We start from the raw sequence: 72,089 nt of genomic DNA, 5'->3' as shown, positions 1-72,089 counted from the left end.
TAAATGGACTGATGGAGCTGTAATATGTGACTACTTACATATTTCTTTGGCCAGTGCATAGTCCCAGAGCTCAGAAATAGCCTTGTCAGTGGCTCAATGGAGTTCTTTATTCTCGCCTTCAAATTTAGTCAGAGGACACTCCTCAAGTCATTGTTTGGAGTGCACTACAGCCTTGGTGACTCCATTGATGTTGGATGGCTGCACTAGCCAGTCCAGAAATAGTTCAAATGGGCCCACTGTCACTTTGGGAGATCAAAGCTTAGTGGACGAGCAGTGGGATCTTCAATGATGGGCAGCACGGTAGCACAGTGGTTAGCACAGCTCCAGGGTCCCAGGTTCGATTCCCGGCTTGGCACTGTCTGTGCAGTGTCTGCACATTCTCCCCGTATCTGTGTGGGTTTCCTCAGGGTGCTCCGGTTTCCTCCCACAGTCCAAAGATGTGCGGGTTAGGTGGATTAGCCATGCTAAATTGCCCTTCGTGTCCAAAAAGGTTAAGTGGGGGTTACGGGGATAGGGTAGATGCATGGACTTGAGCAGGGTTCTCTTTGTAAGGGCCGGTGCAGACTCGATGGGCTGAATGGCCTCCTTCTGCACTGTAAATTCTATGATTCTATGAGAGAGTGATTTCTGGTGGATGTTTTCTCCTGTCAGTCCTTTTGCCATAGCTCCTCAGCTGTTATTCCGTGGTATGTTGGTTTTAACCATATGGGATGGCATGAGGGAAGGTGTGCTGCTGGTGGGTTGAGGAGGCTCTTGAATAAGGGCAGGCCTGGGTTCTTCAGTAGCTAGTCTGTTGCAGTGACTCTCTTTATATTCTCTTTCATTTTCATTTCATTTTCATTTCATTTCATTTCATATGTATGGTGAGAGATGGGTTGGGAGGCAATTTTGCTCAGGACTGGGAGCCAGAGGAAGTGAGTGTGTTGTTACTCATGTCTTAATAAAGCTCATAGTCTCAAATGTGGAGAAGATGCTTTATTGTGAGTTCGTTCTCTCTTCAGAGCTGTTTCCTAAGGTTACCTTCAGTGCTCCTAGCTGGTGTGGGTGTATCTGTCCTGCTCCAAGTTCTGCCCTCTGTGAAGTGTGTCCTAACTTCCTGTCCCCGTCTATTTATATGGCTCTCCCGTGCCCCCTCTAGTGTTTGCTCAGTTGTATTGCATCTAGTTAACTTGTGATCACCAGATCCCCCTTTTTCTCTTTACATATTTTCTGTACATCGTTAAAGAAAATTGTACATCCTGTCCCGGTGTATTTATAGCTCTCCCTCTGGTGTTTGCTCAGTTGTTTTGTATCTAGTCAATCTACGATCACCACATCCCCCTTTTTCTCTTTACATATTTGCTGTACATCGTTAAAGAAAATTGTAGAAAACAGTTACTTATGATATGCGTATCTATACAGGTGATGGTGCTATTGCATATTGTACAAAGCCAATGTAGTTATATGTCCAATCTTAATAAAAACATTTATGAGTCCAAACTTGATGAATTTGTTCAGAGCTTTTTTTTCTTTTTGTTGTTGATGACGTGGTGATATTGATATTGCAAGTCCGCTGTGAATGTTGTTGATGTTCCTTGTTATTTTAAGTACCCAATGCATCATCCCGAGGTGTTTGCATGGTCACCTCACTGATGTTGACTGGCATGGACTTTTTTCTGTGCTTGTGGTGTTGATTTATTGTCTCATCCGCCTTGGATGCTGGTGTGCTTGCTCATTCTGGAGCAGACGTGAGTTTGTGCGATTCGTTGTCATCCCATGACATGTTTGTAGTCTTGTCATCGTTTTGCAGTGTGCTGTGGCATTGTCCTTCATGTGCCGAGTAGTACGATTGTGTACAAGTCGTTGTTTCATTGCTGTTGTTTCTGTCGTTCCTGTTTTTGTTGTTTTCGTTGCCGTACTTGTTGCTGTTTTTGTCGTTTCTGTCTTTGGTGTTGGCACTGTCGTTGTTCCTGACTTTGTTGTTTCCGTTGCCGTTCGTGTTGCTGTTTTTGTCGTTTCTGTCTTTGGTGTTGTCGCTATCTTTGTTCCTGACTTTGTTGTTTTCGTTGCCGTTCTTGTTGTCTCTGTCTCTGTCGTTGTCGCTATCTTTGTGCCTGACTTTGTTGTTTGTCTTGTCGCGCTTCATGTTGCTTTTGTTCTTTCTGTTGTCGTTCTCGTTTCTGCTGTGCTTCTTGCTATTGTTGTTGGTCTTGTCGCGCTTCATGTTGCTTTTGTTCTTGCTGTTGTTTGTCCCGTTTCTGCTGTGCTTCTTTTGACTTTTGTTTTTCTTGTTATACTCTATTCGTGTCCCGAGTGGATAATTTGAGTCATTGAGCATTTCGTCTCGAGAGTGGTGCGAATGATCTGATGTTGCATCGGTGCAGGTGACCTCAATCATTTGTGGAGAATTGGATTCCTCATCTTTGCTTTCTTGGTGCTCCTCTTCCGGAGTCAAATTCTTCTCGATTTCATTTGACGCGGTGTCTCTGGATTCTTGGCGCGCCTCTTCTGGAGTCAAAACCTCCATGATTACAATTGACGTGGTGTCTGTGGACTTCTGGCGCTCCTCTTCTGGAGTCCACATCTGCATGATTTCAGTTGACGTGGTGTCTCCGGACTCTTGGTGCTCCGCTTCTGGAGTTGAAATCTTCATGATTTCCGTTGATGTTGTCTCACTGGACTCCAGGTGCTCCTCTTCTGGAGTCAAAATATGCATGGTTTCTTTTGGCTTGGTCTCTCTGGACTCCAGGTGCTCCTCTTCTGGAGTCAGAATCTGCATGGTTTCTTTCGGCGTTGTCTCTCTGGACTCCAGGTGCTCCTCTTCTGGAGTCAAAATCTGCATGTTTTCTTTCGGCATCGTCTCTCTGGACTGTTGGGTGGCCCGACTCTGTGCTTCTGTACAGACAAGCTGAGAACTGTCAGTCTCGCTGTGATCCTGTACATCGAGTGCGATCACCTTGTTACTGTTTTCGCTCTGTGCTTCGGTACAGACAAGCTGAGAACTGTCAGTCTCGCTGTGATCCTGTACGTCGAGTGTGATCACCTTGTCACTGTCTTCGCATGCAGTGGGTAGAGGTGCATTGTCTTCTTCTTGTTCATGTGAGCTTGTTAGACTTTCATAGTCTGCTTGTGGTTGCTCAGATACGGCAGGTTGACCTTCATGGTCTTGTGCATGCATGGTGTCAGTGGTTAGATGTACGTTGTCTTCTTCTTGTTCCTGTGAGCTTGGTAGACTGTCATAGTCTGCTTGCGGTTGCTCAGATACAGCGGGTTTACCTGCATGGTCTTGTTCATGCATGGTGTTCGCCAGGGAGTGTTTGCTTGCATCCCTTTTGAAGTCTTTCATTACTCGCACTGTGGAGCCTGTCATCGCTCGCTCTGTGGAGTCTTCCTGTGCTCTCTGTGTGGCGTCGTCTTCGTCAAGGGTATTGCTGTCATCCAATGTATCGACGAGCTGCCATGGCATCATGGTGTTGGATTCATCTACCATGAGTAGAGTCGTGTTGAGCTTTGCAACGGTGTCGCTGATGCTGTGATCAGCATGTCCAAATAACTCCTCCATGTCTGAGTAGTATTCTTTGAAACCCATTTCATCTTGGTTGGCTTCTTCTACCATGAGTTGATTCGTGTTGAACTTTGCGACCGTGTCGCTGATGCTGTGAGAAGCATATCCGACTGACTCAGCTGTGTCTGAGTAGTATTCTTCGAAAACCAAATCATCCTGGTTGGATTCTTCTACCACGAGTTGATTCGTGTTGAACTTTGCGATCGTGTCGCTGATGCTGTGATAAGCATATCCGACTGTCTCAGCCATGTCTGAGAGGTAATCTTCGAAAAACAAATCATCTTTTGTTGTTTCGGAATTCTTTTTGTTCTCTTCACTTTGGGTGGTGCAGACTGCTTTTTTCAGGGTGTTGTGCAAGTTGTTTTTAACTGTTGGTGTAAGTTCAGGCGTTTTTCTGTGTTCTGAGGCCAGAAAATTTGTGTTTACCACTTTAAGTGTCTTATTTTCAATTTTCGGGCATTTCCCTTTTAAGTGGGCGTGGTCGGGATGCTCAGACGTCATGACGTCACGCGTAGGAATGAATTGCGCATGCACAAATTGGCTTTCCTTCCCTGTGCGGTTCTGTGTCCATTGCGCATGCGCAAGCCGATCCGCGACCAAGACGTTTGTTGACTGCGCATGCGCGGCTTGCGCATGCGCATAACGATCGGCACCGCGATCTTTTTTAAACTGCGCATGCGCGGCTTCCGGTTCCGGCGCATGCGCAGACGCCATTTGTAGTTCTTTGCTTACCGGAGACTGCAAAATGTGCTCCAACGCCATTTTTCGGCGTTTTTCGCGGATTTCAGGGATTTTTCTTTCCCACCAGGACTCGATCTCCAAGATTCGTAAGTAATCTTCTCTTACCGATTTGGACAGGGTTTCAGCGTTTTGGCTTTGTGAGAAATTCTTGTCATTTCTTCTTTTTGATCTGTACTTTTCATTCGCGATTTCTTGTTCTTTTCGTGATTTTTTAAGTTTTGCATCACTCAGTCTCTGTGCAGTTTGGACTCTGAGCATGCCTTGCTGTTCAAATTTCTCACAGTACTCTTCAAATTTGTTTAGTAACGTTTGTAAGCTGTTTCTGTTTCCATCTTTTGAGTATTTAAATCCATTATACACTTTCCTATTTACAGGCCCTGCGGTGAGAATTGCTATTTTAATGTTGTCTGAGGCTTCTTGTACATCATTAGCTATGAGATTAAGATCAAACATTTGTTTAAACCTTTTCCAGACATTTCTTTCATTGCCAGTCAGGTCTAGCTGATCTGGGTATCCAAGCCACATCCTCGAATTAGCGATGTCTTCCCAAGTCAAATGTCCAGTAGGAGATTTCCATGCCATTTTGAGCTTTCTGTATCTGCCACTGAGTTGTCCTGTAGTAAGCGTCTGAAGCCACTCCTGGGTACCATGTGTTGCTACTCGTGTCTTAATAAAGCTCGTAGTCTCAAATGTGGAGAAGATGCTTTATTGTGAGTTCGTTCTCTCTTCAGAGCTGTTTCCTAAGGTTACCTTCAGTGCTCCTAGCTGGTGTGGGTGTATCTGTCCTGCTCCAAGTTCTGCCCTCTGTGAAGTGTGTCCTAACTTCCTGTCCCCGTCTATTTATATGGCTCTCCCGTGCCCCCTCTAGTGTTTGCTCAGTTGTATTGCATCTAGTTAACTTGTGATCACCACAGTGAGTTGTTTGAACAGTATCTGTGATTGTTGAGTTGTACACCAATAGCTTTGTAGATCGATTTCTAACATCCTGGGTGCAGTATTCTGCAGTTGAGTACATGATGTCAGCATCAGTGGTCCTTCAGGGCTTGACCTGTGATTTCCATGAGGTACAGACCAGTTTCCTGAGGAGGTTGCTGAGGGTGTTATTTTTTTCTGCAGTCATGCTGAGGTGCTGACCATATCTGAGCGTTCTGACAAGGGTTCAGATAAACAGGGTGGTGTGGTGACCTGCCAGGGGCTAACGCTCAAGCCCGATTGAAATTGGCCATTTTAAATTTAAAAATTGGGCACTTTAAAACAAACCTCATGGGAATTCGGACTGGCCAAGTTCGAATACACTAGAGGTGAGACAGGCTGCTAAGACATGTCCGGAATCGCCCTGACATTCGGCCATCAAAAGATAATCGATCCGGTTGATATTCATCGGCCTATTGTTGCAGACTCAGACCGGCCAGACTCTCAGGTAACTACCGTTCCTGCCGTCACTTTACTTGGCAAAGGTGTACATGCAAACACGACCACTGGAGATGGACATCTTGGGCCCAGGTGACCTATCAATTGGGCATCAATTGGATCATTGGACTCTAAAACCCCCTTCCAATATTCCTTTGGTAAAATGCCACAGGAAGTGGGATAAAAGGGGGATAAAAGTAGGCACTCCCGACACCTCGGCATGGGAGGTGACCTTGACCAGACCAGAGAATACCAAACCACACCAGAGAAGGAAGGCAGTAAGGAAGGAAGAGACCTCCGGCGAGTATCACCTTTGTGAAGACGGACCAGAGGAACTCCAGCGATCAAATCCATAGCCCGACCAAGCCACCTTTGCGGGTAGTATATACTGATCTTGGGTACGTCTAGTATTTTGTGGGTAATATAAGGGTTACTTGTGTTAAATAAATATTCTTGAATTTTGAACTTGTGTTTGTGGTTTGTTCTCCTCATTACTAAAGACACCCTAGATAAAACCTTTGAGTAAGTCAACTGATCAAAAATATCTGACATTTTACAGATACAACAGTGATGATTGTGCTTCAATCTCTGGTCATCCAGAGTGATGTTCAGTTCCCTCTTAGAACTGGGTGGAATATGCTAGAGACTGTTTTAGTGCATCATATCTTGCAGTAATCAGCCAGCTTTACAATATTGTTGTCTGTTGTTCCAGTTCAGGGTAATTCTGGGCCTGCCTGCCACATCAGACTTCATCGGTACAGATAAACCTCCAGGACAGGTTTTAGGATAGGTTATTGGTGTACAAATTGAATAGGATTGAGGTCAAGACTGACCCCTGTCGTAGCCCATTTGTCTGTTTCCTCTGAGTGTTAGTCTATGCATCTTTAGCTATCTGTCCCATAGTAGCAGTTCAATGCTGTCAGTTTAGGGGGAGGGAGAACTCTTGCTATTTGGGTGTACAGACCAATGTGCCAGATGGTATCATACCCAGTGAGGTAAAGGAAATTTGCCCCTGTGTGAGATTCTTTTGAAGGACATTTTCAATGAAAGTGGTTAACGCAAGCACCTAATCGCATGCGCCTCTTCCTTGTTGAAAGCCTACTTGTTCTGCACTCATGATGTTCTCCGCATCTAGTTTGATCCACTATAGAATTAGGTGATCTACAATCTTGAAAGATACTGATAGGAGATATTGACCAGTAGTAATTTGATGTTAATTTTTATCTTTGTCTTGTTTTGGAAGGCCGATTACCTCAGACATGTGCCAGAAGTTTGACAGTCTTCCCTTTCATATGACACACGTGAAGAATTGGTGTCATAACCCGCAGCAATAGTTTGTAGTGCTTTGTCCAACTCTTGGGTGGTGAGGGCTCAGATCTGGAATTGTGCTGCTTATCGAGAAGGATCTCCACTCACTCCAGACTTGTTTATTGTCTTTGTTCCAGTGGTGCCCTTCCCATGTGAAGGAGGTGACTCTCTACCTGACTGGCATTCACGGATGGGTGGCTTGGCATTAATGGTCGCTGGGCTTCTCTGAGGTGGTGTTGGATTCTCCAATATTTTCAGCACCAGTCAAGGGGGTTCCACCCTGTGTATATATATATATATAGATATATACATATTATATATATATTATATACGTATGTATAAATACCTCGCCTGGAAGGCAAATTTGCTTCCTTATTCCAGCAATACGAGTCCTCTGGTAATCCAGATATGGCAGATCATCTGATTGAGTCCCTAGATTGTGTTTGCCAGGCCAGATGGGATGGGGCAACAAAGAACCTGGACTTCACCCACTTAGGTTGACATGGTCCAATTAAACTCCGAACTCTGCGAATACCCTGTGGACTGGTTTGATGAATTGTCCTTTTAGCTTTTGTATTGCGTCATCAAAATCCGTTTCCTCTTTGATTATTGCGTAGGCGTTGATACCCACGCTGGAGTGGAGCACGTGCAGTTTCTGTGCCCCGGTTGGGGGGGGGGGTGGTTGTAGATGCTAGGAACCCTTCGAGGCATGTCAGCCAGAGTTGGAAAAGTTCTGCAGAGTTCGGAGTTTGCGGGCTGATGCGGAGGCATTCGGGCTTGATCCGAACTCCATCTTCAAAGTCTTAGTCTATTAAATTGACGCGCCATCAACTGTACGCGAGACGAGTGCTTTACAAAAGTCAGGTTTTAATAGACTAGAACATAGCTCTGCGATCGTCTACAATGGAATGGACGATCGCCGGGCGTTTGTCCATTTATACCTCGTTAATGGAGGCGTGATTAACTCAGCCTCTCGGCCAATCGGTCGAGAGGCACATGACCGACCAGGGCCAATGGTAAGCCGGTGTTCTGCCCCAATGGCAGACAGGTATGCAGATCATATCACCACAACCTGCTTGTTTTCTCTAGTGCTGTCCATTTTTCCCTGCACTCTTTGCGGGCATCCATTTTGGAATCGGGACGTGGCCACCCCAGGTGGCTACAGAAGTTTGCACATTCTCCCTGTGTCTGCGTGGGTTTCCTTCGAGTGCTCCGGTTTCCTCTCACAATCCAAAGACGTGCAGATTAGGTGGATTGGCCATGCTAAATGTCCAGTTTACAGGTTTTTTCACATCTTCAACATTTGCATTATCCTCTCAGTATCCCAAGTCTGTGTGGAGACTATCAAAGTTTCCAGTGTAGATAACTGGGTGTGGTGGGACTAAGGGGGCCTGTTGGTCCCAACAAGGGCTCGGGGGCTTGTAGAAATTGTCATCTGGAAAGCACCAACCTGACGATGTTGGAGTATTCAGTGGGGAACCAGGTGGACGGCGTCAGCAACAGTTGCTTGACAAAATGTAGCATGGCTGTGCTTAAGGTGTGCAATATAGCATATCAGTCAAAGCCAATTCTCTTGAACCTCCCAGCTTCTGAATTCTCCCTTTCTATACCCGAACAGTGGCTTTTCACAGTAACTTCATTGTAGTGTTAATGTATGCCTACTTGTGACAATGAAGATTATTATTATTATTATTATTCATCTGATGAGAGCTGTGTTTCTTGAATGCAGATCACATTGATGACGCGTTGTTGGCCAAGGTTGCTGACTTCTTGGATGCAGATAGTTCTACAACATGGAGTAGCAGGATGCAAATTGCAGGACCAGTAGTACAGAAGCAACAGGATTTTATATTGCTGACTGTTTTTGATTACGTGATATTGGAATTCTCCAAGTGCAGACTTGTTGAATCCAGTTTGCTAGGAGCATGGTTGGCTTTCCCGGTGTGGGCCAGGTGATGACGGGTGGCGCAATGAGAATGCCACTCGTGACTATTGACGTTAAGGATCTGGGTGCAGCAAAACAACCAGAGTTCAAAATGTCAAAGTAATAAAATTAGGCAGGGAGGAAGATAATCACACCACCTTACAAAGTAACTAGAGGCACTTGTAGAGGCACTTTACAAATAGGATCTCTGTCCACTCAGAATGGATGATTATGCAGAACTATTTCATCTGGTGTCAGCAGGATGTAAACAGATGGCTAAATTCTCCATCCCAAGGGTGGCGCATGGCACAGTGGTTAGCATTGCTGCCTAAGGCGCTGAGGAGCCGGGTTCGAATCCCGGCCCTGGGTCACTGTCCATGTGAAGTTTGCACATTCTTCCCGTGTCTGCGTGGGTTTCACCCCCACAACCCAAAGATGTGCAGGGTAGGTGGATTGGCCATGCTAATTGCTCTTTAATTGGAAAAAATATATAATTGGGTACTCTAAATTTTTTTTTTTAAATTCTGCGTCCTTCGACACCAGAATCACGAATCGCGATCGGGTGGAGAACTGGGCATCCAGGGGAAGCAAGTGAATAGCAGAGCACAACCCAAACAAAGGATACATGCACATTGACCTTTGGCACCCTCGCTGGTACGATGCCTGTCGCACCAGTGACACAATCAGTGAGTCTACTCTGCAGTGCCACCAGCTGTCTCCGAGCCCTGCCTGCCTACCGTGCCCCTGCTCCCATCCACAACCTGTGTCACACCCAGGACCCACATCACACTGCAGCTTCACTGCCAGCAGTCCACATTTCCCTACCTCAGCCCCATCTGGAGGAGCTGCTCACCCACAAGCCTCTAAGCATGGGGGTAATTGGTGGCATACGGTGATCCTCTCCACCGCACAACTAGGTGCCAACCTGCTGTGAGGATAACACATGGCCCACCCAGTGAGGAAACTCCCAGTAGACCCCACTGGGGAGTCAGGACAGAGGCCATGGCAGCTGCTTGTAGCGGCAGACACCGGTACCCCTGTTGCCAGGAACGGGTGATGAGGAGAGAGGCATCCTGGTCAACTCACTGATGGGGAAAGGAGTGCACTGTGGAAGGCAACATATCGGAGGGAACGGCTGAGGGATGGGGGTTAAGTTGGTGGGGACATGTGGAGGGTGGAGCTCAAATGCAATGCAGGGTCATCATGGAGCCTGTTGGGTCTGGATGGGCAAGAAAATACTCATCTTGCCAACATGTTTTCTCTTTTTTCCCCTGCAGAAGATGGATTTTGGATTTCAGCCCGGAATGCTCACCGTATATCTGTCCACAGCTGCGGTCGCAGATGCATGGTGGCTGGAGGTACAGAGCCTGCTTAGGGAGGACCCTGCACTGGAGGAGCCTGTCCTAGAGTAGCAGGAACCAGCCATTGAGGCTGGAGAGGTGGCTGTCCAATAGGACGACAAAGAGGAGATGCAAAGGAGGCGCTGCATCAGGCCACATTTGATCTATCGGCCCGGACCGCTTGTGCTGCCAGAGACTCCGTATATCCAGGGAGACCTTGCACCATCTGTGCCAGATGATGGGGCACCTGGCACCACAGGGGCATAGAGGAGGACACCCGCTCTCAGTGGCTGTCAAGGCGATGGTCGCCCTTAATGTCTATGCCTTGGGATCTGATGTGTTGGCTTGTGTAGGCTTGAGAGATGAACAGACACTTCCAACACTGATGAAGGTTCAACTCAATTTTATTAACTACTTCCAACTAACTAACACACGATGGCTGTGGGTCTAAATAATGCTAACTTGAACTAGAGACCTAAGCCTTGTCCGAACCAGTTGATTCTCTCAGCACGTGTTGTGAGTCCGTGCTGGGCTGAATAAGTTCCTGTTACACTCAGAGGCAGCGCCCAGAATGAGCTGGAACCGTGGTGCCCTCTGCCTTTATAGTGTGTGTATTCTAACTGGTGATTGGCTGCGGTGTTTGTACATGTTGATTGGTCCCTGTGTGTGGCCATCAGTGTGTGTCTGCACCATGATATACTGGTGTATATTATGGCAGGGTCTTTCCAGGGAACCTGTCTGGTACATCTTTGGACTGTGCGAGGAAATGGAGCACCCGGAGAAAACCCACACAAATACGGGGAGAACATGCAGACTCCGCACAGACAGTGACCCAAGCGGGACTCTGGCACTGTGAAGCAAGTGTTAACCACTGTATCACCATGGCATCCATTGCTACTGTGCCGCCCATTCGTTGGCCCATTAGCATGTCCAGAATATCTCTGGAACTGGCACCCACAACAGACTCATGAACCGCATGCAATTCAGTCCCGGCGTCAACACTTAGCCTCTCAAAGGAGAATTTCACCCCATATCTCCAGAATCATGTCTCACACAATTTTGGATACTGCCATTGCTTCCTCTTAAGCTCATAAGACCATAAGATGTAGGAGCTGAATTAGGCCATTCGGCCCATCACGTCTGCTCTGCCATGCAATCATGGCTGATATGTTTCTCATCCCCGTTCGCCTGGTTGGGGCTGGTTTAGCTCACTGGGCTAAATTGCTGGCTTTTAAAGCAGACCAAGCAGGCCAGCAGCACGGTTCAATTCCCGCACCAGCCTCCCCGGGCAGGCGCCGGAATGTGGCGACTAGGGGTTTTACGCAGTAACTTCATTGAAGCCTACTCGTGACAATAAGCGATTTTCATTTCATTTTTCATTTCATTTCCTGCCTTCTCTCCAAGACTATGACCACTCATTGTAGAATGTCCCACAAGAGGAAGCATCCGCTCCACGTCTACTTTATCCATAACTTTTATCATCTTATATACCTTAATTTGATCTCCCTTCATTCTTCTAAATTCTCCAGATTATAGGCCTGAACTACTAAATCTCTCTTCATAAAACAAACCCCTTGGGCTGGATTCACCGCTTTTGAGACTAAGTGCGGAAGAACTGTGGTAATTTACTACAAAAAAATCAGCGGCGACCCCTCACCGATCCTGCGACTGGTGAGGAGATAGCAGTCACTCCAAGTAAAACTCTCAGCTCCCATGATAAAAATGGCTGGAGATTGGCCGGGTCCGTGGCCGTGCATGCACACGGTGATGATTTGCAGCTGTCGCGCCGTAAAACTTGACGCCAGCCGTGTGTGCACCCAACCTGCCAGATTGTGCCCTGGCCACCACCCCACCAGTCTCCCCAGCCCTCATGGAAGGCCCCCCCAGGCTCCCACCCGACTGTGGCAGCACTGGATACAGCCCGCAGCCACCACACCGAGTTCCCGACTACTGAGACCACACATCAACCGCGTGGTCGAGAGCTCGGCCCATCGGAGAATGAACATCGTTGGAGGGCCTTCAGGTGACATGCAAAGGCCGTTCGAATGGCGTGCAGCGCGCAACACGATGACACCATTTCAGAGGGGGCAGAGGATGCAAAACCTGCGTCAAACAGGCGCCGCCCCCGATTTAGATGCAGAAGAGATTCTCCGCCCGATCGCCGATTATGAAATCGGTGTTGGGGAACGGTGAATCCCACCAAGTATCTCTAGAATCAATCCAGTAAACCTTCTATGAACTGCCTCCAGTGCCACATCTTTCCTCAAAAAGAGGACCAAAATTGTGCACAATACTCCAGCTGCAGTCTCACCAATGCCTTGTACATTTTTTTCTTCTCAGAATTCACACCTAATTCTATTCACCCTCTTGTACAATGATGGCCGGGATTCTCCCCTAACTGGCGGGGCGAGGGGTCCCGGCGTAGCGGAGTGGCGCCAACCACTCCGGCGTCGGGCCTCCCCAAAAGTGCGGACTTCTCCGCACCTTCAGGGGCTAGGCCCGCGCCGGAGTGGTTTCCGCCATGCCGACTGGCACCAAAACCGGCGCCAACGGCCTTTGGCGCTACGCCGCCCAGCGTCGGGGCTGGCCGAAAGGCCTTCACCGGTCCGCGCATGCGCCGGTGCATCAGCGGCCGCTGACGTCACCACCGGCGCATGCGCGGTAGGGGGGTCTCTTCCGCCTCCGCCATGGTGGAGGTCGTGGCGGCGGCGGAAGAAAAAGAATGCCCCCGCGGCACTGGCCTGCCCGCCGATCGGTGGGCCCTGATCACGGGCCAGGCCACCGTGGTTGCACCCCCCCAGAGTCCGATCGCCCCGCGCTCCCCAGGACCCCGGGGGGCCTGCTCGCGCCGCCAATCCCGCCACCACCAGAGGTGGTGTAAGCTACGTCGGAGGGATTGGCCTGTCAGCGGCGGGACTTCGGCCCATCACAGGCCAGAGAATCGCCGCGGGGGGCACGCCGATCGGCGGGGCATGGTTCACGCCCCCGCCAATTCCCGGGTGGCGGAGAATTCCCGCCACTGCGGGGGCAGGATTTACGCCGGCCCCGGGTGATTCCCCGACCCTGTGGGGGGTCGGAGAATTCCGCCCTATGTCTCCAATTTACAACCTGCCTGGGTGCTTATTTTCCACTTCATCGCAATTTTAAGTTCCTCAATATTCGGAAAAGAAAATCATGTGAATAAAAATTAGGAAATCTCATCTTGTCCTCTGCCAAACCGTCGGGTAAAATAGTTCACAGTCGATACTTTGCCCCCTGTTTCTGAGAACTGAGAGTCCAATTGTGTGCTAAACTAATGACTTCCTGAAATTAAAAGAATACAATGATCCCATGTGTGGAAGCTAATCTGTGCGTAAAGCTAGCATTGTTACACAGCTTTGGATAGAGATCTAACAGAAATTTCTGCTCTCATTTGTTCACTAAACAGCTATCTTGAAATATAGGATTAAGGAAAATGGAGATGTAACTGTGGTCCCTTTTTATAGTCCATTTTTTATTTGTATCCAGTGGATGATTCTGCTGGCACTGGCAACGGAAAACACAAGCTGGGCTGACCATACTTTCCTTTTTGTTCTGCTCCATAGCTACTCTGTTAAGTTCAGTTGTCTTGTTTCAGAGTTATTTACGGATCTCTTATATAAGGCCTATACTGAGGAAATAGTGTCTCTGTGAGGTTACATCACAGCCAAGATGGAACTAAGTGGCCAAACTGCAGAGCTACCACACCATGTAGTCCAAAGAGGTTTTCCAGGTTCCTCTGGCCACTCTGGAAAGGAGTAAACTGAACTGTAAACAACTGAGTTAATTCAAAGTTGTACATACAGACCATCATAGAAAAATACTGCAGTGTTTTTGAAGACACACTGAGGTCCATGAAAGGAATACAAGCGTCCCTGATGATTAAGGAAAGTGGCCAGCCGAAGTATCTGAAGGCTGGACTAGTACCCGGCCTATGCTATACATCCAAAGGTAGAATCTGAACAATGGATACTTCTGGAAACAGGGGGCGGGATTTTCTCAGCCCGGGATCGAGCCAGATAATATCCGCGACCAGCGCGTATCGCGCCATGCCGCCTCACGCCGGGGCGTGAGTCTCCGCAGAGCGGAGAATCGCCGCCATTGGTGCCGGCGTGGTTGGCATGGCGCCGGTCAGGGGCCTTTCTATGCGGCCCCACCCCCTGCCGATTCTCGGCCCGGGATGGGCCGAGCGACGGACAAAAACACCTGAGTCCAGCCACCACTGTTCACACCTGCTCTAAGCCGGCGGGAACTCGGCCTTGAAGGGTCCGGGGTGGCCTGTGGGGGCAGGGGGAGAGGGGCTCCGACCCCGGAGGGGGGACCTCCAATGTGGCCTGGTCCGCGATTGGGGCCCACTGATCTGCGGGCGAGTCTCTCTGGCTAGGGGCCTCCTTTTTTCCACGCCGCCCCATGTAGCCCTATGCCATGTTGTGTCGGGGCTGGCGCGGAGAAGGGAGCCATTGCGCATGTGCGTGTTGGCACCGGTGCCACTGCGCATGCGCGGACCCCGTGGCGCCCAGTTCACGCCTGTTTGGATACACTGAGGGAGAATTCAGAATGTCCAATTCACCTAACACGCACATCTTTCGGGACTTATAGGAGGAACCCGGAGCGCCCACGCAAGCACAGCGGCCGGGATTCTCTGACTCCCCACTGGGTCGGAGCAGGTGCGAATCCCACCCTGCCGCCCTGACGCCAGCTGCCCTATTCTCCGGAGCTGTTTTTTGGGCAGCGGCGGGATTCCCGCCAGGCCGGTTGGGGGCCATTGACAGCGGGCCACCCTCGGCGATTCTCGGGACTCCGATGGGCTGAGTGGCCATCCAGTTTTGGCCTGTCCCACTGGCGTGAATTACTCACCTCACGCATGGTGGGACCGGCAGTAGAGTATGCGGGTGCGGACCTGGGGATCCGGCCCCGGGTGGGTGGGGCCCACAGTGGCCTGGCCCGCGATCGGGGCCTACCGATCCTGCGGGCGGACTGTTTCCGTGGGGGGCCTTCTTTCCTCTGTGCCCGACCCCTGTAGGGCCCCGCCATATTGCCCGAGGGCTGTCAGGGAGAAGATAACCCCCATGCATGCACGAGATCACGCCAGCCGTTCCGTGCATGCACGAACTCGCACCGGCCCTTCGGCACCAGCTGGAGCAGCAGGTACAACTCCAGCGGCAAACTAGCCCCCTAGAAAGGTGAGAATTCCTCAACTTGGGGGGGGGGGCCATTGATGCCAGAGTCGTTGGAGCCGGTTTTCTCGCTGGCGTGGGGACATAGCCCCATTTTCAGAGAATCCCGCCCAGGGAGTTGAAAGGCAACAATCAAGCCTGTTCTATGCACGGATCAATACCCACCACCATTGATTGAATATTTGTTTGCAAGCCAAGCCTGAGGACTGTTCAGTAAGATTGACCAATCACAACCTACCTACAAATGAATTTGGCATCTGAATCTCAACACCTGCTCACCATCATCACATTCAAAAACCCATTCTGCTACAAGAGATTATCTTCTTGAATAAAGTCAGCACCATCTTTATTTCAATGATCAATGGACCCAATCCTTAGTGGCTTAAGGATTGTACAGTGTTAGTGTTACCGAGATGATATATTGATAACTGGCACAAATGAACAAGAACACTTACAACACTTAGAAACTACACTGGAATGCCTTCAGATGCAAGGGCTTCATGCCAGGAATGATAAATGTGATTTCTTTCCGACATCCATAAAATATCTAGAACATGTAATTGACAGTAAGAATCTACACAAAGCACCTAAAAAGATGGAATCCACCTAATTTGCACATCTTTATACTGTTGGAGGAAACCAGAGCACCGGGAGGAAACCCACGCAGACAATGGGAGACGGTACAAACTCCACACAGTCACCCAAGGTCGGAATCAAACCCGGTCCCTGGCGCTGTGAGGCACCAGTGCTAACCACTGTGCCACCCAGATACTGTTTGAACTGAGGAACTAGCACAAAGCTACTTTTGGTGGCCAGGAATTGATATTCAAATAGTAGAAAAAGACTGTGCCAGTCATGTGTGTGGATAGGGAATTCACTGCCATTGTCCACATTGCATCCACGAGAGTGGCCTAAAATGCCATAGCAATGTTTGCATATTGATTTTGCTGGTCCATTCAAAGGGCACACGTTCATGGTCATCGTAGATGCACTCAGAGTGGCCTGCGGTTGTCCTCATGAAGTCAACCACTGCAGAACAAACCATTGGGAAATTCAACAAGATCTTTGCAAGATTCGGAAAACCAGTGCAGATTGTGAGCAACAATGGGCCACAGTTTACAGCCCAAGAATTCAACTACTTAAAAATGTGTAGAATTCAACATATAGTGTCAGCACCTTACCACTCATTCACGAATGGTTTAGCCGAAAGGTTTGTCCAGTACTTGAAGTATAGTGTCCAGAGGGACACTATCTGGCAGGTCGGGTCCACACATGGCCGGCGCCATGTTGTACGACGCAACCGCTGCAGGTCATCGCCGTGCACATGCGGGGCCATGGACCCAGCAATTCTCCGGCCGTTTATTTTGCGGAGGCCGAGAGTTTTATGTAGCATGGTTGCTAGCCCCTCACCGGGCGGAGCATCGGCGCGGGGACAACACTAACTTTTTCATCGTAAAACCAGACACATCCTCCGGACATAGCCTCAAAATCGGAGAATCCAGCCGCTGATATAGTAGAGTGAAACCAACAGCCACAGATCTTGAGATGGGAAAGTAACTCTTGGAAACTCTTGTTTCAACAAGGAGAACAAGTGTTAGCATGCAGCTACACCACGTGAGAAGTGGATCGCTGTGACGGTATTGGCTCAGATTGGTCCAATATCCTACATGGTCCAAATGACAGACAAACTAATGTGGAGATGCCGTGTGGATTAACTGTTGTCAACAACTGTTAGTGTGCCTATACCAGAAAAGGATTGCACCAGATCTACCTTCTACGACTAGTCTTCCCTCGGAAAAAGAGATTGTAATGCCTTCCAGGGTAGAGACATCTACTGGAGAACCTGAAAAAACCATCTAAGGCCGAGAAGAACAAAGTCCCGGAAGTGTTTATAGGTTGGAATTGGAGGTTGTATCTGGATTGACAATTTTATTCCTATTTTGAATGAGAACCTATGCATGAGATAGAAGGATACAATACAGGAGGTCATTTGGCCCACATTTCTAATAAATCTGCTGTTTAACAATTTAAAATACACCATCTTCAATGAAGAACTTTATTGGGGTTCATGTCACTTTTTATCTCCTTTTTTCAAATTAGAATATAAACGAGAAGAATCTGAAATAATTTATATAGTGGCAATATACAGAACATTGTTCCTTGATGTCGGTGGGTTAAACTCAACATAGTGACCACAAATTCATTCGATGAATTTACAATCTTAACAGGGCCATTAAGACAAGCAGCAAGTATAAGCAAGTTTTTTTTTCTCCTGCCCTAAAGGAAAAACTATAAGGAGTGTTCCATGTTTTTTGTGTCAGTCTGCTAGCCTCCCTCAGGAGCAGAACAAGCTAAGCATAGTAACGGATTGCACTCTCGGTTGTACTGAACAGGGAGGTGGACCTTGAAAAGTGACAAATTAAATGCTACAATTGACATATTCTCTTGAGGAGAAAATAATAACTATAAGTCTACCCAGTATTATGACTGTTTTGCTACTTCTTTCCAATAATTCTGGTCAAGCTTCATGAAATAATGTGTATATTCCAGCATGAATTACAGGGATAATATAGGAATATGGGAGTTTAAATTCATTGGGTGAGTTCTTTTAGAGGGTCATAAAATTCATATACTGAACTATTTGAGTTCTACAGACCATGAGGTTTTCTCATTTTGTCTGGATCTGTTTTACTGTGATGAAGGAATTTTACCAGAGAATGATACAGTAAAGAAGGAGGCCATTGGGCCCAGCCTGCCGATGCAGACTCTATGGTAGAGCTAAGCAATTAAGTACCACTCTCCCATCTTTCCCCATAGCCTAAATAATTAATTTCCCTTCAAATTATTCTGAAATTCTCTTTTGAATTTTATCACTGAATATACTTTCATCACCATTTCAGGCAGCACTTCTCAGATCAAAACAACTCACTGAATAAAAAAAAGTCCTCATATTGCATCCAGTTTTTTTGCCAATCGTCTCAATTGTGGGCTGGATTCTCCGGCTTCCAGCAACGTGCTTCTCAGCAGTGAGAGGCAGCCTGCCATTCGATGGAGGTGGGATTTTCTGCTCCTGCTGTAATCAAAGGGAATACCCAGTGAAGCCACCCCATGCTGCCAGGGAACCCATGGGCGTGAGTGCATTGCCAACAGGACCAGAGAATCCTGCTGCGAGGAAATGTCCGGAGAATTCCAGCTTATATCTCTTCTGGTCACTGACTCTTCTGCCATTGGGCAGTTTTTCCTTATTTGCTCTTGTTATATTTTAAATAATGACTTATCTAAAATATATATATTACTCTTGAATCCACCAGGATGATAAAATGACCAATAGTCTTCTTTTTGAAAGATTAACTATTTAATGAGTCCTTTTACTCAATTCTAAACTAACTACAAAGAAATAAAGTACAATACAGATAACTATATAACGATAAACTATTATAACAAACTAGTTCTAACTTCTCTCACTCGAGCTATTCTATGTCTTGCTTGTTCACTGTTCTGGATCACACTCTCTAACTAATTAAAAAGAGCGGGAATCCGGTTCTTTTAGTATCTGACTGTGTGACATTGAGTGTTGAAATGACTGTGCTACATTTACATACATTGATCATGTATATTGATTTCTGAATATCACTACAACTCTGGCAAAACTATTTCCGATTTTGAATGCCTCTATCAAATCTTCTCTAAGTCCTTCTTCTCATCTCCTGGGTGAACAACCCCAACTTCTCTGACATCTGAAGTAACTGAAGTACCTCATCCATGTCATCATCTTTGTAAACCCCTTGTATAAAATTCCTTAAGTGTCCAAAAAGTATAGGTGGAGTTACTGGGTTATGGGTAGAGTGTGGAGGTTTGGGCTTAAGTAGGGTGCTCTTTCCAAGGGCCTGTGCAGACTCGATGGCCTCCTTCTGCACTGTACATTCTATGATTCTATGATAACCTCTCCAAGGCTTTAACATCCTTTGTAAAGTGCAATGCCCACAATTGGAGACAATACAGTAGCTCATACTTTGCCAATGTTTTATGATGGTTTAGCATTACATTTGTGCTTTTGTACCCTATGCCTCAATTCACAAAACCAAGGATCGCATATGTTGTTTTAAAAGTTTCCTCAACATCCTGCAACTTTCAAAGTTTTATGCATATATACACACCCCATCCCTCTGTCCTGCAACTCATTTAAAATTGAACCATATATTTATACCCATTCTTCCTACCAAAATGTACACATGCAAATTGTTTTTGTGACGGTTGTTGGTGTCAACTAATTAATCAAGGCTAATTCCCATGATCGTCAATGATTTCAATAACATTGTATCATGAGACATCCAGAATGGAAGAAGTTAAATTGATGGATCTCAGTCTTTCTTCCATATCTATTTCTTTAACCGTGATTTTTAAAAATGCTTTCATTGGATGTGGGTTTCACTGGCAAGGCTAGCATGTGTTACCCATCTCGAATTGCCCTTGGATTGGCGAGGATTATATGTGTATTAATATGGCAACAATACACATGATGACGACTGACTGTGAGTCAAGACATTACATATATTACCTTTAAGTTAAATTTGCAAAGAAGAGATTCGTTTTTCTCTGAGCAGCAAGTTGTTATGAGATAGAATGAGCTTTGCCAACTCTGGTTGGACATACTGCAGGAGTATGGATCACATAACCAGCACCACACCCTCCCCTTCCCCTCCCCTCAACTGCCCAAGCAGACAACCAGGTTGTTTCCATCATCAATATTCTTAAAATTAAGAAAATAGTTCAAATATAATTAAAACAACACGTCACATCTTTTAAATGCCCACATGATTTTTCTGCTGAGTTCATTATTTCGGTGTCCAACTCTTGATTCTGGGGTACTCCTGGAGGGTTGACAACCCCTTGATTTGACTGAAAGGGAGCTGCTTCAAGGGAACTGTAAAACTTGAAAAATAAAATAATTTCAGAGTCTTGGGGAACCAGAGTTCTTTCAAAGAGAAGACACAACGTTAAAAGTCTCCCATTGAGCCTGTGGCACTCAATGTTGTATCACTGCAGCTGGAGAGTGTACTGTCATACCCAGGTCAGCCTCGTGGGGGCGCAGCGAACTCCGCACCTCTGCTCATGCGCGCCATACTCCAAGTGCGTGTACCCCCCACAGTGCATTGCGATAAACAACAAACATGGCGGAGGAAGAAGACGGAGGAGGTGATGAGCGAGACAACCGGCTGCTGCCGGTGCCGGGTAATGACAATCATCCCTGGAGTAGTAGTAGCAGGAGGAGTGGTGGAAAAGCACTGTGGTTCGGAGAGGTTGCTGAGGGTTTGGGGCCGAGTGACGGTGCAGATCCCGCCGACAGAAAGCGAAAGTGCCTGAGGGAGAGGGGTACAGGCAGGAGGAGGGGAGGGAGGGATGTAGACAGGTGAAGAGGGAGGAAAAGAGCTGAAGAGGGGAGGGAAAGAGGCAATGAGGGAGGGAGGGAGGTAATGAGGGAGGGAAAGAGCTGAAGAGGGGAGGGAGAGAGGTAATGAGGGAGGGTGGAAGAGAGGCGACGAGGGAGGGTGAAAAAGGCGACGAGGGAGGGTGAAAGAGAGGTGATGAGGGAGGGTGGAAGAGAGGCGACGAGGGAGGGTGGAAGAGAGGTGACGAGGGAGGGTGGAAGAGAGGTAATGGAGGGTGGAAGAGAGGCGACGAGGGAGGGTGGAAGAGAGGCGATGAGGGAGGGAGAGGCGCCACGAGGGGCAGGAGGGAGAGGCTCCACGAGGGGCAGGAGGGAGAGGCTCCATGAGGGGCAGGAGGGAGAGGCTCCATGAGGGGCAGGAGGGAGAGGCGCCATGAGGGGCAGGAGGGAGAGGCGCCACGCGGGGCAGGAGGGAGAGGCGCCACGCGGGGCAGGAGGGAGAGGCGCCATGAGGGGCAGGAGGGAGAGGCGCCACGAGGGGCAGGCGGGAGAGGCGCCACGAGGGGCAGGAGGGAGAGACGCCACGAGGGGCAGGAGGGAGAGGCGCACGAGGGGCAGGAGGGAGAGGCGCCACGATGGGCAGGAGGGAGAGGCGCCACGAGGGGCAGGAGGGAGAGGCGCCACGAGGGGATTGGGGGAGAGGCGCCACGAGGGGATTGAGGGAGAGGCGCCACGAGGGGATTGAGGGAGAGGCGCCACGAGGGGATTGAGGGAGAGGCGCCACGAGGGGATTGAGGGAGAGGCGCCACGAGGGGATTGAGGGAGAGGCGCCACGAGGGGATTGAGGGAGAGGCGCCACGAGGGGATTGAGGGAGAGGCGCCACGAGGGGATTGAGGGAGAGGCGCCACGAGGGGATTGAGGGAGAGGCGCCACGAGGTGATTGAGGGAGAGGCGCCACGAGGGGATTGAGGGAGAGGCGCCACGAGGGGATTGAGGGGGAGGCGCCGTGAGGCGAGGAGGGTGGGAGCGAGGCGAGGGGGAGGGAGGGGGTGCGAGGGAGAGTGGCGAAGAGGGGAGGGAGGGAGAGTGGCGAAGAGGGGAGGGAGGGAGAGTGGCGAAGAGGGGAGGGAGGGAGAGTGGCGAAGAGGGGAGGGAGGGGAGTGGCGAAGAGGGGAGGGAGGGAGAGTGGCGAAGAGGGGAGGGAGGGAGAGTGGCGAAGAGGGGAGGGAGGGAGAGTGGCGAAGAGGGGAGGGAGGGAGAGTGGCGAAGAGGGGAGGGAGGGAGAGTGGCGAAGAGGGGAGAGGGAGGGAGGGAGAGTGGCGAAGAGGGGAGGGAGGGAGAGTGGCGAAGAGGGGAGGGAGGGAGAGTGGCGAAGAGGGGAGGGAGGGAGAGTGGCGAAGAGGGGAGGGAGGGAGAGTGGCGAAGAGGGGAGGGAGGGAGAGTGGCGAAGAGGGGAGAGGGAGGGAGGGAGAGTGGCGAAGAGGGGAGGGAGGGAGAGTGGCGAAGAGGGGAGGGAGGGAGAGTGGCAAAGAGGGGAGGGAGGGAGAGTGACGAAGAGGGGAGGGGAGGGAGAGTGACGAAGAGGGGAGGGAAGGAGGGAGAGTGGCGAAGAGGGGAGGGAGAGAGACGACGAGGGGAGGGAGAAAGAGAGATACCAAGAGGGGATGGAGCGATGCCAGGAGGGGAGGGAGGGTGGCGAAGAGGGGAGTGAGCGAGGAAGAAAGGCAAAGAGGGAGGGAGATGGACGAAGAAGGAAGGGAGGGGGAAAGTGGTGGGCGGGGCGTGAGGGAGAAGGGAGGCAGGAAGAAAGGCCAAGAGGGAGATAGGTGCAGAAAAAGGGAGGGAGATAGGCAAAGAGGGGAGAGAGGCAGGTTGGGAGGGAGGGGAGGGAGTGACGTGAAGAGGGGAGGGAGGATGAAAGGCCAGGAGGGGAGGGAGGGGCAGAGAGGCGAAGAGGGGAGGGAAGGAGCGCGGCGAAGAGGGGAGGGAGGAAGCGAAGAGGGGAGGGAGGGAGCGAGGCGAAGAGGGGAGGGAGCGAGGCGAAGAGGGGAGGCAGGGAAAGAGGCGAAGAGGGGAGGCAGGGAAAGAGGCGAAGGGGGAGGGAGGGAAAGAGGCGAATAGGGGAGTGAGGGAGGGAAAGAAGCAACAAGGGATGAAGGGAGAGAGGCAAAAGTGCAATAGCGAGAACACTCTATGCTCATAGGGTCGGTTAATGCAGACAAAGACTTGGTCAAATTCACTGTTGGTTTGGAATTTTCACGGATTTTATATTAAGTGATGATTAATGTTGTCTTCAAATTCATTGAGGTTTTCAAGGAATCATGTCTAATATTTCTGAATATGCTCATCAGAGGATATCATGCTAAAATAGCAATCCATTGATAACTGGTGCCATCATATTGCTAATTAAGATCAGCCATAGCTCAGATGGTAGTACACATGCTGTGGCTAGAATCAGTGGAGGTTCTAAGAGCCCTGGGGATCTAGATAAACATCATAAGTCATAAACAAGTACAGCAAATAATCAGAAACAATGCTGTCCTTTATATCACGAGGGATAAAGCACAATTACGTAGAAGCCATGTTTCATCTGTGCAAAGCCCTGATTAGACCATATCTGTAGAATTGTGAGTAGTTCTGGGCAATACAGTTTATGAAGCATATATTGGCCTTTATGGGTGCACAGTGTAGGTTTGTCAGAATGACACCTGAAATCCAAATATTAAATTGAGAGTTTACAAAACAAGGCTGGTACTCTGTGGAAGAAGGTTGAGGGGTGGATTTCAAGATAAGAAGGGGAACAGAAAGGCTTGTTTCGGTGAATTGGGGAGTCTAGTAGCCAGCCAGATTAAGATGAAAGTAGGGAACGCTTCTTGAAGACAGTGGCAATTGTTCGGAACTCTCTTCTGCACATAGCAATTGATGATACATCAATAGTTAACTTTAAAACTAAGATTGATCAAAAAAATTCTGCCAAAGTCATTAAGGAATATGGGGCAAAGATGGGTATTTGAATGACAGAACAGACTTGAGGGGCTAAATGGCCTACTCTTATGTTCCCACTTCAAAAACTTGAGCACTACCGTGCTGTGTGTGCTGCACTTTCAAAGGTGTCATCTTTCAGATTGGAGGTTAACATTAAGGCCCTTCTCTTGCTCGGGTCAACAGAGGAGATCCTGTGATCAAGAATTCCTCAAGTTTTTAAATTTATTTTCTGTGACCTATTTATGGAATGCATTGGTCCTTCATGTTTTTCTGTGCGACCGTGCATGCGTGCTAATTTAAAGCGGACGTTTTCTGTTTGGTTTGCACAGAAACGTTTGGGTTGCTGCACAGTCGCACAGCTTAGAGACAGTTTTGCCCATGATACTGAAGTTATTCTCTATCTCGGCCACCTTTTCTCCCTCAATGTTGCTCAAGCAAAGATCATCCCTTTGTTATCACATTACAGTTTGTTAGTACTTGTGTGGAAATTATGTTTCCACTCTTTCGTTATCATTTGATGTTCTAGTTGTTTCAGAACAAATATTGCCTTGGCTAAAATGGAGGAAAATTCAACTTGTTCCCAAATCTATTTGCTGTAGCAATGACTGAAGGCAGCATTTGGATAGAATGGTAATGTACATTCTGTCAAAAAGATAGCCAATTCTCTGTGTCTTGACTCGCACATGAAAGATGACCATTTGGTTGAGTTGCTAGAGGCCGACCTGTGAAATTAGACTACAGAGTTCAGAGAGGTAAAGTCGTTGCACATATGCCCGAGTTCTTTTTGTTTTTGCTAAATCTGTCTATATTTAAAGAAATTGCAACATTTTTTTAACAGATTAAAAATATGTAATACTTTAACATTCTGAGTGTGCCACTACCCTCGCCCCCCCCCCCCCCCCCCCTCCAGAACAAGGATAGAGTCCCCCTCATTCTCACATTTCATCCCACCATCCTCCGTATGCAAAGCATAATCCTCTGCCATTTTTGCCAACTCCAGCATGATGCCACCACCAAACACATCTTACCTTCACTCCCTCTGTCAGCATCTGCAGAGATCATTCCCTCCCAAGAAAATCTAGTCCACTCCTCCATCATCACCCATGCGACCTTCCCATGCAATCGCAGAAGGTGTAACACCTGCCCCTTTACGTCCTTCCTTGCTTAATATCCCAGGCCCAAAACACTCATTCCAGGTTAAGCAGCGTTTCACTTGCACCTCTTTCAATCTGGTCTATTGCATTGGATAAAAGCAAATTACTGCGGATGCTGGAATCTGAAACCAAAGCGAAAATGCTGGAAAATCTCAGCAGTCCTGGCAGCATCTGGAGGGGGAGAAAGGGGCTAACGTTTCATCAAATGTGAGGACTAAATGCCCAACACTGAGATACTTGCACTGATCAAAAATGTCTGGAATTGAAGCACTCAGCATCAGAGTGCAGATTGAGTGGCCATGGGACGAAAGACTGATGATAAAATCCCTAAGGCAGTCATGAATTGACAGCTTAAACCTGGTCCTCCTATGAGGTAGGCAAAATTAAGGACAATGCCATGTTCACCACAGACTGAGAAAAATGCACAAGAAAGAATAACCTGGAGAGCGATCTGAAGTAGTGACACTTTTTTCCTTAAAACAACAAAGAATGCAGGAAGCTAAGGATAAAAGGCAAACTAACAAAATCAGCGAGTTCATCCTCACCCACACTGGAAAGCCAGCCATGCAGGTCTGCAGTCAGGTTCCACAGCCACATCAGAACATACAAAAGATGACTATGCATGCAAGAAACAGCCACCTTCGATAGCGAGGGGAAACTGATAATGATGGACAACCATGGGTGGATATGTACAGAGTAGGCAGATTGTTATTTTCAGCCGCTTGTATAGCTGAATTGATTCTAGCAGATTTTTTGGCTTGCATTCTGTTTGCTTGAGCACAAATAATTCATTTCTGCTCCTGGGTTATGTAGGAATACACCGCTCCAATCTGCATGCAGCAAGATTCAAGAGACAAAGAAGATAACTGGCCAGTTAACCAGTGTCTTTTACATCCATCTAAACAGCTAGAAGGGATCTTGGTTTAATGTTTCAGTCAAAGGATGACAGTTCAGACAATGCAAAATTTGAATTTCTGCATTGAGATATCAACCTGGATTTTGAAGCCCGATTCTTTTGACTCAAGAACCTATGTTTCTACTAAAAAGAAAATTTGAACATATTAAAGCATTGTAAGCCACCTACTATTGTGAATTCCACTGAAACATACTGAAGCATTGTTTTGTGCACCACTTGTCGATGAAAGACAATTACAATAAACATAAATGGAAGGATATTTTCTGTATTTCAATATAAATTTGCGAGTTCCGTACTGAATAGTTGTGAACGCATTTGGGCCAATGCTTCAAATTAAATAAAGTTTTTAAGCTTACTGTCATCTTAAAAGTGTATTCCAAAATTCCTACAGCTCAATCTAGGTGAGGAAATCTGGAATAAAAATAGCCTGTTCATTTTTGCAAATCATTTGTGAATTGTCTCATTACTGTAGTATCTTTAAGGAGAGCTTTGTAAAGTTCCTTCATGAAGTTTCCACCAAAACTCAATAGAATGAAGCCCAGAATATTTATTTTACCAAATTATTCCAGCAGTGACTTATTACTTTCTGTGTATGATATTTGTGATGTACCAGTGTTTTTTGTGTTGAGCCTTGCTATCAATATTTGGCCTTATAAACAGTAAATTCACTGAAAATGTCTATTTTGTTTCCTTCTGCCCTGACTCAACCTAACTAGCACCCTCCATCCAGTTCACAGTTTGACCTCCCTGGAATCTGAAGCCCTGGCCAGAAATGTAGAACTCTGGCATGACGCAGAAAATTAGGAGTGGTGTGGCAATCCAATGATAATTGCCATTCCTCTGAGGTTCCAGGCCCACATTCCAATTGGTTTACAAAAATTCTCCAGGGGAAGAGACCTGCCACTCTGACCTGGCCAACATATGACTTCATTCCCCCTGATTGATGACTTTAATAGCCTTGACAGACAACGAGAGATCAGCAATAAATAGTGTACTTGCCTGTGTCACAAAATTATGGCCTGGTTTTTGCAGTTAAGAATAATCATGAGTCTACTGGAAACCACACATGCATAAGTAAACGTGGCGATCAACAAGTTGCTATCTGAGCGAACTAGCTTTAGAACCTGGGCTATTCTGGCATGGCACAGAGATTTGGCATTCAAATAGATCAAGGAGTCATGAAAAACTGGACTCCTTGGGAATCTGGAGGAAGCTGGCTGGAATCGGACCCAGCACAAAGGAAGATGGTTATGATTGTTGAATGTCAATCAACTCAGTTCTAGGACATCACTGCAAGAGTTCCTCTGGGTAATATCCTATGCCCAACCATCTTTGGTTGCTTCGTCAATGACCTTCCCTCAATCATCAGGTCGGAAGTGAGAAATGTTAGCTGATGACTGCACTATTCGGGACTCCTACAAAAGCAGTCCATGTCCAAATGCAGTAAGACCTGAACAATATCCAGGCATGGGTTAACAAATGGCAAGTAACATCTGTGCCAATCAAGTGCAAGACAATGAGCATCTCCAGCAAGCGGGAATTGAACAGTAACCCCATGACATCCAATGGCATTACCACCACAGAATCCTCCACTGTCAACTTCTTGGGAAGTTACCATTAACCAGAAACTGAACCGACCATCCATATAAATACTGTGGCTATAAGAGCAGGTCAGAGGCTAGGAATCCTGTGGCAAATAACTCTCCTCCTGACTGCCCTAAACCTGTCCACCATCTACAAGGCACAAGTTGGGAGTGTGATGGAATACTTTCCACTTGCCAGGATGAGTGCAGTTCCAACAACACTCCAGATGCTTAATGCCATCTAGGACCAAGCCCATTTGATTGGCACCCCATCTACAAACACTCCGTCCACTACAGACGCACAACAGCAGCAGTGTGGACCATCTACAAGATGCACTGTAGGAACTCAAACCAAGACTTTGTGACAGCACCTTCCAAAACCACTATTGCCTTGAAGGACAAAGACAGCAAACGGATGGGAACACCACCTAGAGGTTCCCCTCCAAGTCATTCACCATCATAATTTGTAATTATTCACTGCTCCTTCACTGGTGCTGGGTCAAAATCCTGGCACTCCTTCCCTAATGGCACTGTCGGTGTACCTGCACCACATGGACTGTGGTGGTTAAATAAGGCAGCTCACCACCACCTTAAGCGTAATCAGGGATGAGCAATGAAGCATCTTCTGAATTTTTTTTAATGTGAAGTTGCTGTACGTGTGACATACCCTCTAAATGTGCAAGAAAAAAATGTAAGCATTCTTTGTTCCAAATGTTTTAACCGTGTGAATCAGTCTATCACCTCCGACACCCACTATGATAAACCTTTGCAGCTGTGGAGCCACTTTCCTTTAGAGTTTAGTTATTGTTGGAGATTTTATAAAGGCACTTTAATTTTTCTTAAGTCTCTTACCTGTATCTCTTAATCCTTCTTTCACTTTTATGTAATTTGAGATTGAATTCAGGCACTTCCTGCTTCAGTATGTATATATCTCAAAAAGTTCTGATTGATTAAGGCTATGGTGGCACAGTGGTCAGCACTGCTGCCTCAACACCAGAGACCTGGGTTCAATTCGAGTCTTGGGTGTCTGGTCACAGTAACTTCATTAAAGCCTACTCGTGACAAGCAATTTTCATTTCGTTTCATGTTCTCCCCGTGTCTGTGTGGGTTTCTTCCCTATTACTCTGTTCAGACCTTTCATGATTTTGAATACACCATCATATTTCCTTTCAGCCTTCTCGTAGGATTAGAGCTCCAGCTTCTCATCAATTTACCCTTGCAGCTGAATTTTCTCATACCTGGATCTATTTTCTTCCTGGAGCCGCTAAAACCCTCACATCCTTAAAGCGTTGGACATGCTGCTCCAGTTGAGGCTGGGCCAGTGTTTTATAAAGATTATTTTGTACCTGTTTGACAGTATTGTGAAGTTTTTTTCTTTCTATTATTAGATGATGAAGATGACTTTGCTGAGATGGAGGTGGAAGACCATGACAGTGAAGAGACTGAAAAACCAAGCACCATCAATTTTGATCCTAGTTTGCCAACCGCGCACTCTGTATGTACAAAATTGTAAAATGTTTAAATTGTCAGTGACAGGATTTGTTTCAAAAAACTGTCTGCTTTCAAAGTAACATCCTGCATTATAATATTGTGCATGGAAAACAAAATGGCCCGAAAAATCAGTCCAGACATTGAGGAAGTCTATGTAAATCTCTTGTATTACTGAATAAAGTGGACAAAGAAAGAATGGCTTAACATCCTCCGCATGAACCCAAATTGCTATGACTAGGCTGTGACTGGCTTCATGACTGGAGATGTTTGTCATAATTCATTGCTGGCAGGAATCTAATTATGAACTTTGTCAGATTTCAAATGAGGAAAAAGAAACAAATTGACACTTTGTAGTGTAATTTCTGTAGAAATACAATTCTTTCCACTTTCCGCATGGTCTGCTATAAATTGGATCAAAAAATTAGGAAGTAAACTGCATTGAGAATGAAACACCATTGCCAGCATATTAACAGTCATTGGAAACATCAGCCCTGAATTACTCAATATTTTTACAATTGTAGAATGGAAATTCTGTACATAGAACGTAGAACAGCATAGAAGGTGGCTATTCAGTCCATCACACCAGTGCGAGCTCTTGTAAAAGCTATCCAATTAATCCAATTCCATTGTGCTCTCCCCACAGTCCTGCAGATTTATTTCCTTTGAAATATTTATCCATTTCCCTTTTAAAGTTATTGAGCCTGCTTCTACCACCCTTTTCAGACAGTGCACTGTAGGTGATCAGAGCTCACTGGATGTGTTTTCTCCTATCCCTTTTTGCCACCACTTCCTTTGCCAATTAACTAGCATCTGTGTCTTATGGTTACCTGAGGGCTGCCAGATTGCAATCGCTAAGTGGCTTACAGTCGCATTTTGTTTATGTCACAATAGACAAGCTGTTCAAAGTTAAATGTTCAAGTTCCACAGTTGCTCCTGGCAAAATGAGGTGAAATCAGAGTAAAGGAAAGTTGTGACTTCAAATGAATACAGAGATTTCTTGAACTTGGTTCTTATTGATAATTTGCCCTGAAGTAAGGAATGGCGATTCAATATGCTCAAGAGCCTTGTCATGTTTTAATGCCCTTCTGTGGAAAAAACGCTGGGTAAGTATTTGAACATTTTAACAGCAAGCTATTTCCGATATTGTTCATATTCTGAACAGGATTCAAAAATTTTGCAACATTGGTCTTTTGGAATTCAGGAGATGACTGTCCCTTTTAGCCCACCTTTCTGCAATATTCCCTTCTTGCATTTCTAATGATCTTAGGTTTTCTTCGCATGAGTGGAATCCATCTGGCTCCTTGAAACCCATTCAGGTTTCTTGTTTCATCATCCATGCAAGTAATTTGTTCCACATACTTACCATTCAGTAAAAAAGGTAGTCATGTGCTCCTGTTTCCTCTTGTCCTTCAAGAACCTAGTGTTTCAATTCTGTATGGCAGAAAGTGTGCTGAGATGCAATTTGTTCAAACCCAATTCCATTTTGAAAAAGAACAGATTCTGGATATTTGATCCCTCCTCCAATATCTCTGTTGAAATAAGGAGAATAGAACTACTTGCAGTGGTCCCACCATAGCCAAATGGCCTGTCTGGATTTACATATCATATTCCTAAATATTTATCCTAACAAGTTCTTTGCATTGGAAACATAAACCTTAGGAGTTAGTAATTTTGCAAATGACTAGTGCTTACAAACAATAGAAAACCGGTTCAACGCATAGTTGAAATTGCAATTAATGTGCAATTAAGTAGCCTGACTCAGTTAATAAAGGCACATTAGTGTCAAAGCAAAATATAGAGGCTCTATATTAAATCCCCAGCCTATATATAATTTATGGTCTCAGCTCAACTTGTGATTAGGGGCATTATGTTTTGACTCCATAACCTTTTCATTCTTCCATGGAATGGGTGTCATTGGCAAGGCCAGTATTTATTTTCCATCTCTAATTACCCTTGCAAAGGTTGTAATGAACCACCTTTCTGAACCACTGTAATCCATGTGTAAGGTACACACAGTGCTGTTTGGAACTGAGTTGCAGGACTTTGACCCAGAAACAGTGAAGGATCAATAATATATCTCCAAGTCAGGATGATGAGTGGCTTGGAGGGGAGCTTTGAAATGGTGGTGTTCCCATGTGTCTGCTACCCTTGTCTTTACAGATGGTAGAGGTCATAGATTTGGAAAGTGCAATCTAGGAAGCTTGGTGAGTTCCTGCAGTGCATCTTGTACATGGTATACACTGCTGCCATTGTGGGTCAGTAACCGAGGACAGGAATATTTGTGTTTGGGGTGACAATCAAGCAGGCTGCTTTGTCCTGGATGCTGTCAAGCTTGAGTGTTGTTGAAGCTACGCTCCAGCAAAGTATAGAGTATTCCTTCACACTCTTAACCTGTGTCTTGTAGATGATGGACAGGCTTTGGGAAGTCAGGAGGCTGAGTTAATTATCACAGGGTTCCTAGCATCTGACCTTTTATAGCCACAGTGTTTATATGGCATGAATGTTATTTTCCAGTTGTCAGCCTAAACCTGGCAATTGTCCACATCTTGCATTTGGCCGTGGACAGTTTCCATAATTGAGGTGTTGCAAATGGTGCTGAATGTTGTGTAATAATCATTGCCATTTCAGACCTTATGATGGAAGGGAGATCACTGATGAAGCAGCTGAAGATGGATGGGCCTAGGACACTGACCTGAAGAACTCCTGCATTGATGTCTTAGGACTGAGATGACTGGCCTCCAACAACCGCAAATATCTTTCTTTGTGCTAATTATGACTCTAACCAGCAGAGGGTTTTCTTCCTGATTCCATTTCTGCCTGGGCTGCTTGATGCCACACTCAGTCAAATGCTACCTTGATGTCAAGGGCAGTCACTCTCACTTCACCTCTGGAGTTCAGCTCTTCTGTCCATGTTTGAATTAAGGCTGTAGTGAAACAGGAGCTCAGTGGCCAGGGGGAACCCAGACTGAGCGTTCGTGAGCGCGTTATGCTATTGCTGACCCCTGCAATCACTTTACTGATGTGGCAATAATTGGCCAAGTTAAGTTTGCCCTGCTTTTTGTGTACAGGGCATAACTGAGCAATTTTCCACATTGCTGGGTGGATGCCAGTGTTGTAGCTGTACTGGAATGGCTTGCCTAGAGGTGTAGCAAGTTATGGAGTGCAAGTCTTCAGCACTTTGCCAGAATATTGACAGGACCCAAAACCTTTGTTGTATCCAGTGTCTTCAGCCATTTCTTGATATTATATGGAGCAAATTAGGTTGGTTGAAGATTGGCATCTGCAACACTGGTGACCTCTGGAGGAAGTAGAGAAGGATCATCCTCTCAGCACCTCTGGCTAAAGATTGTTGCAAGTGTTTCAAATGCTGCAAGTTATGATTCGGTGCGTATGACTGTGATGGGTTTTTGCTTGACTGGTCAGTTGGACAGCTCCCAATTTTGGCACAACCCCCCCCCCCCCCCCCCCCCCCCAGGTGTTAATAAGGAGGACTTTGCAAGGTTGGCTGTGCTGTTTTTGTTTCTGGTGTCAAAGTCAATGCCAGATAGTCTCCCTGGTTTTATTCCTTTTTAACTTTTCTGCAGCTGTTTGGTACAATTGCGTGGCTTGCTAGGCCATTTTAGAGGGCATTTAAAAGTCAACCATATTGCTGTAGGTCTAGACTTGTATGTAGAATAGACCAGGTAAAGATGGCAGATTTCCTTCCCAAAACTAGATGAACTGGTGAACTAGATTGGTTTTTACAACAATCAATGATGGTTTGGAATTATTTTGAATCCCAGATTCATTCTTTAAATTAACAAATTGAATTAATTGAACTTGGATTCCACCAGCTGTGGATTTGAAACAGTGTCCCCAGGGCTTTTGCCTGGTGATTGGTTACTGATCCAGTGACATTACCACTACACCACCACCTACTTGATAAACTGTAAATAGAGTCATAGATATTTACAGCATGGAAACAGGCCTTCGGCCCAGCTGGTCCATGCCACCCAGTTTCTATCACTAAGCTAGTCCCACTTGCCCGCATTTGACCCATATCCCTTTATACCCATCTTGTCCACGTATCTGTCTAACTGCTCTTCAAAAGACAAAATCGTACCCACCTCTGCCACTAAACTAGGCAGGGAACAAGTCTTATTGCCTTTGACTACTTCTGTTTTAAAAACAACTTCTGTTAAATGGACCAATATTATGCTGATTTTATGCAAACCTTACCAGCAAATGCAACAGGCAAAAATATAAATGACCACAAAGCGCATAAGTGGTTGTTAGTATTTTCATGAATAGCTGTATCTGTGCTGTTAAATTTTGAGATGAGCGCATGAGTAAAATATGTTTCGGAATGTAAATTTATTTTAAATATATAATCAACTTTTCTTTGCTCCTTAGTACTTGGGGACGGAAATGGAGGAGTTTCACGGCCGGACCGTGCATGATGAAGATAGTTGTCCAACCTTCCCAGTTCTCCCTCATATTGCAGTTATTCTGATTCCTGGGCAGACCTTGCCATTGCAGCTCTTTCGTCCCCAGGAAGTATCCATGATGCGAAACCTGATTCAAAAAGACAGGACATTTGGTGTCCTTGCCTGCAGGTTAATTTCTTGCACCTTTGTTAAGCTTTAATGACTGATCACTTCTTTGGGGTTTGATGGGGCTCTGTAAATTACAGAACCGATGCTTTATGTAACTTGGAGGAAGAAAGCTGCATGAAATAAACTGTGGCAAACCACCACAGCACACTGACATCTTAAATCCTTCATCAAATTAATAAAAAAAGCAGGTTATATCATGGTTCTTCAAAAATATTACAAAAATTTTCATTGCCGATGAGCAAATTATTTTTGTTACTGTGCTTTGTGTTTCCCAGCTGAATCATTTCCACCCGCATTGTTGTTCTTTTTTTCATTTTTTAAGATCTGAGGGCAGAAAATTATAAAAACCAAAGACAAATGCCATTTAAGAAAATAATTATGAATGATACTCAAAAAGAGTATCAATCTGAAATGTTCCAAAGTGCTTTGGGTGTAACTAATTACTTTGAAATGAAATAGGTTATATAGGTAAACACAGCAAGTTACTAAAATAACAACACGATAAACAATGACATGAGCTATGAGATGTGTTTGATAAGTATTAATTGAAAGAGGAGCATTGGCCAGGAAACTGGAAAAATTCCCCCCATCTCTTCAAATGGTGTCAAGGGATCTTGTAATCACAAGAACAGGTAGGTAGAGTTTGCTGTCGTATACGAAGATTAGCAAGACTCCATCAGTACTGCATTGAAGTATTAATGCTCTGAAATAGGTTTGGAATTGGCACCTTGTATTACACCAAAAAGTGTGACTAACTTGTCAAAATTAATGTGCATAATTAATCAAGCTAATAATCAGGACCAGCACATCATAGATCATCAGTTTTCTGTCAAAGAAAACCAAGTTGTTGAATGCAATTGCCAATGTACAGGTAAAATTCCAGACTCCCATGTAATTGGAACAGAATTTGATTTTTGTTCATCAGCATTCTGCCTAACTTTTCCAAGTGATAAACTGACAGTTCTGAATCCAGGTGTTAGGTCACACATACGCTACAAGTTTTGATTCGGGTCGTGGATGTGAAAGACCACTCTTGCAGCAGTTTCTACTGCATTACTTTACATGAATATAGTTGAGCAACAAATGCTCGATTGAAATGCATTACATGTGAAACTCTTAAAACAGAGCAATTGATACATTTATCCTACTGTCCATTGTAGGGTTAAATTCAACTGTTTTTCTTCTAAGAATGTTTTCACTGCAATAAAGTATCCATTCTACTATCTGTGCTCATTTTTTCTTTCTTAGTGATTCTTCTGACAGACCTCCAGAGTTTGGAACAACAGCTGAGATTTATGAATATAGGGAAGAGCAAGAATATGGCATTGAAACTGTAAAAGTAAAAGCTGTTGGACGTCAGAGATTTAAAGTTCTTGAAACAAGAACACAAACTGATGGGTAAGGTGGCAATCTTTTGAGCAGCCTTGGCACTCTTTTGATCTTTACCTCCAGTGTGAGTTTAAAACTGGTACAAATAATATTTGAATAATATTTTGGGTGCTAAGGGCAGGGCATTAATATTGTTAAATTTATGGTTTTGATTGTTAGTGCTTCTCTGAATGTTTGTCAATTGTTAATTATCGACTGCTTTTCAGAGCTGAAATCCAAATTGAAAATAAAAGATGTCCATAGAAACTTTACCACTGCAAAAAATCACGATGTGTATTTTTTCCAAACAAAATAATAGCTTAAAAGCTTCCCTGATGGCATACCAAGTAAGGGCAATAATATTCAGGCTTGATATGCTGATTTTAGTTAATCGCAAATGGTGTAAAGGTAGGAGTGCTGGCATTATTGGGAAATAGAAAATTCAGCGTGAACCCCACTAACAATCGATGCCTAGCAATAAATGCTAGCAGTGTTCATATGGAATCTTGAGAGAAGGCAAGACTGTCCTTGATTTTGATGCTACTCACTAGCTGGTTCACATGAAAATTGGCTATTTGAATGAGTTCCCTGAGTGCAGCAATACCCAACTAACTGGTTTGTGATTTCTTTGGTAAGGAGGGCCAATGTGGCAGAGAAAATTGGCATCAAAGGAGGAAGAAAATTAGTATTTTGTGGTCCACATTAAATATATGGTGTATAACAATATCCTGCTCAATGTTCAGTGAAAGTTGCTAATAGTTAGACTCGTGCTTGCAGACAGGTAAATCCATTTTTCTATCTGTGGGCAATAGAGAACAAAACGTTACCCTGAGCGGCAACTGGTGAGGCTTAAGGATCAAATTCCAGAGCTTAGGGACTTCACATCTGAAGACACAGCCACTAATGATGGAGTGATTAAATCAGAGATTTTCAAGAAGCCAGAATTGGGAGAGTGTAGATATCTTGGAGAGTTGTAGGGCTGGAGGAGATTACAAGGTGTAAAGCCACGGACAAATTTAAAAACCAGGATGAGAATTGAAGCGTTGCTTCGTCGGGAACAAGTGTAGCTCATCAAGCATATATACTGAATGTAATGTGGAACAAGTTAGGATATGAGCAATAGAGTTTAGAATTACTTCAGCTTATTGAGGTTGGAAGATGGAAGACCAACCAAGACTGCATTGGAATAGTTAAGTCTACAGGTAACAAAGGTGCAGATGAGGTTTTCAACAGCAGGTGGGGAGCTGGGGCAGGAGCAGTCGCAAGATGTTATTAAAATAGGGGGTCTTGGTGATGCTGCAGCTATTTGGTAAGAAATATCTTTTGAGGTCAGATATGATGCCAGAATTGAGAGCCATCTGGTTCAGATTCAGACATTATCAGGGAAAGGAATATAATTTGTAACAATGGAATGGAGTTTTGGTCTTCTATATTTTATCAGAGAAAATATCTGGCTGATGGCCAGCAGGGGGAGTCAGGAGAGGTGATTGTGAGGATATGCTGGAATTTGTCAGTGCACATGTTGACCCTGACGTGTTTTCTGAAAGTTACCAAGAGGTAACCAAAGAAATGCAAGAGGATTAAGGTTATATTCTTGCAGGAACTCAAGAGAACGGCGTGGAAGCAGGAATAAATGCCATTGCAAATGATTGTCAACGACTGGATAGATAAAATTGAAATGTGGCAAGTCTAGTTGTATCATATATAAAATGACAGAATGTACGACACGGTGGCACAGTGGTTAGCATTGCTACCTCGCAGCTCCAGGGTCCCAGGATCAATTCCGGCCTTGGATGGCTGTCTGTGTGGAGTTTGCATTTTCTCCCCATGTCTGCGTGGGTTTCTTCTTGGTGTTCCGGTTTCTTCCCACAGTCCAAAAATGTGCAGCTTAGGTGGATTGGCTACTCTAAATTACCCCTTAGTGTCCAAAAGGTTAGATCGGGTTACGGGGATAGGGTAGGCTTAAGTAGGGTGCTCTTTTCAAGGGCTGGTGCAGACACGTTGGACCCAATGGCTGCCTACTGCACTGTAAATTCTATGATAACTTCCTTTTCCTTTCCCTCCCTTATCCATTCTGCCTTAGGTAGATATCAGAGGCAATTTATTGTCTGCTAACAAGGACTACTTTAATTTATTCCCAGAATCCGGGTGGCAAAGGTTCAGATTCTACCAGAATGGGTCCTTCCTTCAAGCATATCAGGAGTGCAGCTTAATTCACTTAACAAACTTCATATGTTTGTCTCACATAAGCCCCCTGCAAGCCGATTGAAACAAAATCAGAGATGGTGGCAAAAATACCAAAAGGTTGGTTCAGTATTATGTTTAAAGGTATCACTATAAAAGTAGTAGTTTTCACTAGCAAATGAAAAGCAGGTCTTCAACTGTTCTCGGATGACTTTATTTCTGTTCATGACTGAGTTCATACAAATATTGACTCCTTATCGGAAGTGTAATGTATCTGTTTCTAGGCCGTTAAGTCTGCAGAAAATGGAACTTCTGATTAGTGCTCTTTGCATATGCATCGTATTTGCATTGCACAGGGCAGCACGGTGGCGCAGTGGGATAGCCCTGCAGCCTCACGGCGCCGAGGTCCCAGGTTCGATCCCGGATCTGGGTCACTGTCTGTGTGGAGTTTGCACATTCTCCGTGTTTGCGTGGGTTTCGCCCCCACAACCTAAAGATGTGCAGGGTAGGTGGATTGGCCACACTAAATTGCCCCTTAATTGGAAGAAATTAATTGGGTACTCTAAATTTATTTATTTTTTAATTAAAAAGTATTTGCATTGCCTAAACAAACCATTCGACCCAAAAGGGGTCAAATGTAATTAAAAAAACAGAAAATGCTGGAAATACTCCATGTCAGGCAGCATCTGTGGTGAAAGAAACAGAGTTAAAGCTCCAGGACGCAGATATTGAGCCATTAAATGGGTCCTGGGAACCCCTCGATTTTGTTGGACTTTGATGCCTGCCACTGCCTCTTTGGCCATGGTTCACCCAAGCCCCCCTCCCCCACAGTTGGCAAAAAGCTGAAGGCCTCACAATATGACCCATACTGGGGCCTTAATTATGAAAGTTAGCTGCCAACCTCAGTCAAATGGACAGCCGAGCCATTTTTCACTGCCTACTGTTTGAAACCTCTCTGGGGGCAGGGTAGTTCTGGGGACACATTCCATTGTGGTGAGCGGGACCAGCTGAACATTTTTACCACCGGTGATCTAATTTGGCCATCCACAAGCTCACCATCCAATTAAGGATGGCAGGTGGAATTGTAATGCGGCTGGCCAAACCAAAGTTCCGGCAATTCTGAAGCCTCGGCAGGTGAAGTGGGTGTTGCTGAGGCAGACATGAGACCTGGTGGACAGGAGTGTAAAGAAAAGCGAGAGCATTCAAGTACCAGAGCAGGGATGTCTTGCTGTAGTTCTACAGGGCCTTGGTGAGACTACATCTGGAATATTGCGTGCAGTTTGGTCTACTCATCTGAGGAAGGATGTTCTTGCTCGAGAGCAGGCATTTTCAAAATCAGGGTTGCGACCCGCGGGTGGATAGTGGGCAGGTGTCCGGTGGGGGGGGGGGGGGGGGGTCGCGGAGCCGTCCGTCGAGGTGCTCCCGATTGCGCAAATTCGCACACAGCAGCCAGCTTTTAACAATGCCGGCTGCGAGCAGCCTTCAAAATGACGGCCGCCACCATATAAAAAAATATGGGCACATTGCGCATGCATGCCTGCTCATTGATTCCGTAAGCTCCAATAAGGAAACCTGTTCAGCTAGCATTTAAAGGCAAGATTTCACCCAAAATGTGATGGTACTTTTTTTCTAATTTTGTTCCGAATTTCTTTTCTATTTCTGATCCCAAAACCGACTGAGCTACCAGCACCTAATTTGCCAAATCCTGTGTTACACTGAATTACATTGAATATACCACCACATTCGGCCAACCAACCCATGTCCACATTTTTGCTTAATTCGGAACACAATTGAGCATAAGGCACTATTAAATGCAAATTGATACAGATGAAAGACTTTATCCCTCATGTCTTTCAAAATATGAAGCAGCTACTGGTCTGGCCAGGTGGACAGAAAAGCAGCAAGAATACAACCCAGGAAAGTGTGAGGTTATGCATTTGGGGAGGTCAAACAAGGTAAAAAATTACATAATAAATGTGAGGATCCTGCAAAGTGAAGAGGAAGGAAGGAATCTTGGAGTGAATGTCCACAGATCCATGAAGGTAGTAGGACAGGTTGCTAAGGTGGTTAAGAAAGCATCTGGAACCTTTCCATTTATTAGCCAAGGTAGGTTTGCGCAATCTGAGAAGCAGGAGAACATTTTTAAAAAAATACAATGTAATGTTCCTGCCTGAAGGGAGACAGAGAGCAGGTCATGCACCCACCCACCCACATCGTTGACGTCACATGCTTTGGGCGCGATTGTGATTCCTCCATTTTGTCAGTAGCAAACAAAGTAAGAGAAAGTGGTGGATCACGAAGGTCAGCCGGTTGGTAAAAATGGGTCCCAGGAAGAAAAGTTTGAAAAATACTAATCGAGTGGGAGTGCAGCAGCGAAGGTTTACCGGACTAATTTGTGGGATGGCTTACTGATGTATGAGGAGAGATTGAATCGGTTAGGATTGTATGCTGGAGTTCAGAAGAATTAGGGGAAAATCTCCTAGAAACCTAGAAAATTCTAACAGGACTAGACAGGGTAAATGCAGGAAGGATGTTCCCGATGGTGGATGTATCCAGAACCAGGGGTCACGGTCAGAGGATACGGAGTAAACCATTTGGGACAGATATGGAGAAAACTCTTCACCCAGAAAGTGGTCGGCCTCTCAAATTTGTTACCAAGGAAGTAGTTGAGGCCAAAACATTGTATATTTTCAAGAAGCAGTTAGATATAGCACTTAGGCTGAAGGGGATCCAAGGATATGGGGGGAAAGCGGGATCAGGCTATTGAGTTGAATGATCAGCTATGATAATGAATGGTGGAGCAGGCTCGAAGGGCCGAATGGTCACTTCCTCCTATTTTCTATGTTAATACTTGCCGATCGAGAGCAGTTGGCCCTGCGACATGGAGAGGAAACCCCTCGGGTTTTGTTGGACTTTCAAACATACCCCTGCCTCTTTGGCCATGATTCACCCAACCCCTCCTCCCCCACAGTTGGCAAAAAGCTGACTGCCTCACAATATAACCCATAACTCGGGCCTTAATTATGAAAGTCAGCTGCCAACCTCTGTCAAGTGGACAGCCGGAGCCACCTTTCACTGCCTACCATTCGAAAGTTACTGTGGAAAGGACAGTATTGGGGACACATTCTGTTGAGGTTCTCCATTTTCTTCGTGGCCACCTTGCCTTTGTTTTGCCAACCAGGGGTTGGTAAAACTATGCCCAGCATTTCAAATCAGTGACGTTTTGTCAGAGCTCTCGATGTTTGTGATCCACATTAACTTCCTCCCACTCCTTTTCTACCCCCATCAGCATATCCTCCATTTCTCCTTCATATGTTAATCTAGAAGCGTCTCAAATGGAACAATGCCGATCATCTCAACTCCTTTTACTGAATTCCACATCCAAATCATGCTCTGGGTCAACAAAATTATGTTGCATTCCTTATTAGATTTAATTGACTGTCCTATTTATAGCCCCTAGTCCGGTCCCTCAAGTCCTACAGATTTCCATCGGTCTTTTCTATCTTTCCTGCGAGCTCTGCCTCTCCATTCTGGTATTCCTATAAATCTTTTTTGCACCATTCCCAGCACCTCTAAATTATTTCTATAATATGGCAACCAGAACTGCTCATAATGCTCACAGATGTCCAATGTTCAACCTAAATCTAATATACTCTGCTTTTCACTTCTATCCCTATTCCCTCTCGTGATGTACCTCTGCTTTGCTTTTTTTATTCACCTGAGGTGCTACTTATGATTTATGTGTCTGTGCACCCAGGCCCCTCTGCTCCATTGCTCGGTTACTTTTCCAGAGTATGGCCTCCTTATTCTTCTTACCAAAATGTACCACATCACACTTGTCGACATCGAAGTTCATTGATGCCCTCTGTATTAATGACACCCATCAGATTGGTGTAATCTTTATAATTTCAACTCCCACATCCCAAGTCATTTATGTAAATGGTTTCAGCACCTATCTTTTTTTAACTGCATTTTACCTTATAACAATCTTTGAGTTGACATTTAATCCCCTACTGTATGCTGTTTTGTTGCCAGCTTGATAGCCACTCTGCTGCTTCTTCCCTGATTACACATGCTCTTGAATTTTAAAAATCCAGATAACCAGTAGCATGTTGGAGGTTTTTATTTTAACTTTGCTATTTTACCCATCCAGCTGCTTTACAGTGTTTCGATTAAATCAAATGTGTGTACAAACAAATGTTTTATTCATATTCTTCATCTGGGATGTACAGCGCTGTAGCTTTTGTTCAGTTTATCCAAACATGCTAAACTAAGCTAAGATTTTTAAAATAATATGTTTAAATAGGAATGGATTTTTAAAATAATATGATTGTACTAGTCTTTTCTGAGTCAGTGATTAATATTATATATTTACTGTCATCTGTTGGGATGGGGGTGATCAGAGGAGGTTGGTTTGCATCTGCAGTGTTTTGCTGAATTTCTGGTCTGAATTGTTTAATGGAGATGCCAAACAGAGGCTTGTTGCTTTGCTGGTTGGAAGAGTCTCCTGGGCTTTTTTAAAAAAGGATTGTCCACCTTGCTGAACTGGAAGCCTTCAAGAACAATAGTGCCCATTATTTTAGAAACTACTTGGCCTCTGAAAATGATTGCATTGTTAAAGAGTCAATCAATTGTACATTCCAAAAGTTAAAAGCTGGTGCAATTTTGCACTGTTAAGCACTTACTATAATTTGGCTCTCATTAATTTGCTAAGAGAGCCCACTTCAAATTATATGGTCTAAGGATATTGAGCCCTGTTAAGATCTAATGACAGATATCAAAACCATTGCTCTTGTCTTTTCATGTTCTGCTCTTTCACTTTTCAGAAACAGGCACAATGTGAATTAGATGCAGTTTTTAAACATTGCTGATGGTTATTTGTTTAATAGTGGTGAAGTATTAACTAGCTTCCACAGTTGCTTATAAACGAGCCAGGTTGGACCAGTAACTTGTATTTGGTTAGGGCCTTCCCTTGACCTAGGATCTTCACATTGACTGAGAGATCTGTTATTGGCAGATCCAGGGTGGCTGGGATCAGCAACTCCGTATCATGCAATACAATCCAGTCGAGCCCCAAAGCTCTACGTTGCCTTAGCAATCTTATCAACTATGAAAAGTTTGTTTTGTGGATTAATTTTATATATGCTTTCACAAGTTTTAATTTTCATTATTTGCTCTCTTTAGAGAAAGTTCCACTGTGCAAATCTAACTTGGTGGCCTCCATGGGTATATTCTTTGTATGATGCAGTGAGTATGAATCTCAGTTTCCTTCATGGACTTTTGTAATCGAAATGACAGATGTCAATATTGCAAAGTGGAATGCTGTTTCATTTTAGTTACCGATTGTTGGCGTGGAGAATCTCTAGATCAGATATATACAGTGTAAAGTTCCCATCAAGGCCACCTCCTGTGCTGTAAGTTTCTTTTAAGTTTCTGTCTGTCTTCACGTCCTGCGGCAGCTTTGTGTTTTTACTCGCGTCAGCCATCTGCGTGTGATTACTGTGAGGTTGTTGTTACGTTGAATCAAGTTAAAATATTCTGAAATAATTTCATACGCTGCAGCCAACCAAATGAGGAGATCCATCCTATTATTCTGAGCAGGGTCCAAAGATGTCTTGCAGGTAAAGGATCTGTGTGCTTAAGGCAATGATGTTATCTGCAAGCCACATTAATATTTGGAACAGGTTGAATTGACCAAATTATCTTTTTCATGTCTCTCATTTTCACATGTTCATATTGAAACCTAGTAGAGGCTCTTGAGGTGAGCTGCAAGAATGTTTCAAAGAATTTATCTTTGACTCCACTAGATGGGAGCAGAAACTGTCCCATCTTTGAGCACCTGACTGATCTGAAAGACTGAGTCTGGTCCTCACATTTAGCTGAGACCAAAAAATAACCTTTGGACTTTATCTCCAATATATGGTTGCACCATGGACATTGTTTTCACTGTCCAAGAGATGTGACCTTGCTGCCTTCCTGAGCCCTGATTCTACTGCCACCTGATGCATCCGAATAGGCCATACAACTGAACCCTATTATGTTATTTTCATTGTCTGTAGAAAGAGAAAGAAAGGCTAAAAGAAGCATAAGTAGTCAAAAAGAAAGATAGTAAGGTACAGTAATGAAAGCAGATAGAAGAGGTGGAAAACAGAAAGAAATTAATTTGGAGAGATTGTGAAGTCAGCCTGAAATGAAGGCAAAGAGAACAATTTAGCATTTAGAGATAATTTTTTGCAATATGAGAGGTCTGCGTTGAAATTATGGTGTGTACACCCTTACTCAGCTATTCACTGTACAAGAGGATCTGGCCCATTGTTGTAAAATTTTAATCGCCTTTGTGCTCACAGAATTTATTTTTTTGTTATTTAATATTATTTGCTGTAATATTCTGGTGCTATGTAGCTGGGAGTTATGATAAGAATGGTAGTTTTAGAGAATTAAATTGCTGGTAAATTGCAAATTGCTGGTGCAAATTTGAAAATTCTCCGGATTTAAAAATCCGGTGGTAAAAACCTAATGGGACCAGCCAGGGGAGTAAATTAGGGCAGTTAGTCAACTGGTTCGGACCATCTTCTTTAAGCAGTAAAAGCTGAGGCTATAAAAACAATGTCTCTCACAGTGCATTTTGCTCTGAGTGCTGAGAGTTAAGGTAAGAGTGAGAGTTTTGGGAAGTGGGAGATTGTGATTTAAAAAGAGCAGGAGCAGAGATTTAAAAAGAGCGGGAGCTGAGAGTCAGCGTGGAAATTAAAAAAGAGCGAAAACTGAGAATCAGCAAAGATTTAAAAATAGTGGGAGCTGAGAGTCAACGGAGGTTTAAAAAAGCGGGACTGAGAGTCAGCGGAGATTTAAAAAGAGTGGGGCTGAGAGTCAGAGCGGACGTTTAAAAAAGAGCGGGAGCTGAGAGTCAACGGAGGTTTAAAAAAGCGGGACTGAGAGTCAGCGGAGATTTTAAAAGAGTGGGAGCTGAGCGGCAGAGCAGAGATTTAAAAAAAGAACAAGCGTTCAGAGTCAGAATGGAGATCTAAAAAGAGCGGGAGCTGAGAGTCAGAGCAGCGATTTAAAAATGCCTGACTAATCTTATTGAATTTTTTGAAGAGGTGACAAAGGGAGTGGACAGGAGAATATCTATGGATATATGAACTTCCAGAAGGAATTTGATAAAATCCCACATAAAAGACTTAACCATGGTGGAAGCCCACAAAGTTGAGGACAAATTATTGATATGGTTAGGAAATTGGTTAAGTGGAAGGCGACAGAGAGTGGGGATAATGGGTAATTACTCTGCAGGAGGTGACTAGTGGGGATCTGTGTTGGGGCTTCAGTTATTTACATTATTCATTAATGACATGGATGATGGCATAGCAAGTCATATATCCAAATTTGCTGCTGATACAAAGTTAGGTGGCATTGGTAGACAGCCTAGATGATGACATAAAATTGCAAGAAGATATTGACAGACTGGATGTATGGGCAAAATTGTGGCAGATGTTAATTCAATGTAAGCAAGTGTGAGTTTATTAATTTTGGACCGAAAAAGGATAGAGCAGGGTACTTTCTAAATGGAAAGAGGTTAGGTACAGTGGATGCCCAAAGAGACTTGGCGGTTCAGGTGCACAGATCCTTAAACTGACAGGAACAAGGGCAGGAAATAATCAAAAAGCTGAATGGAATGATAGCTTTTATATGTAGAGGACTGGAGTATGAAGACACAGAAGTTATGGTGCAGCTATACAAAACCCTGGTTAGACTCCACTTGGAGTGCTGTGAGCAGATCTGGGCTCCACACCTTAGGAAGGATATTGTGGCGTTCGAGGGAGTTCAACATAGGTTTACAAAAATGATACCTGGACGACAGGACTTCAGTTGCGTGGAGAGATTACACAGATTAAGCCTGTTTTGCTCGAATTGAGTAGGTTATGAGGTGAGCTGATCAAAGTAATCAAGATGTTAGCAGGGAAAGACAGGGTAGATAAAGATAAACAATTTCCGCTGGTAGGAGATTTTAAAACAGGAGGTATAGTCCAAAAATTAGGGCTACAGCGTTCAGGAGCGATGTTAGGAAGAATGTCTTCACTCCAAGGATGGTAGAGGTTTGGAATTCTCCCCCTCAAACAGCAGTTGAAGCTGGACCAGTTAGTTTTAAACCTGAAGTAAATAGATTTTTGTTAAGCAAAGATATTAAGGGATGGGCCAAAGGCAGGTGTATGGAGTTCGGTCACAGATCAGCCATGATCTCACTGAATGGTGGAACAGGCTCAAGGGGCTGAATGGCCTACTCTTGTTCCTGTGTTCCAGAGGCCTGTTGGGGAACAACATCTTCGCATGGGGTCAACTCTTTCAAGATGAGATGGGAGAAGAGAAGAACAGGGAAACTGTTTTTTGCCAGAAAGCTTGTTCCCTTGCAGCAAGAAGGACATAGAACAATTGTTGTAAAATGCCTCCGAGAAAATGAATAAAACTGTTGGAAGGGGATAATTCAAATAGTGTTCATTAAAATATCAGTTGTGTAAAGCATTTTCTAAAGTGTGACCAATGATCTTTTGGTGCATGTAGTTTTTTTACTTCTGTCCACATATAGGAAATATTAATGGAAAGAATGAAAGTACAACTCCGTGAGTGGGATGAAAATCTCAAGGATGATTCACTTCCCTCAAACCCTGTAGGTAAGAATTAAATGTCACTTTGTTTTGCATAAAAAGCTCAGTGTTAGTTTTATCCTCCAGCTTCAAAAGCTTGTCTTCTGTAATGCAAATCTGATTGCAGTTTATTGTTAAAAGTAACTTAGTTCAAAGTATTTAACAGCATGTTGAGAGGATTAATATTGTGGTTAAAAACTTCAGTTTAAACAGTAGAACAAACTGAAATGAACATACTGCTGTAGTTGCTTCCATTAGGACCTTCCAATAATTATCCAGTCTAGATTATTTAAATTTGAATGCATTGAGAAGATAAAAGGACTTTGGGGATGGAGGAGAGAGAATTTGCTGTCATTTCATCAACAGAAATGATTAATTACTGTGTTTAGATTTTTCTTACAGAGTTGCTGCCTGTTTACCTATTGATGATGGCTTAAGAATCGATCTTCTAAAAATCGGTAGTGCCATTCAGCGGCTGCGTTGTGAATTGGATCTGATGGACAAAGTAAGTGCAAGAAGTTTGAATTTTACTGTAATGAACCATAATTATGCATTTAAATCTGTCTTCCTAGTAATTTGTGCTGTATTACACCAGCTACAGAAACCAAATAAACAATTCCAACTGTCTCGTTAAAAACTTCAAAAACGCTTCAGCCCTTCAACTGATCTCACTGTTGTAACCAATGTCCATTCAGAAAAGGCTGAGTTTGGTGATGCCACAGCTGCAGAGGGTACACTCTCCACACGTAGTTAAATGCCAGTGACATCACTTGGAGCAATGTCCCAGGCAGCTGCCTGCATCAAAAAATAGCAGGAAAAAAACTAAACCAGAAAAGAATTATATCTGGAACTCGAAGCTGCAAACAATACTATATCCTCTTTTTTTAATGCTTTTTAAAAAATAAACATGGACAGCTTGCTGCTCTACTCCATATCAAGGGGGAGGCAGTGACAAAGTGGTAATGTTCCTGGATTAATAATTCAGAGGCCCTGGCTCATGCTCTGGGGACACGGATTCAAATCCCACCACAGCAGTTGCAATTTAAATTCAATTGATAAAATCTGAAATTAAATCAAATCTAATCTAAGTAATGGTAAATACCAAAGGAAGGACATTTGACATCCTTAACTGTGTGGCCTACCTTGACTATTAACTGTCATCCAAAATGGCGTAGCAAACCACTCAGTTCAAGGGCAATTAGTGTTGGGAAACGAATGCCCACATCCCATAAAATAAATATTTTTTAAAAATCTAATCCCTGTTATATTTTTCCTGGGACTGTGTGATGGGACAATGTACAGGGCTGTTACAAAGAACAATACTGCACAGACCCTTTGGCCCTGTAAGCTCTACTGGTCATGATACCACCCTTGACCAAAACCCTCAGCACTTCCTAGTGCCATACCCCTCTAGCTCTATTTCCTCGGTATCTGATCAGTGCTGGAAATGGATAGTGAGTGAGAGGTGGTGGAGGGAAGGGAGCGGGGCAAGAGAGTTGGGAAGGGATCAGTGAACAAGAGGCAACAAGGGCTCATGCCAGTGGTGCATTAGACAGGCAGTGGAGGAAGAGGAGAATGGCTGCGCGACGCAAAGAGGGCTTAGCACAGTGGCGCACTGGATACCACAGGTACAAACCATGGCACCATCTGATGGGAGCATACCAATGATGTCAGTTGTCAAATGGTGGTGGATACAGTGCAGACCACGTGCAACCGATTTCTTGTCACCTAGCCAGTGGGCATCAGGAGTTGGTGTTAAAAAATCAGATTACCAAAATAATGTAATCAGGAACTGTTTTGGATCATATGGGAAATAGTCAGTTAGGCCTGCTGGTGCTCCTTTCTAGAGTCAAAAGAGTTGCAGTTTTCAGAAGAAGGGAGAAATTTTTTATGCACTGGGGTATGTCGCACAAGTACCAGGAATTGCCATACCGTAGTAAATATGCAGATTGGGTGCAGTCCTTCTGTAATGTTTTTGTCAAATATGCTAACAAGTAAAATCTCCATTGTGTATCTGTAATTATTTTTTCATTTACAGTGTACGTCTCTTTGTTGTAAAAGATGTTACCACACAGAAATAACCACCAAAAATGATATTTTCAGGTACGTTTCCCTTTTGATGCAGTCATGGTAGGATTTTAATTTCATTACAAGGACTAAGATCCTAGTGTGTTAGTAATGTGAAAAACACCCAGAGCAGCTGGATTGAAGTTATGATTATGCAGAAGGAGGAATGTTGATAAATGTTGAAGTCTGAATGTTAGATATGTTTCATTATTTTACTCATGGTCTCAGTGCAATTTTTGATACTAATGCAATTACTAAAACTTCCATCATCACATTCCAAAGGGTCAAAGATGACCCCATTTCCAATAACCTGTAATCCATCCACAAATTAAATTTGTAATACATCCCATTTCTCTTCACATCATTACTAGACCAAATAATTCCCCAATATTGCCAACACTAGCTATCTCATATTCTGCAAAATTTCAGGGCCAGCCCTAGTACAAAAGCCAGAATCATATCCAGTTTTTACCAATGATGGGAAAAATCATGGAATTCAAATCCCGAAACCAGTTTAGAAATGAAAATCTTTTAAACATGTTCAGTCAACGTAAATTAATGTTGAAGTTATTCCCTACCAGGCATAATTGCCTCCTAATTGATGTTTAGTTAGGATGTCGGTATTACTTCAATCTAATGAGGATGGCCATTTTGTTCTAGATCACGTGAAAGTAGGAACAGGAGTATGCCATTCAGTCTCTTGAGTCTGTTTCCCCATTCAGTTTTTAATCATGGTCGACATTCACCCAACGTTATCAATGTGCCTTTGCTCTTTATCCCCTTGATACTCTTCCTCGCCTGACAGAAATTGACAATCTCAGTCTTAAATGTCAAATTTTGCTTTAAAATATTTTTATTGCAAAAAAATGTTTTTATTATTACAAAATAACTCCACATTAACCAACAAGTATGTACAGGTACAGTACAAGAAATCCCTTTCAAAAAAATTAACAACCCCCCCTAACCCCCTCTTTCTTGTGGAGAGTGTTCCAAACTTCCATTAGAGTTTTATTCTTTCCTCATTTCACTCCTAAATAACATTACTATATATATTCCTTTTATTCTGGATTTCTGCTTAAGGAGAAATGATCCTTTCAATCTGCTGTATCAAATGCTCTTTGGTTAAACACCTTGATGAGATCACTCCTCAACCTTCTTAACTCAAAACCGGGTTTATGCAACCTGTCCTCATAATTTAATTACTTAAACCCTAACATTCTGGTGAATCTGTGCAGCACTCGCTTCCAAGGCTAATACATCCTTTCTGAGGTGCGATGTTCAAAACTGAATGCACTTTTCCAGCGAGAATTTAACCAAGACTATATAACTGAAACATTACTCCATCGCTTTTAATTCCAACATGCCTGAGATGAAGGCCAAATACTCTTAGATTTTTTCATTACGTTCTGTACCTGTTCATTAGCTTTTAGTGATTTGTCAATCACCATTAACAATCCAATTTTTCCCACCCAAATTGGGTGACCTCCCACAGAGAACTCCCATCTGCCATTGTTTTTTCCACTCACTTGGATTGTCCATTCTTTTGTAACTTTCTGGCCTCATTTGAACACTTATTGTGACTCCTAATTTAGTTTTGTCTAAATTTTTTCATGTATCCACGTTACTGATATATATGGTGAAAAGCTGAACCAATTATTGTAGAAGCTGAATTACATCTGGGGTTGTATGCTTTTATTGGTTTGCATTGTTATTCGCTGCTTGACTAGTTCTTATCCACTTTTTTTTTAAAGTTTATCCTTGTATGGACCCATGGCTGCGTATGTGAATCCTCACGGTTATGTACATGAAACTCTCACCGTATATAAAGCTAACAACCTGAACTTAATTGGTCGACCATCAACTCAACATAGCTGGTTCCCTGGGTAATCTCTTGGTTAATTATGTTCTTTACAATGTCAATGCCATTTATTGCCTGCTGGATTGAAGTTGGTGAAATGCACAGTGTCCCTGTTCTTCTCTGTCTAATTTACTTTGATGATTCTACTAAGTATCGCGACGGCACACCACCATTTGATAGTATTGACAATATTCCATTATGTAGCACTGAAAATATATTTGACTTGTTCTGCAGAGCTCTAATCAAAAGAATTGCACTTATTTAAATACTGGTGTTTATTCATATTGAGCTGGCAATGAGTTTCTGCAGGGCTTGGAAATTGCAACAAATACAGCATTGAAGAAAGTAAACTTTTGGGTTACTAAAGTGGAATAAGGTCCTGAACCACTTGTATTTACCGTGACTCAGTATGTGACATGCGTAGTAAATGGAGGATTCAGTATCTGAATAAGGACACATTTAATTCTTAACGACCTCTACAAGAGTTTGTTCAGCACTGACATACTTGCCGACAGTCATGCCGCTGACCGGGGTGCTTCTGCCAGGGCTTGGGGGGCGGGGGAGTAGTGAGCTGGGGTGGATGGGGATGCAACACCATTGCCGCAGCCAGTAGGGCAGCCAACCTGGTGCCGTAGGTCGTACAGTGACAAACCCCCCCCCCCCCCCCCCCCCCCCCCCCCCCCGGCTTGGGTGCCCTCTGGCCTCAGCTGTATGGCCGCTCCAGCACAGCCAGTGCCATCTTTTCAGCCGCGATCGGTGTGTGCCTGGGGGTGTATAGTTTAAGCACAGCTGCAGCTTGTCAGCCCTCCAAGTGCCCATTATGGAACCGGCGATTCCCGCACCGTTTTTCATGGGTTTTGCTGGTGTTCCACGCAGCACGGTGCTAGCCCCTCACGGAATCAGTGACGGCGAGGCGCCAATTTTTCTGACGTGGAATTCCACGGATTATCCTTTGGCGTTAGCATTTAGACTCAGAAACGGAGAATCCAGCCCATGAACTGTAACTGGAAACCTCACAAATGCCTATTTTGATTTGTATCTGCAAATGATTCACTTAGAGATTTCTCATCTTATTTTGGTGCAAACTATTTTGCAGGTTTGCATGGACAATAGCCCAGTGCCGTACCTGTGGAAGTCATATGGGCTGGAAGTTTACAGCAACTAAGAAAGATATGTTGCCCCAGAGGTTTTGGGGATTAACGCGATCAGCTTTGCAACCCAGGATTCCAGAACTGGATGATGAAAATCAGCAGGCAGGATGCTGGCGACCATGTCTCTAATACACATGCACGTGTGCGCACACATATATATACAATAGTATATGTATGAATATTTGGATGTGTATGTAAATATGAATGAAAGTGAATAGCACTGTAGTTACTTGTGCCAAAGGTGAAATCTCTTCTGCTAATCACGGTTATTCAATAAAATAACAAGCTGTGAGTGGCAGGCACAACATGGCTCTGGATCTGATTTCAAAATCATTCAGATTTAAATTCAAATAAATGACCTAGCACTATTTGAAATATGCTTGCACAATTTCATTAATTGCAAAATTACAATATTATTGTAGGCCAACTACCAGATCAGATGCGATGATTTAATAAATGCAGACTTTGGGGGGAATTAGTACAATGGACATTATTGCACTGCGGGGTAAATTGTACTTTATATTAAGGATGGTGAAATTCTCAAATGTACCATGGAAGATTAACTTTACCTGTTAGGGTAGGGCTGTTCACCATCATTACTTTGTCCTTCAGGTTTGTGTATCATGTATGCCTTTTTTTAATGGGGTGATATTTCAAGCTTCTAGTTGCAGCAGTTGATTTTGTTTTGAAGTTGTGGGTTATTCATTGAAATAGTTTTTCAAGGGTACTCGAGCAAAACTTTACCATTGTATGAATAACCATCTCCCAGACTCTTGCTTCGCATCAATTGGCTTCTTGACTTAGAGCAGCAATTTAATTGCATTCCCAAGAATGGATGCTGTAAGTAGATGTTGCATTGCCTTACTCCCCACCCACTGCTCTTGGAAATGTACAAATGGGAAGCTGAGCATTAAATTCTGAGCTGTTCATTTTACAAATTTGCAGTCCTGGTCAGAGGCCACCTTGTGTGCTGACCGTGTATGTCTTTAATTTGGGTGCAAGGTCCCCTGATTCTCCATCCATCTATATTAGTGAAGTATGAGGCGTGTTCACTTACTAATTCAAGATATGTACTACCGATGGGTGAGTTTTTGTGTTGGTAGTAATTGCTGAAATCACCCCCATCAATTCAGTATCTATCCTTGATAGTGACAGCAATCCAATTAGGAGGACATAGTATTTGAATTTTGCATAGGTGGTAATGAATAAGTCTATTGAGAATTGCCTTCCGGTGTTCTTTTAAGATGCTCACTGACTTCCAGAATTTTATATTTAAAATATTAATGGTTTATAGCAAGAAAACATTAAGCAGTCCAGTTATGCCTTTTGATAATCATTTTGCATAAATCTGGGTGCTGACCTGTAACAAGATTATTGTAGCAACTTGATGAATGCTTCATTTGTAATTTTGTTCAATAAATCTGCAGTTATTGGTCTGCTGAAGCTGTTGCAAAAATTGTCATCTGCTGTAAGCATTTCAAGGTAGTAAGTGTAATATATTAGAGCAGAATTTGGTAAAATGCTGTAGTGATGTGATCAACTTGTTAATAAGGCACTACAGTGCTGTTCTGTGTCTTCTTTCGTTCTGGCAAATTACTTAGTTTCTAAGTAGGTAGTGTTCCAATGCATAGGATTTATTTTTCTTGGAAACAGTCTGTAAATAATAGAATTTACTGCTTGTTTAGTAATTGAGAATCATTGCGTTGAAAGCATTGTGTTAATTGCAGGTGTTCTGAGAAGCAGTCCTCTTTTCAGTAATGCTGGCTTGTTCTTACCTTTTTTCTGTTGAAACAAAGAAATTATATTCTTTACAAAGCAATTAAAAATGAATGGCAATACAACTGAAACCATTGAAGAGATTTTGGAGACCTCACGTTTAACAATATTTTGCAGTGTTCTTTATGATAACCTACTTCCATAATTTTGTTTAACAAACAAATTAAAGTATTAATGTTTTATAACGAGGAAAGATCTGTAGTACAATTTTGCTTTTTGTTAAATTCAATTGGCAAAATATATAATTTTTTAAATGTAGACCAAAAGGTGATTTAAATCTTACTATATTCTTGGAAGACAAGTTGAATTTCAAATCATTTTCAAAGCAATGCTGATAATTATGGCACCACCTAAAATCTAAACATTCCATAATGAGATCCAATATATCGAAAATGCAAAGTGCAAGTCTCATTTATGGCATGAGTGAAAAGCACAAGTGCAGCATTTAATATCTGTTACAATGCACAATTTTATCATTTGGTAGAACTAACAAAATTCTTTTTTTGTGATGATGTTTGTTTGTTTATGATGCTGAGGGCTCCTGCACAGATGCTGGACCCTCGTCTGTTGTCGTGACCACTCGAGGTGTAGATGTTACTGACTAGAGGGTCTGAGGCACCACTGCCCATACCAGGAGCATCTTCAAATGAGCCCCCAGATGTAGAAGGCAGCTGTTTTCCTTAATGAGGCAAACTTTGAACTGCCCAGTTGACCTGAGAAACATGAAGACCTGGAGCAGCACTCCTGACCTGAACAGATTCGTCAATCACCCATTCATGGGGTACACATAGAATTTGACAGCTCCGCCTTCAACTTCAGTCCTTCAACTCGCTGCAGCTATTGCAAGTTTCGTGTTGCTACTAAATACAGAGGCACATGAGGCTGGATTACCCGCCAGTGGGATGCTCTATTTTACCAGCAGCCTGGGGGATTCCCAACAATGGGGGATGTCCCACAATGGGAAACCCCATTGACCAGCCAGCGAAACGGAGCATTCCGCCAGTGTGCTGAACCAGAAATCTGTCCATTATCAGTCTGCGTCGTGGCATTGGCCTGGTCTCCCACCATCCTCCAACTGTCAGTGGCTTTGAATGTTAAGGCTTCTGTCAGCTGTTTGGTCCTGTCTGCTGTGCTCAACAGCTGTTTGTGCAAATTTAAGCACGCACACGTACCCACAGATCTGAGAGCATCTGCACTAGTGGAGGGTGTTGAGGATAGTTGAGACTGCACAATCTGAGGATCTGTCTTTTCAGTTGTCTGTGACCTGAACGAGAGAACACAGAGATTGAAGCATTAAGGGTTTCTCATTGTGTCATTCCAACCATCCTGACTGGAGCTCCATGTATTTGAGTGTGCCAGATGCACATTTGTGCTCCTGCACTCATTCACTCCCTTTTTTGTATTGACACTCCTTTGCCATCAGTGACAGAGCGACTGCCCTATTTCTGTGCCGCTTTAATGGGGATCATGATGGACCTTTACAGCACACTTCTATCTGTCTAAGCTCACCGCATTAGAGGGGCCATCTTCTGCAAGTAGAAAATTAAACTTATGCTCATTTCTGGGGAAACAAGCGAACATCTATGAAGTACCCTAACAGTCCATGACTGTGAAACACAGGATTCTCCATACAGCTGCTCTTGGGGGACCATATGGGAGGAGGGCAATGATGATAGTTGGGCACCTGTTGCTGAGAGACAGTCATGTTTCTAAAGGATATGCTGCTGCCTAGTCCCTTTGCCAAAAACTGATACATCATTCCCTTGCCATCAAATGCACATACTCATGCTGCCATTTGCAAGACCCATGGGGAAAAGAGGTATGGAGTACTCACATTGGCGGACTGATTAAGGTCATTAACACACTTGCAGCACTGGATCCAGGTTTTTGGATGGCTTCCGCTTCATCGGCCTTGCTTGATTGGGTGAGCTAGTCTACTCTTCCTGGGTAAGAGGACATCCTATCTTGACTTTGCAAGCTGTAGGTAACCTAGAGCGAGTGGTCACTAAACTGTGGGGCTACCAAGGGTTTTTGGCTATTGTGATTAATCTTGAACAGTAGATATCATAGAATTTGCAGTGCAGAAGGATGCCATTCGGCCCATCGAGTCTTTGAAAGAGCACCCCACCCAAGCCCACATCTCCACCCTATCCCTATAACCCAGTAACCCCACCCAACACTAAGGGCAATTTAGCATAGCCAATCCACCTAACCTCCACATTTTTGGACTGTGGGAGGAAACTAGAGCACACACGGGGAGAATGTGCAGACTCTGCACAGACGGTGACCCAAGCCGGGAATCGACCTGGGACCCTGGAGCTGTGAAGCAATTGTTAACCACTATGCTACCGTGCTGCCCTTGTCTGGTGACATTAATGTTGTAATGTTTTTCTTCTGTGCATCGATGTAACCTTAATTGATTCTTTTAGTCTGACGAAGATTGTGAAAGAGTTTAAGCTCTTCGTAGGCTCCTGGTTCTCCCTGTAACTGCGACCAAGACCCCAGACCAGTTCCAACAAAATACCAGCTCCCAGTCTATTTACTATCTAGGAATGTAGGTAATCATCTTGGCCCTATTGTCCAGCTTCTCATCATTATCTTGGGCTTATTGCAGTGATAAGTCAGCTGACAAGAATCTCTCATCTTGTGCCCTCAGCAGCCACTAAATAGAGTTAGCAAAGCTGTACCCTGGCATATACCCTAAATCCAACTGGGAATGAACACCTTTAACAATTTCATGACTTCTAGCTACTGTACAGATTCATAGCCATTTCGAAGTAACGGTTTGGATTTTTAATGAGATTAAACCTAATCCTATCTAAAAATGAGTATAGGGGTCTTTGAGGGTGAGGAAATAACTTCTTAATCCTTACAAAGCAGCAACCACAGCATTATTTTTGATCATTCATGCTAAATTTTTAAACTACTCCCTAGTTTTCAAATCTACCAAACACTAACTCGAATTGCTGTCAATGAGAAAACACCAGGAATTAGCTTCTAACACTCGTGTAGTTTATAACTAATGTAATGAGTTCGAGGTAATCTTTTTATCTCAACCATTCACCATTCTTTTATGGCCAAAATTTACGACCAGTGAGACTTTGTCTACAGGGTAACATTTACGGTCAAAATTTACGACCAGTGAGACTTTGTCTACAGGGTAGCATTTACTTGAATGCAGTTGTCAATACTGCCATTTAACACCACTTTGAATCTAAGGCAACCTCTACGCATACTGCCTTAGATCAATTTTTAATGGTGTTATTCTAATATGCCTATTTGTGTCTATTTATTCCCTTAAACTGGGGTTTCTCAAACTGGATTCTATGGAGCCCGGGGGGTCCCATTGGATACATCCAGGGATTTCGCGGTAGGCCAGGCTAATGTATAAAACTTGAAAAATGCTATCAAGCTGCTTGTCCAATTAGAGGCTGGTTTCTACATGGGTTGGCTACACGCTTAATTAATGCAGTGAGAAGCCATCCTCTGGAGGACCTGGAAAGAGTGGGAGAGTAAGTCCTCACAGATCCGGGCCAGGGTGAGAGTGAGGAAGAGAATGGACACAGAGTGAGGTAAGGCAGCAGCCATGTGGTAGGAGCAGAATCCTTAATGGAGCAAGAAAGACAGCAGGAATTGGGGTGGATTGGGAAGTGGTCATGAAGCGAGAGGCAGCAAATTTGGTGGGTGGGATGAAGCAGACTTGGAGTGAGGGAGGGGAGTGTGCATGTTTGAGACAAAAAGAATGTATGTGTGTATGATATGAGAATCCAGCTCCAGCAGTACTGCAAACATTAAATTTGAGCAAAAGAAGCAGCAACATGGCTCCTATTAAAATGACCAAACGGTAAGTGGCTGGATTATCTGTTCCTGACACTTAAGTGTTGACACCGGGTCAGGATTCATGGACTTGCACAACAACAAAACTGTTGCCGCACCTGGACCGAGGCAACAACTGTGGAGGGGCTACCACTGTCTCCATGTGGAACACAATGGATTCCAATGAGAAACAGTGCCGGATTCACGATTGACATTCAGGATTGGCATTTGCACACCTCACTTCACACACATACTCAACTCGACCAACAAGGTTGCACTGGATCATCCCATCCCACTGATGGGTTAGCTGGGGCCAGAGAGCACCTAGGGGGGTGCCCTTGGGGCAGACCCATATGACCTATGATCCTAGGTAATGGACAGTCAGTGGTGCGCGCAGCTACATGCTTGCCTCGCAGGCCACGGCAATGTGGTTCTGTAGCCACTGAAGTTGGCCATTCCCTAAATGCAAAATGGGGGAACGCAAAGCTTACAGGTTAAAATGGACAATATAAACAGCACAAGCAGGCTGCACCAAGCCAATGTGTATTCTGTCTGCTAAGAGAGCAGACAGCACCAAAATGAACATTCCGCATACTAATGAGGCAATCTCCGGGATAGTTAACAGAGTAATGGAACGATCCCAGGGACAATGGACACAAATGGGGACGTGATTGCAACAGTGTATGGGAAACCAGACACCCCGGCACCAGCGGGGTTCTAAAACAAAGCACCTGAAGGCCCGCCCAGTAGCCAAGGAACAGCCTCAGTATTGGGGGGATTCAAACATATCGATTGGGAAGAGACCCAATCGATTCCCAGCAGGAAAAGGGTCCGCCCAAAAGGGCGCGAAGCCCTGGGACCTATAAAAGACAGGTCCCACACTTAGTTCGTTCTCCTTAACCAGCCCTCGTCTCTGGACCAGCATCTCGACCAGCTTTGGCCAAGAAGACCTTGAACGAGAGAGAGGAGAGGTTTGGGACAGCAGCCGCCAGCAAGTAAGTGTCTCACAAAGATCGCTACCAGAGATAGCCACTCCTGACCCCTTTTTAACCCGTACCAACCTGAAGTCTGCAGACCAGAGCAGAGCAAGAGGCCTTGTCCCCTGATCCGGCAGTTCCCTTCGAGATAAGTATTGGTTTATTTAGTGGTAGGAATAGTTTAATCGGGTTAGGTACGTTTTGGCACAGCCATTTGGGCGCGGCCGTTGTGGCGCGGCCGTTTTGGCGCCAGCCGTTTTGCCGCTGGCTGGTTTGGCGCCGGACGTTTTGGCGCCAAAATAACATTTCTTTATTTGTGAATTAGCCTCAGGTGAGTTGGCTGCTGGTGCGGGTGCGTTGAGTTGGGTGCTGGTGCGTTCTATCACCATCTTTTTATATATTTTTTAACTAAACCAATTCGCATACCCATATGATGGCTGAGGCAGTATCAACGAAACGTGGTAAAGAAAAATTTGTTCATAACGGATTCCTTTACGTCTTTGACAAAACAAGCAAAGGTGACAGCGAAGTGAAATTTTGGCGTTGTGAGCAAAAAAACCGGTGCAAAGCACGTCTCCATACTAAAGCTGCAAACGTGGTGAGGCAGCTGAACAGCCATTCGCATGATGCTTCTGCTGCACAAGTAGAGGTTGCACTCGTGAAAACTAAAATAAAAAAGAGAGCACAGGAAACCCTTGAGGCACCGACTGTAGTTGTTAATGAATGTTTGACAGACATATCCCAAGCTAGTCTACCAGCCATTCCTAATATATCTGCTTTGAGGAGAATGATAAGCAGAAAGCGTAATTATGTATTGAACACCCCCACCAATCCAAGTGATTTACAACAATTGATTGTGCCAGAATGCTACAGGATATATGTCCCTCAACCAGGAGTGGAAGAAAATGTTTTACTTTGTGATAGCGGACCAGGTCACGACCGGATATTAATCTTCGGAAGACAGAGCTGGCTACAGCACTTAGTGACATCTGATATGTGGTTTGCAGATGGCACATTCAGTATTGCTCCCAGCCTCTTTTCTCAGATATATGTAATTATGGTAAAAAAACACGGAGGAGTTACTCCTACGGTTTATGCTCTTTTGCCCAACAAGTAACGCACCACATATGCGAGAATGTTCGCATTATTGAAAGAAATCGAACCCAACTTGAAGAATACATGAAAGTGTTCTTAAATTTGAAAATTTGAGTACTTGAGAAGCCTTGCTCATAATCACCAAATGAACTAAACTAAATGAACTAACTTAAGGTTTTTAAATTTACTTGCAACAATTTGCAACAAGTTACTAGCCACAAAAACTAAAAGAATTTCTGTCGTCTGCGCCCAAACGGCCGCGCCAAATTGGCTGCGCCCAATTGTCCCATGGCGCCCAAACGGCTGCGTCCAAACGGCCGCGCCCAATTGTCCCATCCCCAGTTTAATCCTCTTAGCGTGTGCATGGGTAGTATTATAATTGTATTATAATAAACTCAGTTGTTTGAATCTACTAATTGGTATATGGTTTTATTGCTTTGAACTTAACCTTGAAACTTGTGGCGGTATCTTAACGATACCTGGCGACTCCAGACCTAAGTTACGAAACAGAGCCAAATTGAGTGTTAAGCACACTCACCCAGAACGAGCAACAGTTCCATGCCTGTCCTGAACCCAACAGCCCACCTCCTGCTACTCCTCCTGGCCCTGGCAGAAGCCCCCCCCCCCCCCCTCCCCAAGCCAGCAGCTTAGTTGTGAGCAAACTATGGCACTGTTGGACACTCCATACCCCCTCTCTCCCCTCAGCAGCCATGGCACCTGTTTCACGGTTTTTAAAAGCACAAGTGAACATCGCCATTGGGAATTCGCTCTAGTGGAGGCGGAAAACCACGGAGGCCCCAGTGAATACCGGGTCAGGATCACTAATGATATGCCAACGGCATTTACTGTACAGGCATTCTGGAACGCATTGACACTGCTGTCAAGGCACCAGAGAAATGCGATTTGATGTGAAACCACCTCCCGCCACGATTTTGCCGTCAGAAACAGATTCTCTTCCCAATTGCGTTTCCTAATTCCAGCGTCAGCTTGAGCTCAAGACTTAAGTACTTTGTTGAATAAGAAAACTTTTTAATTATAAAAAATGTATACATAAAATAGAAAAAATATATAAAACTTTTTGTACCTAGCTATTGTACAAAGTCAATCATTTTGTTGTGGTTTATCTCTTCAACGCAATAAGAATCGTTGAGGGGTTCCAACAATACTCTTAGGAGTAGATGAGGGTCTGTGGCTGGAAATGTTTGGGAAATCCTGCTTTAAAAATTACATTAATTACTTTCACATTGATGTAATATTTGCTCACAGACTTTTATGTTTCTTCACCTGATGTTCTTCCCAAATAGTGCTCAGGTAAATTGTGTTCTGTTTTTCCTGCAAGTGAAGAATAGCGAATAACAGTCTTGCCACCCTTTCAATCCAAAATAAAATAACTCCATGCAGGTTAGAATTTAATCAGCTATCAACCAAGTTTCTGATTGGGAAATAAAAAGTGCTTTCGACTGTTAGTGGCACTGAAAGAAACAATAAGGGACCCGAAGGGAACAATCTGGCCCATGGGCTCTCATTTTTTTTACATTCCTTTACATAGTAAACAAGAATTCCTCAAGTCCCTTCGATTTTTGCAATTTTAATTTATATTTCATGTGATCCTCTTAGCTCATTGACAAGGTCATAAGCTCATGCAAGGCTCTAGAGTTCTCTAGCATTTTCTAGTTCTTGTTTCAATCCCTTGTTCTCTGTAAAATACTGTGTCCTATATTGTCTGCTGATTCCCTAAGCCTTGGCTGCGGCAATGGCTACCAGTTGAGGTTGATTCAAAATGATCAATTCCTTCATTATTTATTCATTGTAGATGTGTAATCTCATGCTGCGCTTGTGAAATCATTGATTCTATTTTTGCCTAAGCGTGCAAAAGTGAATCGAGCATCCTACCACATGTGCTGTTACACATAATGCTACATTTTCCTCATTCGCCAAATTTCTATGTGGGTCATCAGTCATGTACAACTGCATCTGTTTAGTTTATTACAGTGGCCATTGCATCACTACTGGCTCTATCAATCAGCTTTTTAAGAGCTTGTCAGACAGGAACCTGTGGTGAATGTATTTACTAACCATGCACCACTGTATTACATTGTATCATGCTGTTGTCTATGTGGGCTCCACCTATGGACCATTGTACTGTACTACTCGGAATGTATCATGTTGGTGCCCTTGTGGACTCCGCCCCTGACTCCGCCCCCTTGAGGGGAGGTATAAAGAGCAGCTGCCCTGTAGGCGGCTCTCACTTGCAGAGTAGTCATAGGCAGACACTGTTCTAGTCGATTAAAGCCACTGTTCACTTCAACTCTCTGTCTCGCGTGAATTGATTGTCGCATCAGAACCATGGTTACTTGAATGACTGGATGGTAAATCTGACAAACCTCCCGTAACGATTTCTTACCCAAACATAATAGATGCAAAATATCATACAGGAAGGAGTGTTGCTAGTCAGATTCGGGCACTGGTCACTAATGTTAAGACTATTTAAATCTGATACCAAACATGTTTGCTGCATTAACTGTTAATGTGCTCGACCAAGCCCATCCTAACACAATATAAACAGATTATGCGGGGAAATAAATGCAGTTGCCATGGTTTTCATGTGAGTGGAACCATAATTTTCATTGATGTAGTAACCTTGACTCGCTACAAATTGTGAAGAAAAGCTCCAAACTTTTATAGGCCTCTAGTCATTCACATTGTTCACTGGTGGGCCAGAAAGCAAGTATGCCATTCATGCTCCCCCCCACTGCCCCCCGCGTGTCTCGGCTCAGTCTTTGCCGCAATCAAGAAGCTAATAAGCTGCTATCTTTAAGCTATGATATCCAAAAAAACAGATCAGGATTGATTAGCAATCACAACTGAAATCACTATTCTTTTTCCCTCTTCGAAGGTCATTTGCCGTTGGAACTCTCTTCTCCAGAGCGCGCTGGAGGCAGGGTCAATGGTATATTTTTAAGGCAGAGATGGATAGATACTTCACTAACAAGGGAAGTCACAGGTTAATGCAGGTAGGCGGAATATGGTGTTGAAACCACAATCAGATAAACCATGATCTTACTGAATGAGGGCGCAGGCTCACGGAGCTGATTGGCCTACTCCTGCTCCTAATTCATATGTTATCATTTCTTACAAATGAATTGAAAGTGGTGAAACGTGTTTTAGCAAATTAAGGGATTGACAAAAGTTTCTTAATATCTGGATAACCTTCAAATAAATCAATGCAAGAGGAGGCGATTCGGCCCACCCAGTCTGCCCTGGCCCTCTGAAAGAGTACCCTACCAACCCCCTCCCATCCCAGTAACCCCACCTTTGGGCACGAAGGGGCAATTTAGCATAGCCAATCCCCTAACCTGTACATCTTTGGACTGTGGGAGGAAACCACACAAGCACGGGGACAAGTGCAAACTCCACACAGTCAGCCAAGGCCGGAATTGAACCTGGGTCCCTGGTGCTGTGAGGCAGTAGTGCTAACCAGATAGAGGAGAGAAAAGCAGTTTGGGGAAAGAGCTTGTAGCACGGGGGACCACCGCGCTAATCCCGCCCATAACGGACTCTGATTTGTTTTGGTTAGATTATGCCCATAGGCTTTCAAGCAAAATGATTAAGTCCAGTTCCCTTCCCAATGTAAATTCTGAGGCAAGGTCCTTCATTGCGCAAGTGAGAGATGGGTTCCCTCTGGTCTTCGTATCTCAGACTGACCTGCTGAGCATCCCTTGTTTATTAATAAGGTATTGGTTCTCTCCCTAGCTAGTTGCAGCCATGTGATGACAATATTGATGCATTCCATTGTCCACACAGTGTATTGATGCCAATAAAATTCTCGCACAATGAGGGAATGTTTTATATGCCATCAATATTCGAGATATGATTATCCTCCTGAATGACTTCATATCAAATTCTATCTTCATGGAGCCAACAAGTCTAACAGACATTGTTATTTTTTAATCTCTGCCGTGAAATGGTGATGGAGTGGGCAGCACTGTAGTGCTGTGGTTAGCACTGCTGCCTCACGGCACCGAGGTCCCAGGTTCTATCCCAGCTCTGGGTCACTGTCCGTGTGGAGTTTGCACATTCTCCCCGTGTTTGCATGGGTTTCGCCCCCACCTCCCAAAGATGTGCAAGATAGGTGGATTGGCCACACTAAAATTGCCTCTGAATTGGAAAAAATGAATTGGGTACTCTAAATTTAAAAAAAGAAAATGGTGATGGATAATTCATCAGTGCCTGGGGAGGCTATTTGCATTTTAAGTAACTTCCCAGAGATATGTTACAACATATCTGCCTCTTCTTTGAATTCAACCATAGATTGAATTTATACCCTGGAGGATGATCAAAGGCATGGGGTTAAAATGTTCCTTGACCACTGGTCACAGGTCTTTGAGTCGGGTACCTCCAGGGATGTGAGGTTCCTTATTAAATTATCGGTTTAGGATCCACAAATTGTCACCTTGTGCTTGTCTTCCCCGGTGATCTTGTTCGCAGTGAAGAAATAGCGGAGTCATTCGATGTACTGGGTCCAGTCTTCAGTCAATTGGTCAAATGCGTCTAGTTTACCAATAATAGGCATTTTCACTTACATTTTGGGTGTCAAGTTTTCATGGTTCTTGACTCTTGTTGGTCTTTTTTACCCCATATGTTTCTTCTTTCCCCCCTCGAAACATGAAGTACTGCCGACTGTGATCGAACTTTTTACCTCGTCACCAATGTGGTGGCTCGTGACAACTTAAGAGGCTTCCAGCAGTAAAAAAGGGGTTTATTAACGATGAGTAAAGGCTGGTACGTATAGAGGCCTAGAATAGAAGAGGATGGGTCTTAGATCCAGCTCCAGGGTCCACAGTATCCAGGCCTCTGCTCCCAGGACCCCATGCTAACTCGCTACTGGCCGGGGTCACATGCTCCCGCACGATTGGCCACGGGCCGACCACATGCGATGTCAGGTCCATCCCCTTAAAGGGGCACGTGCCACCATTGATATATAAATTATTTTGAAATGCAACTTTTAGGAAAAAAACACTTCTGAACACAAGCACAGTTTTTTCCATAGAACCATAGTATTTACAGTGCAGAAGGAGGCTATTTGGCCCATCGAGTCTGCACCAGCTCTTGGAAAGGGCACTCTACTTAAGCCCATGCCTCCGCCCTATCCCCATAACCCAGTAACCCCACCTAACCTTTTTGGACAGTAAGGGCAATTTATCATGGCCAATCCACCTAACCTGCTCATCTTTGGACTGTGGGAAGAAACCAGAGCACCCGGAGGAAACCCACGCAGACACGGGGAGAATGTGCAGACTCCGCACAGATTGTGACCCAAGCCATGAATCAAACCTGGGATGCTGAAGTTATGAAGCAACTGTGCTAACCACTGTGCTACCATCCAGATCTATTAGTGCCCAAAGTGGAACCCCCATACCAATTTGTTTTAAATAAACGGACATAGCTCCATTCCAACAGGGCTGCATTTTGATATTTGTACAACAAAGTCAAAGGACAGTTAAGATTAACGTATTGCCGTGGTTTTTGTTCATTTTTCAGTGCCTGTCGATCTTTTTATCAAAGGCGTTTTTTAAGGAAGAAAAGATGATTACCTTGTTTATTTGGAGGGGGAAGGTGCCCAGGATTAGGCAGAGAGGATGGCAATCAGGGAGTTTGGGTCCCCCGAATTTACTGTATTATTAGTGGACGGCGAACGCCGAAAAGGTGCGGGACTGGGTGAGAGGGGGGACTCTCAGTGGGTTAGAATGGAGGAGAGTATAAGCAGGGGGTCGGGGCTGAGGGCATTGGCAACAGTGGTGCTCTCGATTGCCTGATTGCTCTCTGATGCGGGAAATACTCAGAGAGTCTGGTGGTAGTGGCGATGCTCAGGATCTGGAGGCAGTTGCGGCAGCACTTTAGGTTGTAGGTGGGATCAAGGGAAATGCCGATTCAAGGGAATCATAGATTTGATCCTGGGAGGTGGGATGGGAACGTGGGAAGTGGGAAGAAAGGGGAGTTAGGGTATTAAAGGATTTGTTTCTGGGAGGCCAGTTTGCGAAGATGGAGGAGCTGAAGAAGAAATACGTGTTGGGGCAAGGGGAGATGTTTAGATATATGCAGGTCCGAAATTTTGCCAGGAAGGAGGTACAGATTTTCCGACTACACCGGCCCCATATTGTTGGAAGAGATATTGATGGTGGGATGATTGGAGAAAGGGGTGGTGTCATCGATGTACAGGGCTATTCTGGGAGAAGATAAGGTATCACTGGATGGGATTAAGGCAAAGTGGGAGGAAGAGTTGGGAGAGGGCATGGAGGAGAGGTTGTGGTGTGAGGTGCTTCGGAGGGTGAATGCCTCAACTTTGTGCACAAGGTTGGGGCTGATAGAGTTGAAGGTGGTGCATAGGGCGCACCTCACAAGGACAAGGATGAGCCAACCTTTTAAGGAGGCGATGGATATTAGTGAACGCTGTGGGGACGGGCCAGCAAATCACGTTCATATGTTTTGGTCCTGCCCAAAACTGGAGGGATATCGGAGAGAGGTCTTTAAGGTAATCTCAAGGGTGGTGCATGTGAGACTCAAATCAGGTCCCCTAGAAGCCATATTCGGGTGTCAAATCGTCTGGGGTTGAAAGCGGGTGAGGAGGCAGATATCTTAGCCTTCGCATCACTGATTGATCGAAGACCAATTCTACTGGGGTGGAGGTCGGCTTCTCCACCCTGTGCCTCAGCGTAGCGGGGGACCTGCTGGAGTTCCTAACACTCAAGAAAGTAAAGTTCGTGTTGAGGGGAAGGATGGAAGGGTTCTACAACTCATTGCCTTGTTCGTGCATTTTCACGAATTGGATGACATTGAACAATAGGGGGGGTGGGGTTGGGGGCAGTGGTTGGAATGTATAAATTAATGATGATTCTTTTTCATTGGTGTTTTGTATTCAAAATGTTGGGAGCTGTTTGAGGATGGGTGGGATGAGGGGATTGTTGGCTAGTGATTGCCATTGTATTTGTTGTTAGTGTTAATTATTTCTTGTTGTAAATATGATGAAAATGTGAAAAAGGAGGAGAATAAAAGTATTTATAAAAAAAACAAGGTCAAAGGACAAACAGTATCCATGAAAACAGGCATTTTGTCAATTGTGTTTATAACCATTGGAAGCAAATCCACTAGTAAAATGAATTATGTATGAGAGTTGGGACGTGTATGTTCAACTCTGGGCTACCGATAGTGGAAGCAAAAGATGGTCAGCTCAGGCTTCTAAGCTGAATTTTCAGGTTCAAAACATTGCAAGGAAACAACCTGCATTGCAATTTCTGATAATTGTGTTATAGGCTGGGGCTGACTGAAAATGTTCAATTTTTTTAATATAAATTTTGGACACCCAATATTTTTTTTTCCAATTAAGGGACAATTTAGAGTGGCCAATCCACCTAACCTGCACATCTTTGGGTTGTGGGGGTGAAACCCACGCAGACATGGGGAGAATGTGCAAACTCCACACGGGCAGTGACCCAGGGTCGGGATTCGAACCCGGGTCCTCAGCGCCGCAGTCCCAGTGCTATCCACTGCGCGACATGCTACCCCTGAAAATGTTTAATGATGCACATGAAACTATATGCAATAAATTCATCTTTCACAAAATGTTATACTTTAAGAAAATGAGTAGCCATTTCTCATAAGTGTCCTCAGCAAGAGAGTAATAAATTATACCATAGTACTGGCTGCAATTTGTATATTCTGCAGCTTTATTATTCATGGCCTGGAACGGAATGGTCTGACTATCTCTCATGTACAGCATCTTTTTGCCTCAGTTGTTTTGGTCACATCTGCTGGAGTTAATCTCACATTTGAGGAAGAAGGATTTACATGTACCATCCATGTTATTTTTCAATCTTGCACTGAAAATAAACTAGGTATCTGCAAGATATCATTATCTGTTTAATGCACAGCGGAAACTGCCATAAATCACATTCCTGTGAAATAAGATTGTCTTGGTTTTCATCACACCTGCAGAAGCAGTGATAAGAGTGTTTCAAAAAGGTCCATAAATAAACTGACATACCACAAAAATCCATATTGCTTTTATTTAATAAACATCTCTTTTTGTTACTACTCTTCACATAATCTACTAACAGAATTTGCGTAACACAGGACAGTTGGCGGATAAATCAAGTGAAGAAATTGCTGCACCAAGTAATAAAAGTTTCTGAATGTCCAAACGCAAAATATTTCAATCTAAAGCATTCGTCTGTGATAGAATTGTCAGAAATTGACGTGGAATTTAAAGCTTCATCGCAGGATTTTGAAACGGAAAATCCAGCTTTAAGCCCATCCTGATTGACTTACTGCAACATGCTTTCTCCTTTGAGGGGGATGTAGTGATCTCTGTAGGTGTTAACAAGGGGTTAATGGGTAAATAGCAGCACCACAGGGCCGGACCAACGGGGTATAAAAAGCAGCCACACTTGGCTCTCTCGCTCTTTCTCTCGGGTGTACTCTGAACAGGGTAATTAATATCAGAATAGTTTAGATAGTTAGTGGAGTTACTTTTAGTTATTGTTGTTAAATCTTGTTAACCTTATCCCTAGTTTCCAAGTTAAGGTAAAGAACTCGTGCACTTATTGTTATAGTTACTCAATAAATCTTTGTTGTTACTGGACGAGTTTGAGTCTTCTTCAACAAGGTTCAGAGAACCTCACCATCAACCAAGGATTGAGTAACACATGTTATCGACCACGCAGGTAACACAACAGGGGAGAGCTGACTGGTGGTGATTTAACTTAAGGACCACGACACCTCAGGCGAGGGGCAAGGTTATTCATGAATAACCTCAGACGGCTCGGGAATTGAACCCATGCTGCTGGCCTCCCTCTGCCGCCATCACCTTCTCAAGGGCAATGAGGGATGGGCAACAAATGCTGGCCTAGCCAGCGAAGTCCACATCTAAAAAAAATGAATTAAAAAAGGAGATGGAATATAATGTGAATAAGTGTGAAGTTATCCACTTTGGTGGAAAAAACAGAAAGGCAGAGTATTTCTTAAATGCTGAAAAGTTGGGAAGTATTGATGTCCAAAGGGACCTGGGTGTCTTTGTTCATGAGTCACTCAGGGCTAGCGATGAGGGTTCAGTAAGTAATTAGGAAGACAAATGGTATGTTGGCCTATATCGCAAGCGGATTTGAGTGCAAGAGTAATGATATATTTCTGCAATTGTATAGAGATTTGGTGAGATCGCACCAGGAGTATTTTGTACAGTTTGGTCTCCTTTTCTGAGGAAGAATAGACTTGCCATAGAGGGAGTGCGGTGGAGGTTCACCGATCTAATTCTAGGGATGATGGGATTGTCTTTTGAGAAAAGATTGAGAAAACCGAGCCTGTATTTTCTAGAGTTTGGAAGAATGGGAGGCGATCTCATTGAAACTTAGAAAATTCTTACAGGGTGTGACAGGGTAGACGTGGATACATTTCCCTAAGTTGGTGAGTCAAGAATCAGGTGGCACAGTCACAGAGTAACGGGTAGGGCATTTAAGACTGAGATGAGGAGGAATTTCTTCAGAGGGTGGTGAATCTTTGGAATGCTCTATCTGAGAGGGCTGCAAGAGCTCTATTCAAGACAGAAGTCGGTAGATTTAAGAATACTAATGACACCTAGGGATATGGGGATAGTGGGAAAAAACAGCGTTGAAGTATATCAGCTGTGATCTGTTTGAATGGGGTGGCTGGCTTGATGGGCCAAATGGCCTACTGCTGTCCTATGTTCATATGTCTGCGTGAAATGTGCAACACTCCATTTAGAAATATATTTTTAAAACGCTCCTTTAGGCTTTCCAATGGGTGTAACCCATTTTTAAATCGGCATTATGTACCTAGTTTCATGGTTTCACTCTTTGGTGGCACTGCAATGAAGGTTTCTAATGTTATGTCATGTTAGCTGCTGAAAAGATAGTTGCTCTCACGCTATCAAATAACCAGAACAGGCACCGAGGACCAAAGATGCCCTTTTTGTGCTGTACCATTGTACAATTCTATACAGTATCCAAAAGATTGTGTTGGTATTGTCCCACCAGAGCCGCCAAGAATGTTGCTCTGTTTCGGTCCCAACAGCGTCGCCAATACTGTGTATTTCTATTTATCTTAGTGACCACAAGCCTTCCCTTATATTGATCAAATGACCACACAACCAGTTAGTTAGTTCAAAAGCTGGTTTATTTACACACACAAGAGTTATCTCAACATGCAAACACAATATCTACCACGAGTTAAACTACACCTATCAGCTACAATAGCCTATACTTAACTTCAGGGCAACCGGCACTGTGCAAATGGATACGGCCTTTATCTGAATTTCACTTGGCTGGTTCGAAGAAAGTGGCTCTGTCTCTGCTGGGTTCATCCGTCAGGTAGCGATCGTTGGTCTTGAACTTGGCTGGCTGTTCCTGCTACAATTTGGGTTAGCACAGGCTGGATCCAAAAGAGACAGAACACATGGCTGTGTCCTCTTTTATCCCTCTGGGATTTTGCGCTCTTTGGGGCGGTCCTTAACCTTGGACCCAATAGTTCGACAGGGCTCTGATCACTATCTTCGATTTCGGCCAATAAAGGGGCGGGTGCCTTGGTAGCTGGGCGGGTCCTTAACGGTCAGTGACCTTGGCAGTTGTGTGCTTTCTGAGTAAGGGAAGTGGCGCCGATCAGTCTGTGGCTGTACCGGTTGCTTGACTGGAGTTCTATTGTCCTGGGAAAATGGGCAATTAAACTGCAAGTAAGCAGGGGTTTCGATCAGGTCTGGTTATCTGTGTTTTAGATACACATAGACTGTGTATCTGTCTGAGTCCTGGGTTGGCCATAATTCCCATGGTCCTTTGCAGGTGGCCATCTTAGATGGGTACAATTGTCAGTAAAAACACGAGCTGACAGTTGGCATCTTGGTGGAAATAAGTAAAGAAGATCAGAAGGAACTTTTGCATATGAACTTAGAGTTAATACTTTCTATCTTTCCAAGTTCACAGCTTTCTTTTCTCAGAGCCCTTGCTCCACTTCAACCTTCTCAACATGAGACATCGCGCAGTGTCGTCTTCTCGGTCAAATCCAACCGGTACTCAAATTTGTCAGTTCACATTACAGCCAGTGATATTTCACCCTCTATTACCACCCTCCACTTTTTCATTTTGCAGTAACCATTTATCTCACTGCTGATTGTGAAACTTGGTTTTGTGTGTTTTAATTGCTGCATTTCCCTCCAGTGGCTTCGCTTCAATACTTGGCTGTATGTAATTGGCTGAGGCACTATATATTTGTCATTTCTTCAATTGAGGCTCTTTACCTGAACAGTAGACTGTAATCTCAATTGCATGTGCACAAAAGCGTGTTAATGGTCAGCTTTATTTTCCATTAAATGCTGCATCAGGGCAGATCCGATCACCTACTCAATCAATACCCAATAATATCGACTAATTGTTTCTAGTGTCTGGCCACTGTTTTCCAAGACACAGATGTGTATTAATTAGACTTTTAAATAGTTCATGCAGAGCTAAAAAGATCAAAGTCAATCTCACGCCAAGCTGTTTCGAGAAACACAGTAAGAATGATTTGTATTAACTCAATCATTGATTCCATGATTAACGTAATTGCTTGCATGTGAAACAATCCTGGTTGAGGGATGATGCAGTTGAGCTGAAAGAAGAAAAAAAACTAGATGCAAGAAACTTCAAAAGAGGAATTTAAATCTCTGCTTGCAGTGAAGCATCTTGAGTCTAAATATGATTCGGTGACAGCTTTGAGAAGTTGTATTCACATAGTGGAACTTCTTTTGGACTGATCACTGTTCAGGAAAATCCATCGACCCAATTATTGCATGGAAAATAAGTTGAGGTACATAGAACATAGAATTTACAGTGCAGAAAGAGGCCATTTGGCCCATCGAGCCTGCACCGGCCCTTGGAAAGAGCATCCCATTTAAGCCCAGAACTCCGCCCCATACCCGTAACCCAGCAACCCCACCCAACCCCTTTGGACACTAAGGGCAATTTAGCATGGCGAATCCACCTAACCTGCACATCTTTGGACTGTGAGAGGAAACCGGAGCACCCGGAGGAAACCCACACACACACACACGGGGAAAACGTGCAGACTCCGCACAGACAGTGACCCAACCGGGAATCAAACCTGGGACCCTGGAGCTGTGAAGCGACAATGCTAACCACTGTGCTACCGTGCTGCCGTGCGGTAGTATAAATCAAGCGAGGTACAGTAATAAAATGTAAGAGGTTCCAGTTAATTCTGAGCGAGGCCAACAGCGCAGATTCAATTCCCGTACCAGCTGATGTTATTCTCAATCTTGCTCATTCCTGAGATGTGGCGATCCTTAGGTTAAATCACCACCAATAAGCTCTCACTCCCAAAAGGGAAAGCAGCCTATGGTCATCTGGGACTATGGCGACTTTACTTTATTCTACAGAGAGGAAACTGAAATTTAATATACATACATTTGGCACAAGCTTTTTTTAAACACACTATTAACATACATAAAAGTCTGAATCTCTATCACTGGTTCACTGTATCTTCAACACAAGAATCATGATATTCCGGATACATAGTTCGGTCCAGCTGAAAGATGTTGCTAAAACATACCCAAATAACCAACTATCACAAGATATATCCACTTTATCTATGATTACATTCACAGAAGTCTCAAAAAGGTTTAAAGCACATTGGTTTATTCCAAAGGAAATTCAAGCCTCTTAGCGGTGGGGAGTACAACTAGTCCCAGCCGGGACCATCCACAGAGGCAAGTTCCCTTTCTGGTCAGCTTTTGTCTGTCATTTTTAATTAGCCTCATTGTTAGGCCTCTGCCCCTCAGCGGGGGAGTTTGTATTCTTCAAGCACCATGGGGTGATCAATTTGGCCATCCCCGTAAATCTCGTGGAGGTTTTAACATCAATGAATATCTTTCCTCCTTGTTGTTTTTAATGAACGCAAGATGATGCATATGGAAACAAAATGAGAAACACACTTTCTCACCTCAAGGTAATCTTATCAAAGATGACTCTACCTGAAACTCACTAACTATTTGGACATTCCTTCAGATATCCTACTGCAACCCAAAACCAGGTGTACAAATCTGCAGAATATTTGATGATCTTTGAAATTTCAGCTTCCAAGAGGATATTGCTGCATTGGGGAAGGTTTACAGAAAAATGTTGAGGGCGATTCAAGGCTGAAGACATCAAGTTGTTACAAAACTGGGCTTATTTTCATCAAAAAGAAAGATTGAAGAGAGGACATGATGATGGTCTTTAAACAGTGGAAGAATGAAAAATGCTGCTGGCCGGGTGGCTTCGGTGAGGGCTCGGGTGACTGGTGGGGGGTGGCTAGGGGGTGCGACAACTGCCAATCTCCAGGTACAATCCTACAACTCAGCCGTTTCACCCTGGACCACAACGTCTTCACCTTTGAAAATAAGTTCTTCATCCAGACACACAGAACATAACAACATAAGAACTAGGAGCAGGAGTAGGCCATCTGGCCCCTCAAGCCTGCTCCACCATTCAATGAGATCATGGCTGATCTTTTGTGGACTCAGCTCCACTTTCCGGCCCGAACACCATAA

General features: G+C 44.3%; 1 protein-coding gene across 2 annotated transcripts; it reads left to right on the top strand.

Annotated features, from left to right (window-relative positions):
- Positions 1 to 20,559: 20,559 nt before the first annotated feature.
- Positions 20,560 to 52,809, top strand: crbn (cereblon). Of its 2 annotated transcripts, none has more exons than XM_038810705.1 (11): positions 20,560 to 20,694; positions 28,879 to 28,985; positions 33,374 to 33,576; positions 34,825 to 34,974; positions 37,086 to 37,248; positions 42,313 to 42,375; positions 45,707 to 45,791; positions 46,154 to 46,269; positions 47,803 to 47,867; positions 49,583 to 49,714; positions 50,786 to 52,804. In XM_038810705.1, exons 1-11 carry the CDS (start codon positions 20,634 to 20,636, stop codon positions 50,967 to 50,969), a joined length of 1,329 nt encoding a protein of 442 aa, XP_038666633.1. In that variant the 5' UTR covers positions 20,560 to 20,633; the 3' UTR covers positions 50,970 to 52,804. The 2 variants fall into 2 exon arrangements, with proteins under 2 accessions (XP_038666633.1, XP_038666634.1); XM_038810706.1 differs by having other exon boundaries at positions 20,619 to 20,658; positions 50,786 to 52,809.
- Positions 52,810 to 72,089: the final 19,280 nt, after the last annotated feature.

This window comes from Scyliorhinus canicula, chromosome 11 (genome assembly GCF_902713615.1).
Source record: "Scyliorhinus canicula chromosome 11, sScyCan1.1, whole genome shotgun sequence".
In the NCBI taxonomy this organism is placed as follows: Eukaryota; Metazoa; Chordata; class Chondrichthyes; order Carcharhiniformes; family Scyliorhinidae; genus Scyliorhinus; species Scyliorhinus canicula.
This window is presented reverse-complemented; position numbering and strand designations above follow the sequence as displayed.

Bases quoted from the DNA above. Each gene is read 5' to 3' on its own strand.
- crbn (XM_038810705.1), top strand. From the start codon at position 20,634: ATGGCGGAGGAAGAAGACGGAGGAGGTGATGAGCGAGACAACCGGCTG. The intron at 20,695-28,878 runs GTAATGACAATC...TTCTATTATTAG, and splicing joins CCGGCTGCTGCCGGTGCCGG to ATGATGAAGATGACTTTGCT. The intron at 37,249-42,312 runs GTTGGTTCAGTA...TGCTCTCTTTAG, and splicing joins GGTGGCAAAAATACCAAAAG to AGAAAGTTCCACTGTGCAAA.